Source organism: Brachycentrus maculatus, unplaced genomic scaffold (genome assembly GCF_059751285.1).
Source record: "Brachycentrus maculatus isolate JH-2025_06_01 unplaced genomic scaffold, ASM5975128v1 h1tg000285l, whole genome shotgun sequence".
Lineage (NCBI taxonomy): Eukaryota > Metazoa > Arthropoda > Insecta > Trichoptera > Brachycentridae > Brachycentrus > Brachycentrus maculatus.
Window position 1 is genome coordinate 1185446 of NW_028281036.1, and position 56622 is coordinate 1242067.

The window sequence follows — 56622 nt, forward strand, 5'->3', positions numbered from 1 at the left end:
GCTCGGCTACCGTACCGGTGGTCCCGGGTTCGATTCCCAGGGGGGGGGTCAAATAAATATAAGTGATTTTTCACGCTAATATTTATTCAATATTACCCTGGACTGGTACCTGAAGCGGAGGGCTGATCACCTTTCCTTCGTGTGTTAACGATCAAGATAACACTGCGTTTATATGATGCAGTGTCCTATGCACCATTGGGGTGCGGATAAGGGTTTTGAAAAAAATAATTTTATGTAATTCATGAGTGAAAATTATAGGCAAAAACATTCGCTTCATGTATAATGTTATTCTTCTTCTTCTTTTTATAGATCTTCAGGATCTGTCTGTCTGTTCCTCTACCTGTCGCTCTTGGTTTGCACCGATTCGCTAGAACCGGTGCCTAAAATTTTTAGAGTTCGCCGAACCGGTGCTTAACCCTTTGTTGTCACACAATATTCCGATTGAGATCATGTATCGGAGCACGCTCGGTTTACATGGTCCACCACGTTGTAAAATTACTTGAACCTCACGAAGACAGTTTTTGTTTTTAAAAGAAAAAAAAATAATGGAAAAATTCAGTTAAGTTATTGCACTTAGTAAAAATAATCTCGTGAAAGATATACGCATCAGCATTTTGAGCATTCTCAATTGTTATGTGAATGTTCTGTTTATGTGCAGAGTAAAAAAGAAGTGAATTAACAAATTAAAAACTATTTTATTTAGGGGGGGGTAGGGGTGGTACATAAAGAGCGAACCGGTTCTTGAAATTATTTGATCCTATCACTGATAAAGTGATTACTTAAACCAGTCTACGACGGGTCGTAAACTCTGTAAATACCCAGGCCTCTTTATTCTTCTTCATCTAAGTTTTATTTTGTACATACAAGCAAGCGTTATGATATTGAAAAATAAATAACAAAATTCAAGATATAAACGCATAAAAAATATTTTCGCATTGCTTTTTATAATGGAATAAATAATATTTTGATATAGCTTACAGTAACGCCACGTATGTTTCAATAGATGAATTATACTTTTATTCTTTATTTCTGCGTATGAAAATAAAACTGCTGGGGCAATAACGAATTCCCAACAATAAAATAATAAAAAAAAGCGCTGCCTGATTTTTACAATAATTTTTCTTCAAATGATCAAAAACATTGTAATCGAATAAGTTGACAATATCGAAAAGTGACATCTATTGTATAGTAGATACGACATCGATCGGATAATAAAGCAGATTTATTGTGTCCGTCGGTAATGAAGAAATCTGTAATCCAAACGTCAAAAAACGAAAACCGTGACTTAAATTAGCAGTCCAATATTTTAGTTTCTGTTTCAAATATTAACTAAATGTGAACCTGTTATACGTATTTTTAACTGTCTCCTTAATTCTTTAACTCGTTCTGTGTGTTAAATTGTTGAAAAATCATGGCTAAACAGTAAGTTTTTATTTTTAAACCTTAGCATCCACTGCTCATAATAACTTATTGTATTATTGTTTATCGTGGCTTTATCTTTCTTTAAATAACGTGAGCGTTTTTATATGAAACTGTTTATTTTGTTTGTTTTACAGATATGGTCTCATTCTTCCCGACAAACAGGGAAATAAGAAACCTCCGCCGATCTTCACATCGAAAAACGTTTTCGGGGATGACAGCGATTCCGATGATGGCGGTAAGATTGTTGCAAAGAAACCGGTGACGACGGGAGAAAAGATTAGAAGACAGGTAAGAATGTATTTATTTACATAAATATTTTATGTATGAATGTCGCTGACTATAACTTGACCGCAAATTAAAATGAGTGAATAGGAAGGTCATTGTCGCCTGGGATCCGCATACTGTGTTATAGCACAAAGATTCTATCAGTGTATTGGTACATTATTGTGCGTATATTGGTCGGATATCACTCACTCCTTTCAAGAATGTCATAAATAAAAAACTTGATTTTTCAGGAGAACATTTTTAACGTTTAAAAATTCTATACAATGTATTGAAAATAAATATCAAGCCACTTATTGAACTTTTTACTGTACAACAGATCTTTTTAGGTAAAACCTGAAGGTTTTTTCTCCATTTGAAAAATATTGAGTATATTAAAAAAACTAATTAAACAATACCTTTTCTTCAAAATGCAAAAACAACACTTTCTGCCCTGTAGCGGGTAAATATTAAATTAAAAGTATGCCTCTTTTGCTGGGATATAGTACATTTTCTAGGCATTCCGAAAACATGCACAACTGAAATTGTCGATTTTTTAATTTATGACATTCTTGAAAGGAGTGAGCGATATCTCCTACAACTACTGTGCTCCTGGTCAGAATTGACTAGATTGATATTGTAGATTCGTTTGGTATATTAGTCTGACATCTATAAGTACTGTACTCCTGGTCAGATCAAAAAGACTACATTCAAATTGTAGATTCGTTTGGTATATTATGAACGATACTATGCATTACACAGTCAGTGAGTTGGTATATACTTGTGTGGTTATTAGTCTGACATCTCCTATAAGTACTGTACTCCTGGTCAGATCAAAAAGACTACATTCAAATTGTAGATTCGTTTGGCATAGTATTCCGATAGCTACTAAAAAATCATATGTATGTACATATGATTTTTTAGTAGCTATCTGAAATAAAAATAAAAAACACATAAAATTCAGAGAAATGCATGAAATCTTTATTTGAATCGATAGTACGGTCCATATAATTTAATGGTATTATTTCATTCAAATGTTGACAGCGGCTGCGCCTCAAATGGTCCATCCGCTTAGTCCAATTTTGGCATACACTTTCCAACATTTCGGCCGGTATCTTACGAATAAATGCTTCAATGTTTTCTCCCAATGCGTCAATCGAAGCGGGCTTGTTAGCATAGACATGAGCCTTAACATAGCCCCACAAAAAATAATCTAAAGGCGTTAAATCGCACAATCTAGGCGGCCAATTGACCGGTCCCAAACGTGAAATAAACTGTTCAACAAACTTGCCTCTCAACTGGTTCATTGTTTCGCGTGCTGTGTGGCATGTGGCACCGTCTTGTTGAAACCACATGTCATGCAAGTCAAGTTCTTCCATTTTAGGCAAAAAAAAGTTGGATATCATTTCACGGTAGCGCTCACCATTCACAGTTACATTGCGATTCGCATCATCCTTGAACAAGTACAGTCCAATAATGCCACCAGCCCACAATCCGCACCAAACAGTAACTTTTTCTGGATACATTGGTAGCTCTGTATGTCGGTATGTCCAACAATGTAAATTTGGTGCGAAATTTAGTCACAATAGCCCGAATAGCCGCTTCAGTGGGTCGATTAAACTCCCAGAGATACCGGCCGAAATGTTGGAAAGTGTATGCCAAAATTGGACTAAGCGGATGGACCATTTGAGGCGCAGCCGCGGTCAACATTTGAATGAAATAATCTTCAAACATTAAATTATATGGACCGTACTATCGATTCAAATAAAGATTTCATGCATTTATCTGAATTTTATGTGCTTTTTTTTTTAAAATTCCGATAGCTACTAAAAAATCACCCTTTACTTGTGTGGTTATTAGTCTGAGATCTCCTACAGGTACTTTGCTCTTGATCAGATCAAGTGGACTAAATTTATTTTTAATTTCAGTTTTACTTGGTAAATACCACTATTTCTTAATATCTATTGCGACACGTGTTTCGATGCATTCCGCATCATTTTCAAACATGGTATGTAAAGCTAAGTCCAAATTTTAGATTTATATCCTTGGGACGTTAAAGATTGAAGAGGAGGTAGTAGCCGTTTCTTATTTTTATTTCTCTAAAGTTTGGACTTAGCTTCACATACAGTATTTGGAAATGATGCAGAATGCATCGAAACACGTGTCACAATAGATTGCAAAAAATAGTGATATTCACCAAGTAAAACATAAATTGAAAATGGATAGATTTCACCACAAAATGACTGTCAAATCAATTAATGAAAAAGGACTAAATTTAGTTAAAAGATTCGGCAGTCATAATGTGAGGAATACTGTGCATTATTCAAGCGTTTATTTTATTGTTTGTTATATAATATACATGCCATATGAACCTTGGAAGCCTCCACACTTCATCTCAAGCTTTAGAATAAAAATAAATAAATATTGTTTTTTGGCATCTCATCAAAGATGAAGAAGAATATGAAAGTTTGGGCATTTACGGGGCTGACGACCGTCATAGGCTGGTTTAAGTGATCATTTTACACATGTGTAATATTCACCAATTCTACCCATTATTGACAACCACACTACTCAAATTCTTGGAAGTTCTATATATATGAACCAATTTTGAAACATTGTCCTTGAATCACTAGTACTAGATAATCCATATTTTTGGAAATAATCCAGATTTTGTGAACAAGTATTTGGACACACTCAAAATGTTGTAAATAAATAAAAAATATGGACTGTTTTCATTTCTGGCAGGCCTTGGCTATTCAAGAGAAAGCTTTAGAAGAAGATCCGACAGTATACCAGTATGATGAGCTGTACGATGACTTGGAGGTGAAGAAGAAACTGCTAAAAGCATCCGCCAAAACTGAAGATAAGAAACCAAAGTACATTGAGAAGCTGCTGGAGACAGCCGAGAAGAGAAAACGCGAGAATGAGAGAAGGATTGAACGCCAGGTATAGCCATAAATACATTTTGAACTGTATTTTACGGACTATAAGATACACTTTTTTACCTCTTACCCACTGGCGATGCGCAGCGTCGAGAGTGAGACAGATATAGGGCATGATTATGGCGCGGACTAATTATCGACCTCAAGAAAAATCAGGGATCTCTTCCTTTATTTATCCTTGTGATGTTACAAATTATTAGTCAGATATTTCAACAGATGTCATAAGGCCAAGGATTGACATATTATTTTATCCAAAGTTTCACACCATGACAAAATCCCTCCAAGTTGAACTGAGGTTTGAAACTTGGAGCAAAGAAAAAACACATGCGCTTATGTCAGCCGCGTTTGGGGCATGTTTTGTGAAAACACATACGGCTATGCGAGCCGCGTGGATCCGGTTAATATGTGTCTCAGTCTGTTAAATACGGCATATTATTTTTCACATTATTTATGGCTAAGAAGGGAGTACCTATTTAGAAGGTTTCGCCGGTCACTGCTAAGCATCTGAGTGAGAAATTTCTTATTTTTCAAGTGTAATGTCAAGCCCCCCTAGTCAACTATCACTTGAGAGTATGTGTCCCCGTCTCGGGCAGCTCCAAACAGCGCCTCAACTGTTCGAATCCCACTCCAATCTCGTATATTCCGGAGCCAGGAGATCTGGCTTCTACCCACACCTCGTTGACCTTCTATTTTTATTTATATTTTTTTTAAAAACTCGGATTTTAGGTGCAAAAAGAAAGAGAAGAAGAAGGTGACAAGTTTGCGGATAAGGAAGCGTTTGTGACGTCGTCTTACAAGAAGAAACTGGAGGAGATGAAACTTGAGGAGGAAAAAGAGAAAAGAGAGAAATACTTGGAAGAAATCGGTGACGTTACCAAACAATCAGATTTAGGTAAAAAAATAATTTTATTAATTGATTCGGCAGTCACTTGGTGGTAAAATGTATCCATTTTAATTTATGTTTTAGTTTGTCAGTATGTACCACTATTTCTTATTTCTTGTGTCACAATAGATTTTAAGAGATAGTGGTATTTACTAAGTAAAACTAAGGTATTAGTATGCTAAAGGTCCTGAGTTTGATCCCAGGGGGGTTAAAATATATATCGTAGTCGTACAGGAGAAAGTGACCAACTAACAAAACGTAAAATGTTCAGGAGGGTCATTTAAGTTATTTTTGCTTGGCACGAAAATAAACATCAATGCAGTTAGTCATTTTAAACTAGTCAATATATTATACTTCCAAGTTTAAAATCCTTTGAGATCTTTTTCAGGGCAATATTAAGCTAGTAAGATATCAAATAGTCAATGATCACGTTTTTGTAAAAAATGCACTTGGTCACGTTCTCCTGTATGACTATGATATATGTGATTTTTCACTACAATATTTATATTTTATCAACCAGGATTTGAAATGCATGACTGATAATCCTGCCCTCGTGTAATCAACAATCAAAATCATGTGTGAATAATTTAATGCTGGAATTCACCAAAACTGTTAGAAGTTTGACCTTATAATGGAATTTCTATAAATGATGCTGTATGAAAAATGATGTACGTTTGGCATTAAACGGATATGAATGGCTAGTTTTTCTTCTTCTTTTTGTAGATCATAGGGATCTGTTTGTGCCTCCGCATTTCGCTCTTGGGATGTTGACTCCCAGCTGTCTTCCATCTTATCGGAGGTCTGCCTGGGGGTCTGCGTCTGTCTTCTGACATTCTGTTTATATGATCATTCCAGTATCGCCTTCGTTGTCGTCCCCACCTCACGATATCCTCCGTCTTACACATGCTCCGGATTTCGGATGCTAGTTTTTCATTATATCAAAATGAATTGTTTAATATATTGAGAATTTCATCATGTGACTACCTTAAATTCTTTAGATTGTTTTATATTACACTGTCTTTCTCGTTTTTTCTAGGTGGATTTTACAGACATCTCTATGAACAAAAGCTAAGGCCAGAAAAAGCTCTACTTCGCACAGAAAAGCCCGAAACAAAAACCGAAAACCAACCAGGACCATCGAAAATCAAATCAGAAGAACCGACATCGTCAGAAGGTAACAGCGACTCGGATACAGAAGCAAAACAACCAAAAGAAAAACAAGACAGACTCAAAACTAAAGAAAAAAGAACGTACAGAAAAAGAAAGCATACGGGGAACAGTAAGGATAAAGATGAATCCGACAGTGATGACGCAGAAGAAACCAGAAAGAATCTGGACGATATCAAGCTCAATAAAAAATCGAGGGTGCATATGCAGTCGAACATCGATGCAGATTCCGATTTCTCCATTGATGAAACTAGTTCGAGTGACGAAGATGGCGATGACGCTGATAAAAAGAAAAAGAAAACTGATAAAAAAGACAAAACAAACGATGGCAACACTAAATCGGATCTCGGTAAATCCAAAATGAAAGATGAGACGGAATCAAAGGAGGACACTGATAAAACAAAGGAAAGTGATGATGATAAGGGTAGGTTCAAGAAACCAGACGATGTGAAGAGTTCCTCGAAAGAAAACGGTGTCGGAAAGGAAACGAAGGAAGCGGAAAGCAAGAAGTCGGTCGAAAAGGAAATAGTGAAAGAAGTCAAGCCTAAAATAGACATCTGGAAGAAGAGAACAGTTGGTGAAGTGTTAGACCAAGCGTTGCAGAGGTACTATCAAAGAAAGGCTTCAAGATGTCACTAAATAAAATGTATATTTCGCTCACTCCTTTCAACAACATCAAATATCAAAAATTGACAATTTTCAATTCTGCATGTTTTCGGAATGCCCAGAAAATGTATTATATCCCAGCAAAAGAGGCATATTTTTAACTTAATATTTACCCGCTACAGGGCAGAAAGTGTTGTTTTTGCATTTTGAAGAAAGGGTATTGTTTAATTATTTTTTTAAATAAACTAAATATTATTCAAATGGAGAAAAAACCTTCAAGTTTTACCTAAAAAGATCTGTTGCACAGTTAAAAGTTCAATAAGTGGCGTGATATTTATTTTTAATACATTGTATTATATTTTTAAACTTAAAAACGTTCTCCTGAAAAATCAAGTATTTTGATTTATGACGTTCTTGAAAGGAGTGAGCGATATATAAAAAAATAGAGTAATAAATACCGTATCCTAATGGTTAGCATGTTTAGCTACCGTGCTGGAGGTCCCGGATTCGATTCCCAGTGGGGGTGAAAATAAATATTGGTAATTTTACACTCTAATATTTATTAATATCACCCTGGACCCTGAAGCGCAGGAGTGATCACCTTGCCTTCGTGTAAGTAACGATCAAGATAACACCGCGTCAATACGATGCAGTGCCCTATGCACCAGTGGGTGCGGATAAGGGTTAGAAGAATATTTATACACTTGATGACTTGTTTAATGTATTCCACGGAAAATATTACAAGAAATAAAATAAGTTTTTTTGTGGACAAATATTTATTTTTCATTTTCCTTACAAAATTGTAACATTTTTATAAAAAATAATATTAGTTTATATTGTTCAAAGAAATTTTTATTAATATGTGACAATACTGTGATTGAATTATAACTATATATGATTTATTTATTTTTATTTTATCATACACATAATTACAAATCACATTAATGTGCCCCCACTGAGTTTTCCCGTGCCGAGGGCACATTTTACAATATTTATTTATAAAATTATATGAAAGAAAACTGAAAATGCAATCAAATACGACATGGCCGAATGATGCGATCTATTTCAGATCTACCCACCTCCATTATCCATTTATGAATAGCCCTTTTATACTTTGTTATTTAATGACTTTATGGATAGTGGAAGCAGGTTGTACAACTTTGTTGCATAATTATCAAAGTTCTTATGACCAATAGAGGTATATCGCTCACTCCTTTCATGAACGTCATAAATCAAAAATCGTCAATATTCAGTTGTGCATGTTTTCAGAATGCCCAGAAAATGTACTATATCCCAGCAAAAGAGGCATATTTTTAACTTAATATTTACCCGCTACAGGGCAGAAAGTATTGTTTCTGCATTTTGAAGAAAAGGTATTTTTTTAAATAAACTAAATATTTTTCAAATGGAGAAAATACCTTAGGTTTTACTTAAAAAGATCTGTTGCAGAGTAAAAAGTTCAGTAGTGGCTTGATATTTATTTTTAATACATTGTATTATATTTATAAACTTTAAAAACGTTCTCCTGAAAAATCAAGTTTTTTGATTTATGACGTTCTTGAAAGGAGTGAGCGATATGCTAGGTTTTATTTGATATGTTTCTGTAATAATACCCTATTAACACACTTAGGACGGGGAAGGTATTCCTACCCATTCGGTCGATTGATGCTTAAGGTCGTGAAGGGTATTTTTACCTTCTGCGCTGGGCCCATTTCAAAGGCAGAAAAAAATTAATTATTTAATGCTTTTATATGAATATTATGTACCAATCTCTTTGTTAAGGTCTAAACCAGTGGTTCTTAACCTGGGTTCGATCGAAAACCCCAGGGGTTCGATGAGTCAGTCTCCCGGGTTCGGTGGAGGTCAAAACACACACCTGACTTAGGGCGTTTGTGCACTACACGGAATTTTACCGTCCGATACGTCAGTTAGCGTTTTAAAACGATCATTGGCTTGGATCGGCTTGTGCTTTTGTCCATCTTTCTTTGAATCGGTGCGTGAACACGTTGCGCGTAAATTTGATCACGCTAAACTGTCATAGTGTAGTATGCTAAAGGTCCTGAGTTTGATCCTAGGGGGGGTTAAAATAAATATCGTAGTCGCACAGGAGAAAGTGATCGACTAACAAAACGTAAAATGTTCAGGAGGGCCATTTAAGTCACTTTTGCTTGGCAAGAAAATAAACATCAATGCAGTTAGTCATTTTTAACTTGTCAATATATTATACTTCCAAGTTTAAAATCCTTTGGAATTTTTTTCAGGGCAATATTAGTTAGGCTAGTAAGATGTCAAATAGTCAATGATCACGTTTTTGTAAAAAATGTACTTGGTCACTTTCTCCTGTACGACTACGATATGTACACAATTATCAAATCCCGTCACCAGCGGTTCGCAGGCGGAAAAAACACCCGTTCAAAATGTGTCTTTTGATTATTTTGGTCACAGTAAGAACCTTTGTCTACGATGCATCTGGTAGGAACTACCCTCTCTCTGCAGCCTAATGATTTCATTCCGCAGCCTCTCTTCTTCCCTCGCCGCCTCTCGGAGCTCCATCTCCCTCTGCTTCTTCTCACAGTTTTCCCTTTCTTTCCTTTCCAACTGCTTCATCTCCACTTGGAGTGAAGATATCTTGTTTAAATCGCCTCTGGACTTCTGAAAGAACGAGCATTTGAGTTTAACACGTTGACTGCCAACTACGAGATAACTCTAGGATTGCGTTCTTTGCTAGGACGCCGACTAGGAGTTGTCTCGTACTGTGTTTACTTGCCATATTCCTGCAGCTACGACAAAATTCTTAGTATATCAGTGCTAATGTGGATAGATGGCGCATGGGAAAAGAACAAAAATCAATGCTGGCTTACACGAACACAAAATTTATTTACAACATTTTGAGTGTGTCCAAATACTTGTTCACAAAATCTGGATTATCTCCAATTACAGGAGTTATTTTCATATTATCTTTTGACATCTCATCAAAGATGAAGAAGAATATGGAAGTCTGGGCACTTACGGGGTGGACAACCGTCATAGGCTTCATAAAAGAGTTTCTGCTCAATAAAAAGCTTCTTTTCATCTCACCAATAGATGTCTCTAGTGAAGTTCTAGTGATTCAATAACAATGTTTTAAAATTGGTTAATATACATGGAACTTCCAAGAATTTGAGTAGTGTGGTTGTCAATAATGGGTAGAATTGGTGAATTTTACACGTGTGTAAAGTGATCACTTAAACCAGACTATGACGGTCGTCAGCCCCGGTTATGGATCGGAGAGTCGGAAGTATTAATTAATAAGTATTATTAATAAAATTTAAGAAACATATGTTGAGATGGTTTGGACATGTTGAAGGAATTAGTGAAGAAAGAAATTATGAGGCGAATGTAGTTGGAAATAGAGCAGAGGAAGCCGAGGAAAACTTGGAACAATCAAGTATTTCAAATACTTTGAAGTGATCAGGTCAGGAATCGGAATAATCGCTGGGTATGTGAGGAGATGCACGAATGTGGAAAAGCCGAAGACTGTTTGTAAAGATGAATTGGCGTGGCGTTCTATTCTCTACGCCCACCACTGCGGGGAAGCAGTTTGATATTAAATATTAAAATATTAAATATTAAATTCTGATTTTTAGGGTCTACTAAGTACTACATTTTTTTTAAGTAATTTAAACTAATGTCCTAACAAGGCGAAAAAAAATTCACAAATTATATGTTATAATTTGATGTTTTAAAAATAATATATATATAAAACTTAGTAGATCCAAAAAATCAGTGTTTGATTTGAAATTATAAATTAAATTATGGAGTAATAATAATAAAACCCTTATCCGCACCCCAATGGTGCATAGGGCACTGCGTCATATAAACGCAGTGTTATCTTGATCGTTTACACATGAAGGAAAGGTGATCAGGCCTCCGCTTCAGGTACCAGTCCAGGGTAATATTGAATAAATATGACAGTGAAAAAAATCACTAATATTTATTTTACCCCCCTTGGGAATCGAACCCGGGACCTCCAGAACGGTAGCCGAGCATGCTGACCATTACACTACGGAGGCGGATTTGGAGTACTACAAATAAAACACCAAATCAAAATAAATATGGAGCGAGTGTTTTTGCCTAGAATTTTCACTCATGAATTACATGAAATTATAGTAACTTTAAACATTAAGAGTAAATCCACTCACGAGTAGGCATAGGCTATGAAACTTATAAAGTTGAAGCAGGGACATGATAAACGGCGTTGTATAAGCCATAGCTAGATATCAGAGTCACTTGGACGTTAGGTAATTCATAAAAAATAAAAAAAATTATATGGTTATAATGATGGTTAGATAGTTAGTTATGCTAACTCACCTCTTTCAATCTCTCAACATTTTGCATCTCGGTATTGGCCCGTTCTATTTGAGCTAGCATAAGCTCCCGATCCACTATGTTTTCTCGCTGTTTCTTTTTATTTTCTTCCAATTTGCACTTCACTTGACTTTGTAGTGTGGAAAGGACCTCATCCAGTAGCGCCTGCCGGGCCATATGCTCCTCTTGCCACTTCTGAAAACGGATATTCATTATCGCCTGGCTTTCTAACTCTTCAACTGAGAATCTTCTGTGTGTGTCATGTCAAGTCCCCCTGACGTCGATTATCGCTTGAGAGTATTTGTCCTTGTCTTGAGCAGTTCTAAACAGCACCTCGACAGTCCTGATCGCTGTATAATCTTATATATTCTGGAGTCAGGAGATCTGTCTTCTGTCCACACGTCATCCACTCTCTATTTTACCTTATGATTAGATACAATACCCCGTACTTCTCTCTTCTCAGCACATGCCCCAGATAGGACACCTTCCGGACCTTGATATCAGTCAGCAACTGTCTCCCTGCTCTTGCTCTATGGGGCACATTTTCGTTGCTGACCATTTGATCCATGGAATGCATAGCATTCTACGATGTAGCCACATCAGATGTCGTTAGGTGGGGAAGACAACGAAGAAGACAATGGTATGGTATGTGCGGAAAATAGAACCATCCAGACTCCCTACATTGCACTGCACAGCCAACTCCAATGTAGACTACCGAAGAGATGGATTGACAGCTGGGAATCGACATCGCAGGAGGCTAATCCCTCTTAAAAATGGGCCACAAGACCTACACCAAAATGATAAAATATTTGATAATCATACCTGTTCTTGCTTGGAGAATATAGCTCTAGCCTCTCCGTCCATCAGAGAGTCTAGGTGCTTCTGTCTGTTCCTCTCTAGCTGTCTCTGCCTCTCCAGACTCTCCAGGGCGCTGTCCAGTGCTGTCTTCCACTCTCTTCTGCTGGATTCTTCCCTTTGTACGTCCTACAGATATAACAAAATCAATACTGTATCTAAGTTTTGTACTGACATTTCTTGGTGGAACTGCATTTTGTATAATAAAATAACAACTTTGTAATTTTATTATACAACACTGTATCATTACAGACATGCTTCCTTGAAGATAACATAACCATACATATGTATATATCTACTCTTCGAGATACCATCATGACTTTACAATACCAAAATGCAATACCAAACAATTCCAACAGAACTTTGAATATTTGGGAACCAAGTACTTCAATAACCTTTCTACAGATATAAAAAAAATTTGAAGACATTAAAATGCAATTAAAAAAAATATATAATTCCTATAATTAGAGATAATCCACATTTGTGAACAAGTATTTGGACACACTCAAAATGTAGTGCATAGGGAACTGCATCATATTGACTCAGCGTTATCTTGATCATTACATACACAAAGGCAAGGTCATCACTTGCGCTTCAGGGACCAGTCCAAGGTAATATTGAAATTGAAATTAACACTATTAGTGTAAATTCACTGTTTATTTTCACCCTCCACCCCCAGGAAATTGAACCCAGGACCTCCAGCACGGTAGCCAAACGCGCTGACCACTACACTACAGAGATGGACTAAAGTCTACAGAGATGATAAGTTGGGATGAGGTCAGGAAGAACAAAAAACGGTAATTTTTAGAGTATGCTGGTAATTATCAATCTAGACGCAGTATAAATTAGATACACACCTTCTGGACAGCTGCAGCGATGGCGGCCATCTCCATCAGGTCCGCTTGGACGTCCTTCTCAGCCTCGCGCGCCCTCTCGCGCAGCCTCCTGGCCTGCATGCCCATGTTGCTGATGACCACCCCCCTTGCTGCCGCCCGCCGCGCCGCCGCCGCCCGCCGCACCCCGCCCGCGGCCACCAGCTCCTGCAGCAGCAGCGACTCTGCCTCCTCCTGCCGCTTGAGCGAGGCGGCTGCGTCTTCCGACTCGCGGAGATCGGATATCTGCTGGCACAGCTCCGCTTGGAGATCCTGGAGGAGAGAAAGGTCATTGAAAGCTGTCCCACCGCATTCCCAGATCTGATCCTGACAGACCTTCTCTTGCAAAAAATTTCGTTTGTTTTATGAAATAAGTTGGGAAATTTATAGATAATGTGAAACAAAATTGTATCCCGATTTTACTGTGAATTAACATTTAAAATCTTTTAATATCCCTGTCACTGCCAATCTAAATAAATAAAGTTTGTAAATCCACCACTAAATTTTCTAGAAGTACCCCGGTGTAGGCAGTGATTAGTATTAGAATTAGTGATAGGGATTAGTATTAGAAAAAGGTCACTGGAGCAATGCTCGCATGTTTCCACATGTTTTTGTTGCATAAGATGATGCGATGAACAGCCGAACTGAGCTTGCCAGTTGCCATTTGGAATTTTTTATTAGAATTTATTATAAATTATTCGTCAAATGAACAAATATATACTTTTTTATGGTCTTATTTTATTATTATAGTTACACTTATTTTTTTATATTAGGTTATATTACTGAGTTTCTCCAGGGTATGCTTGGCAACAACAGTTTAGAGACTAGAAGAAGGTGTATTTTACTACACATTTTTATCGATTGTTGCACAGTATGATCGATAATCCTGAAATTATCCGGATCATTTGACTGTATGTCTCCAATAGTTACCTAAGACAGTGTAGGCATAAATTGTTTCATATTCCTGTATATAGGACCAACCTGCTGATGGTTAAGCTTGTAAGAAGAGCTACCGCTATGCTGAACAATATCACACCGGATATTGATCTTTCCATGTGTCTAAGGGGGTATTTCGAAGCGGAATTCTTCTACAACTTTAACAAGAGTCTTTTTACTTACTTTGTAATTTGTGGTTTTTTAATATATACGCCTTAAATGTTAGTTTGTCATGTACAAGTATATCGTAGTCGTACAGGAGAAAGTGACCAACTAACAAAAGGTAAAATGTTCAGAAGGGCCATTACGTTTTCTTGGCAACAAAATAATCATCAGTGCAGTTAGTCATTTTTACCAAGTCAATATATTATACTTACAAGTTTAAAACCCTTTGGGATGTTTTTCAGGGCAATATTAAGCTAGTAAGATATCAAATAGTCAATGATCATGTTTTTGTACAAAATGCACTTGGTCACTTTCTCCTGTATGACTACGATATGTTAATTATTGAATAAATTGATTTTGAAACAATATGAGAGTCTCATCTCACCTTCATCCTTTGTTCTTTCATCAGCATGGCTTCCTTTTCCCTCTCTATCTGGTTTCTCAAACATCTATCTCTCTCCTGTAATATCTTCGCTGTCTCTTCTTCATCCTGCTTCCTACATTTCTCACTCTCTATTATCTGCTCCATCCTGAAAACAAAAATGGAGAATGCTTAACGGACAAGAACACAATTGTGAACAGATTTGTTTTCCCTGTAAAGGTGGGGACTGACTGGAGCATTGCGTTGTAATATAACGTTGTAACATCGCTCGCGGAATTCATTCAGGACATTCGGTCGGAGGGTTTGTCCTTCCCGCTGAATGTCCAACACCTATTGTCAATCAACTCCAAAAATGTTAACGGTGCGATCATTAAACATATAAAAAAGTATGGCAAAAGCGTGTGACCCCAAAAAAAATCAATAAAAAAAAAATATATTGTTTAAGTAAAATCACTAGTATGGCAGGTATCACCCAAAATTGGGTGCTTTGCCAATAAATTAAAAAAAAATAAAAATAAATAAAAATAAAAACATCGCTTGCGGCAAGCGCTCCGACTATGGATGGAGTGCTCAGCTCGCTGTACTGACTATACTCTATAGACTATGCTCGCATCGTAACGTATTACATTACAAAGAAATGGCTCTGGTCAGTCCCACCATAACCACCCCTTAAGGTGTTAAAACACCTTTAGAGATGCTAAACCAAGATGAAAATAAACCATTTATTATTATGCACACAAGCTATCCTTGTACAAGGTTATAATGCATTAGATAAGTTTGTTGCTTACTCCATTATTCTGCCGCGTGTGTGCCGCGGCACACTGGTGTACCGTGGTGATTAGTTGGTGTGCCGCGGAAAAAAGTCTAGTTTTGTGAAAATAACATAATCGCTCCGAATTTTGATTGCCTGTGCCCAGTTAAGTAGGCTCACATTTCGTTTTAAACATAATATGTTAAATATGTTACCATAATATGGTAAATATGCACCTCTGCAATTTCTTAATTTGGTAGGTGTTCCTTGAATGGAAAAAGTCTGCGGATCACAGGCTTACTCCACACTCAGATAATATTGGATCTATAACTTGTCCGCCTCCGTAGTGTAGGTTAGCATGCTCGGCTACCGTTCTGGAGGTCCCGGGTTTAATTTCCAGGGGGGGCCAAGTTTGTCGAAGTGATTTTTTCACTCTAATATTTATTCAATAATACCCTTAATTGTAACAGGAAAACCAGATGATATTGCCGGAAAAGAGTAGTTGAGGAAATTCGAGAAGCAAGAGTCAGGTACAATGAAGAAGACGCTCATTGTGTGGGAGGATGGGTGTTTAAAGAGAGAACATATTTTTACATTGTAGTAAAATCTATCCATTTCCAATTTAAGTTTTACTTAAAGTAAATATATACTACTACTACTACTACCATCACGCCGTTTCCCCGCAGGGGTAGGCAGAAAGGATGGAACGCCACACTCTTCTGTCCTGACATACACTTCTCGCCTCCTTCACATCCATACATCTAGTCATTCATACATGCCCTCCGACTACGCAGACTTTTGAAACCGCCAGATTTCAAGTTCTGATTGATCTGATCATGCCAAGTCTTTTTCGGTCGTCCTCGTTCCGTTTTCCCGCTTACATTTGCCACATATATTTTCTTAGTCATTCTCTCGTTATCCATTCGCTCCACATGTCCATCCACCGTAAAGAACTCTTCCTAATCTTTTCAATTATTCCTTGTTCAGCCTTACATTCCTTCCTTATGTCTTCGTTTTTAATTCTGTCATACAATGATTTTCCACACATTCGACTGAGGGATCGCATTTCAACAGCGTCCACTCTGCTTCTTAAAATCTAAAGCACTGGTTTCACCTATTTCAAACAGCAGTGTTTGATGTCCCTGAATTTGAGCGACATGTGAATGTAATGTGCTTGCGATAGCTTTGAGTGTCTTTTTTTTCTCCTTTTTCCTGTACTTATTTGTAATAAGTATAAGAAATACCGACATCCGGAGCATGTGTAAGACGGAGGATATCGTGAGGTGAGGATGACAACAAAGGCAATACTGGAATAAACATATAAACAGAATATCAGAAGACAGACTTCCACATATCGCCCTTCAAGATAACCCTGAAGGACGCAGACCCCCAGGCAGTGGGTCTCCGAAAAGATGGAAATACAGCTGGGAGTCAACATCCCAAGAGCGACATACGGAGGCACAAACAGATCCCTAGGATTTACAAAAAAAAAGATTTGTAATAATATGCTATGTTTATTATTTTTATTGTGTCACGTTCCACTATTTTCCGTACTATATTGTATTAAATATGTAAAGGCCTTGCTGGCATATGCACCGATAAATGAAATAAAAATAAGAAACAGCTCCTACCCAATCTTCAAGTTCTAACTAAGGGTACAAATCTAAAATTTAGACTAAGCTGCGGTAACCTAATACGGTATTTAAAAATGATGCGGAATGCATCAAAACACGTGTCACAATAGATTTTGAGAAATAGTGGTTTTTACTTAGTGAAACTTAAATTAAAAATAGAGGACATTTCTGTTAATAGTTACCATGCAGATTTGAGTGCCCCGTGCCTTTGCTTTCTCTCATACTCTCTGATGACGGGCTGGCTGGTTCTCCATTGGTGGTACAGCATGATCTCGGCCTCTTGTCTCCTCCGTTCTTCCTCTTTTGCCTTTATACCCAGATTCACTTCTCTAAGGGCTGAAATCGGCACCGAGTCCAAAAAGGTTCTGAAACACACAATACAAAACTAATTTTATATTTTGTCAGATTAATAACCTGACACTGCAGCGCGAGTGGTATGTTTGCCACAGCACGCCTACCACATTGGGATGGCCTGTTAAGGCACCGAGCGGCAGACTTCCGGGAGTGGCTGATGAAGAGCTCCAACCTCATCATAAAGCGGCTTGTGGAGCACAGATGGGGGCTGGACATGTCGCTCACTCCTTTCAAGAACGTCATAAATAAAAAAACTTGATTTTTCAGGAGAACGTTTTTAAAGTTTTAAAATATAATGAAGTGTATTAAAAATAAATATCGAGCCACTTATTGAACTTTTCACTGTGCAACAGATCTTTTTAGGTTAAACCTGAAGGTTTTTTCTCCATTTGAAAAATATTTAGTATATTTAAAAAAAAAATTAAGCAATACCTTTTCTTCAAAATGCAAAAACAACACTTTCTGCCCTGTAGCGGGTAAATATTATGTTAAAAATATGCCTCTTTTGCTGGGATATAGTACATTTTCTGGGCATTCCGAAAACATACACAACTCAAAATTTTCGATTTTTTATTTATGACGTTCTTGAAAGGAGTGAGCGATGTGGCGGCACTGGAGCACAGTGCTACAAATGCACTGTGCTCGCTGAAGAATGAAGATTAGCTCTCTACATCTACATCTATCTTCATCTACATCTCTCCAAATTTTCTTATGCCATTTCTTCTCATTATTTTTATTTTTATTTTTATTTGTTTATTATTTTTAATTTCATTTTATAAAAAAAATGTTGTAAAACATATATGGCTGACTAAGTATTGCACCCACCACATAGTCAAGCTGGAATAAAGATTATTATTAGTATTATTTTCATAAGATACCTAAAACTAAAAGTAAAAACAATTTCCACATCCCATTTCTAAATTCAGTCAGATCACTCCACTACTTCACAAACTGGACTGGTTATGCTTTTTTAAAAGGGTAGAGTATAAACTCTGCCTTCTCATGGATAAATCAATACGTAATATGGCTCCAGTGTATCTAAAAGAGCTGTGTATTCCAGACGAATTGGTTGATAGACGTCTCACGCCTCGATCGGCTACAACAACTGCAATGGGCATGCTTATAACAAACTAATCATTACACTAATTTCTGCAGAGGTAGGTAGAGAACAGAACGCCATACCACTCTGTCTTTGCAAACAATCTTCGCCTCTTAGCATTCATGCATATCCTCATCCATATCTGCTGATTATTCCAACTCCTGTTCGACCACTTTTAAGCAATTGAAATACTTGATCATGCCAAGTTTTCCACAGTCTTCCTCTGCTCCTTTTTCCTCAAAATTACAGAACTACATTCGCCTCATAAATTTGTTTTACCGTTCTTTCTTCACTCATTCGTTCCTCATGTCCAAACCATCTTAACACACCTTTCTTAATTTCATTTATAATGCTTATCTCAGCCATGCATAATTTTCCAATTTCACCATTCAAACATCCATCATTCACATTATCCCTCCCTTATCCATAAAGTCGTTAAAAATATAAACTAAATAAAAAAAGAGGTAATCATAAATGAATAATGGAAGTGAATAAATATGATCACATTATTCGGCCATATCACATTAAATTGCATGTCATAATATATTTTCTTACATAAAATTTTATAAACAAGCATTGAAAAATGTGCCTTTGACACAGGAAAACTTAGTGAGGGCACATTATTGTAATTTGTAATTATGTATATGGTGAAATCTTCTTTGCGTGTCATATAAGGTCACCCTGACATCGACTATCACTTAAGAGTAATTGTCCTTGTCTTGGGCAGCTCTAAACAGCGCCTCGACGGTGCTGATCCCCGTCCAATCTCGTATATTCCGGAGCCAGGAGATCTGCCTTCTGCCCACACCTTGTCGACCCTCTATTTTGCCTTTTATGATTAGGTGCAATAGCTTGTACTTCTCTTCTCTCAACACATGCCCCAGATAGGACACCTTCCGGACCTTGATATCAGTCAGCAACTGTCTCCCTGGAGCTCTTGCTCTTTGGAGCACATTTGCGTTGCTGACCATATCGGTCCATGGAATATATTGTGGTGCCTCATTCGGCCCCGACCACCATAGACGAATCGATGATGACAAACCATAGATGCAAATGAACGCGACGTCACCGCGCCATCGCGAACCAGCGTGACGTCACCACGCCTTTAAAAGTACTGACGTCGCAAGGTACATTCTCTCTCGTAATCTTGCCATCAGCGTGAACTTCCGCTACATTCTACATTAGTTCTGTTGTTCCATGTCTGTCTGCTGTGCCGGCCAACAACGAGTTGGAATCGGATCTAGCTGACTAGTTGCACTAATCCCTTTTACTGCCTACACTGGGTACTTATAGAAAATTTGGTGATGGACTTACAATCTTGTATTTATTTCGATTGGCAGTGACAGGTATATTGAAAGCTTTCAAATGTAAATTCACAGTAAAATCAGGATACAATTAAATATAGTTTCACATTTTTAATAAATTTCGCAACTTAGTTAAAAAAAAATTGCTTAGCAAGAGCAGATCTGTCAGGAAGCCTAGATGCTTCTGTATCAGATCTGGGCATGCGGTGGGACAGCTTTCAATATTCTACATTAGTGCATAGTCGTTACAAAATTTGTAACCTTAATTAAATTTGTGAATATAAAAACGTGAAAATCAAGTTAGTCTATTTATTACATTATGATCCATTTTTAAAACGCAGCTTCTGAGGAGCAACAAATGGAGACGTGTGGAGTCAAACACACGTTCCCCATAGTGTGATGACTTAAAAATAAATAAATTATACTCACTTTCGTTTGTGCATCTTCAATTCTAGTTGATACAGCTTTAGTTCTTCTCTCTGCTCCATATCTTCGTGGAAGAGCATCATTGCTAATTTATTCCTTCTCTCCTCTAGATTTCTGTAATCGAATACGAAACCTGTCGCTTAACACATTGTTTACAACATTTTGATTGTGTCCAAATACTTGTTCACAAAATCTGGATTATCTCCAATTACAGGAGTTATTTTCGTATTATGTTTTGACATCTCATCAAAGATGAAGAAGAATATGGAAGTCTGGGCATTTACGGGGCTGACGACCGTCATAGGCTGGTTTAAGTGATCACTTTACACACACGTGTAACATTCACCAATTCTACCCATTATTGACAACCACACTACTCAAATTCTTGGAAGTTCTGTATATATGAACCAATTTAGAAACCTTGTTCTTGAATCACTAGAACTTCACTAGAGACATCTATTGGTGAGATGTAAAGAAGCTTTTTACTAAGCAGAAACTCTTATATTAGTATGTGAGGTCCGAATCCTGGATTATAATCACACACATGAGAAACGCCAGAATCACCTTGTTCTTGAATCACTAGAACTTCAAGGTTTCTAAATTGGTTTGTATATACAGAACTTCCAAGAATTTGAGTAGTGTGGTTGTCAATAATGGGTAGAATTGGTGAATGTTACACGTGTGTAAAGTGATCACTTAAACCAGCCTATGACGGTCGTCAGCCCCATAAATGCCCGGACTTCCATATTCTTCTTCATCTTTGATGAGATGTCAAAAAATAATAACAAATTGTTTGCGGGAAACGCTCAAAGCCGCATTTTACACACAGTTGGTAGAGTGCCGGAGATTAAAGAATGTATACCGTAGAACGGGGCTACTTAAACTTTGATGTGTTACTTGAGCCCAGTACAAAAAAATATTTAGATCCGTATTTGGTCTACAATAATGGACGTATCGACATGATTCATTGTTTCCCTGACAGGTGACACTTATGTATTGTCACGATACTTCGATCGATACCATGATCTAAATAATTTTTTTTGTACTGGGCTCAAGTAACACATCAAAGTTCAAGACCCATCTATGGTATTGGATATTTTTTAGAATATGTACTTATATATATAAAAATATTTTCATATGTATATTTGTATATTTCTTGCAGCTAACTTAAAACCCCCATCCGCACCCGATGATGCATAAGGCACTGCATCATATTAACGCAGTGTTATCTTGATCGTAAACTCATGAAGGAAAGGTGATCAGCCCTCTAGTCAGGATAATATTTTAACATTTTTACAATTTTCATATTTTATGGAAGCGGCTTATATCCAGCAGTGGCAGACAGAAGACTAAAGGAGAAGAAGAAGTATAGAGTGATCACTTAAACCATCAAATGAAAGGTCGTGAGCCCAGACTTTCATATTCCAGTGTATTCACAAATATTTATTATTTAATTATCGGCGGGTATGTATGAGGAGATGCATGAACGTAGAAGAGGCTAATAATATTTGCAAAGACAGAGTGGTGTGGTGTTCTATTCTCTCTGCCTACCCCTGAGGGGAAGCGGCGCGATGGTTAGTTAGTTAGTTATTAACAATATGATACACACTTTTCTCTTCTCCTCGTGGCGGCCAGGTCCGCAGCGTCGCGGCCCGCCCGCTCGCACGGGCCCGGCACGCGGCGCGCGGGCAGGCCCGGCGCGGGGCGGTGGCGCGCCCAGTACGCGGCCAGCTGCGCGCGCGACGCGGCTGCCGCGTCGGCCGCCGCGCGCCGCCGCGCCGCGTCTCGCGCGGCCTCCTGCCCGGCCCGCATGCTCCTGCAATCAAAATGTGATCACTTTTTTTTTCTTTTTTTTAAAATTCTTTTGCATTACATGACATAAATTCAAATACAAAAAAAATATGAATAAAATATAAATATAAATACAAAAAAAGATCCCACAAAGGCATGGCCTGTTTGTGGGTATACAATATAATTTAGGTCATTGTAAAGGGTATAAGGGTATAGGTATTATAAGTAGAACTAGAATTATAATTGTGGTACATAATATTCATATAAAAACAATAAATAATTCCTTCTTTTCTGACTCTGAAATGAGGCCGGCGCAGAAGGTAAAAATACCCTTCCCGCCCTTACACTCCTTGACAGATATTTTACTTCTGTTTTTAATTTATTTTATTTTCTAATTATTTATACTTAATTAATTTAATTATTACCGGACGGGTAGAAATACCTTTCCCGTCAGAAGTGTGTAAACAGAACAACCGGAATGTATTAAGAATGAAAAGAGTCTGAAATAATTCAAAAATAAATGTTTTGTATTATAATTATATTATAAACCCTTATCCGCACCCAATGGTGCATAGGGCACTGCGTCATATAAACGCAGTGTTATCTTGATCGTTTGCACATGAAGGAAAAGTGATCAGCCGCTTCTGGTACCAGTCCAGGGTAATATTGAATAAATATTAGAGTGAAAAAATCACTTACATTTATTTGACCCCCCCCTGGGAATCGAACCCGGGACCTCCAGAACGGTAGCCGAGCGTGCTGACCATTACACTACGGAGGCGGACAAACTTTATACTTTAATTAATTTAATTATTACCGAACGGGTAGAAATACCTTTCCCGTCGGAAGTGTGTTAACAGAACAACCTGAATGTATTAAGAATGAAAAGAGTCTGAAAGAATTTTTAAAATAAATGTTTTGTATACTGTATAAATATATAAGAATTTGGGTAGTGGTGAATGTTAAACATGTGTAAAGTGATAAACACTTATGACCAGCCTATGACAGTCGTAAGCCCCGTAATTGCCCAGACTTCCATATTCTTTTTCATCTATGTTGACATATCGCGCACTCCTTTCAAGAACGTCATAAAAATAAAAAAAACTTGATTTTTCAGGAGAACGTTTTTAAACTTTAAAAATATAATACAATGTATTAAAAATAAATATCAAGCCACTTATTGATCTTTTTACTGTGGAACAGATCTTTTTAGGTAAAACCCGAAGGTTTTTTCTCCATTTGAAAAAAATTTTGTATATTTAAAAAAAGTAATTAAACAATACCTTCTCTTCAAAATGCAAAAATGACATTTTCTGCCCTGCAGCGGGTAAATATTAAGTTAAAAATATGCCGCTTTTGCTGGGATATAGTACAGTTTCTAAGCATTCCGAAAAAATGCACAACTGAAAATTGACGATTTTTGATTTATGACGTTCTTGAAAGGAGTGAGCGATATGTGAATATTAGCGACGTTAATTCGTTGTGTTAATTATGTACGCGCGTTCTCGTTTTTTTAAATTAATATTTGAACATCTGATATGCGAGTATGCTTATAAGTGGTTTGCAAATAAACATACATACTTATATGAATAATAATATTGAATTAATTGATCTTTCAGGGGAATCCTCGCATAGTAGGCAGAGTAAATATTGATTATGCAACACAACCATTTAAACATGAAGTAATTAACCCTTTAGGCATAGTTGTAAAATAATAATAAATAAATAATAATAAAAAATCCCTCTATTAATGGCCGTAACCAATTTGTACACAATATATTACATGTGGAGTCCTAACCAAAACGTTACATTTCCATTTTAAATGATTTTAACCCTTTCCGGTCCATAAAAAAAAATTAAAAAATTCCCCCAGGTCCACAATAGATTTACAGCATTACAGAATAAACAATACATCCAAGTTTTTTTTAATAAAACTACACTCGTGTTAAAAAAAAATTCTGAATGTATACAATCTTATTTTTTGACATCTCATCAAAGATGAAGAAGAATATGGAAGTCTGGACTGACGACCGTCATAGGCTGGTTTAAGTGATCACTTTACACACGTGTAACATCCACCAATTCTACCCATTATTGACAACCACACTATTCAAATTCTTGGAAGTTCCATATATATGAACCAATATAGAAACCTTGTTCTTGGATCACTAGAACTTCACTAGAGACATCTATTGGTGAGATGTAAAGAAGCTTTTATTAAGCAGAAACTCTTATATTAGTATGTGAGGTCCGAATCCTGGATTATAATCACACACATGAGAATCACACACGTTACATTTTCATTATAAATGATTTTAAGTAATCAGGACCCAAAACGTAACAATTTTACAAGCTAGAATGCTTGTAAAATTGTTACGTTTTGGTGCGATTTAATGATTTCATATTGGTTTAACACAGGATTGGTCACGTTTTGTCGCAACTTTAATTAATATTTCCTTCGAATACAGTAAACAACAGATTTAGATTAAAAAGATTTTTTGTGCAATATTGGAAATGTAGCTTTTTGGTTAAGACCTCCACACATGTTGTATAAAATCATATGATAAAATAATATGTTTTCTCTTTTTGAGTATATTATTGGTTTGAAAAGTACTTATCTAAACAAGGATGAACATATAAAAAACAAAAAAAATATGCATTAGCCTGAAATATTATAATTATTATTGCTTTATAGGTAGGAATTGATTTATTCCACATATTTTGACGTCCATACGCTATACGTTCATAACTAGGACAAATTCAAAAGGTAATATTGAATTTTTTTACATCTCAACATAGATGAAGAAGAATACGAAAGTCTGGGTATTTACAGGGCTTATGACGTGTCATAGGTTGGTTAAGTGATCACTTTACACACGTGCAACATTCACCAATTCCACCCACAACTCATGTTTTTGGATCTCCTAGATATATTGGTCACACAGTCCATATGGACTCATATGAGTTCTCAACAGCCATCTATGTTGGATTGAGGAAAGTTTTTATTTAACTGAGACCTTTTTATTTGGATATATGCAATATCAGAATCCCAAATCATTTTTACATCCTAGAAAACGCCTGAAAAAATTTTTTAGCTTATAATTTGACCAGGTAGTTTTATTCACAATAAATTGAGTGCGCGTAAAATAAGTAGAAGGAAATGTTGTCTCAAAATGTTGGAAAACATTTTTTTTTACCTACACATGTAATTTCTTATCACTCATCAACATTTTCATAAAATTGTTGCAATTCCATATTATGAACTACAATTAATCCTCATATGAGGCCCTTCTAAAATTCCCAAAATAATACCTTTAAAAATGCATTTGTGTTTTATTAACCCACATAAATTCCACAATAGAAATTTTTAAGCTTATTTTCAAAATCTGCGCGAGAGGGTTAATAGTTCGCCAATGTCAGACCCGCAGATCACGTGGATGTTCCGTCTCGCTAGAAAACGTGGTCACCCTTGACACTGGCACTTCTGAGAGTTCGGGGTGACGTCAAATCAGTATAACTATGGTAATTTGTGCTGTATTATCGTAGCGAGGATTTTTTTCAAAGGATAATACATAATATATTGTTGATATTTTAAGCACTGGTGGTCAAACATTATAACGAAATGCTAGTTATAATTGTAAATCGCTCAATTCACTGCCGAAATAACTCAATACCTTGTAAGGGTATCATAGAGTACAACTCAATACCTTGTAAAGAGTATTCTAGAGTATAACTCAATGCCTTGTAAGGAGTATTTTAGAGTGCAACTCAATACTTTGTAAGTAGTATCTTAGAGTACAACTCAATACATTGTAAGAGTATCTTAGGGTACAACTCAATACCTTGTAAAGAGTATTTTAGAGTATAACTCAATGCCTTGCAAGGAATGTCTTAGAGTACAACTCAATACTTTGTAAGGAGTATCTTAGAGTAAAACTCTATACTTTGTAAGAAGTATCGTAGAGTACAACTCAATGCCTTGTAAGGAGTATTTTAGAGTGCAACTCAAAACCTTGTAAGGAGTACCTATCTTAGAGTACAACTCCATACCTTGTAAAGAGTAGATTAGAGTACAACTAATTACCTTGTGAAGAGTATTTTAGAATATAACTGAATACCTTTTAAGGAGTATCTTAAAGCACAATTCAATACTTTGTGAGGAGAATCTAAGAGTACAACTCAATACAAAGAAGAAGACGTCTCAATATTCGATTTCGTGGGATTTTAAAGCAAGAAACCAGTTGACGACCCCTGGATTATATAAATATTATTCATTGCTGTAGGTATTATCATTTTAGAGCAATTACTGTTCGTAAAAATGACACAATCACTCATAACAACTCTATTGTGCTTGTTCACGAGGTGTCAACAGTGTCACGGTGGTATCGTAAAGGTTATGCAGATAACAGATTTAAGATGTGACGTCACAAGAGTTAGATGTTCCCTTGCGGAAATGCGGTTAAAGTCATATCCATGCGCCAGACATTTACACACATTTTTTACACCTAGTCGTCGATAATACACTCCTAGACGCTTTGTTATTGCGCAGTTGACTTATTATAAACTGCTAGGTGACACTTTTTAAATACTGTGAAAAAAGTGGTATAGATGTTTTGAAAAATTTGAAGAATTCTATCACCGGCCGACAACCGGAGAGGTGACACGTCTCTTCACGCCCGATATTTTTAAATAATGTATATGGGATATTTTTTTATTTTTAGAATATATATGGTAAAATATTTTTTTTACTTTCGATAACTTTTTTCTTTTCATAATCATATATTAATTTAAAGAAAAACTTCTTTTTAATACAAAAACGGTATTTTAAGTAGAAGAACAAAGTGGTCGAATGTTACCTAGGTTTAAGACCCAGTATTCGATAAGTCGCTAAGCTTAATTTTCTCTAAAGCCAGGTAACATTTGACGTAATTTTTTTTCTCTTAAAATATCGTTTTTGAATTTAAAAAAATTGTTATTCTTCGAAATAAAAATTTAGTTTTTAAAAAAAAGTTTTTGAAAGGTAAATATCAAAAAATTATTAAAAAAAATTCTTATGTATTTTCAACAAAAAAAGGAAAATTGATTCCGATTTATGTTTTTTTTAAATCGCGCGCGAAGACACGACCGACCTCTTACGTGGTTGTCCGCGTTCTGAAATTTAATTTTTAAAACAAGTGACGTATGCGTTACGTCATAAGTATGGTAAATCGAAATGGGAGCCCCCGTATATTTGGTAAAGTACTACCAGTTTAAATGTAGTCGTGAAAATAATTATCAGCGAAATGAACGCAAAAACGGTGATATCAAGGTCATTGATAAACCGTGGGTATGATGAATATAAACATACACAAAATGCAATAAAAATAAAATAAAAATATTAATAAAACCAGCATTAAATATCCATATATATATATATATATTAAAACCAGCATTAAATATCCATATATATATATATATATATTAAATATCCATATATATATATATATATATATATATATATATATATATATATATATATATATATATATATATATATATATATATATATATATATATATATATATATATATATATATATATATATATATATATATATATATATATATATATATATATATATATATATATATATATATATATGTTTGTCGAATTGATTAAACAAACAACAATTGAATTGATGAAATCGAATTGATGAAACATTGTTTGTCGAATTGATTTTGAAAATAATAAAAAAAAATATAAGTATTAATATATTATCCGAGAAAAAAGGTGCCCGAACGCCGTTCCACCGCGTTCCATGGAAAAATGCCATGCTTATGGGCGTTTGTCCACTACACGGGATTTTACCGTCCGGCAGTCCGGTTTTGAAAAATGAGAGCGACTACGACAGTTTAGCGTGATCGAATTTACGCGCAACGTGTTCACGCACCGATCCGAAGAAAGATGGACAAAAGCACAAGCCAATCGTCGTTTTAAAACGCTAACTGACGTGCCGGATGTTAAAATTCCATGTAATTCCATGTAGTGAACAAACACCTTATGGGTATCTATAGATATGTCCCATATACATTTCTAACTTTGTTATGTACGATGTACGTTTATTTTTTCCTAATAATTTGTTCGTAAAAAACAATGTCTTGGTCACGTTTGATACTGGCCATAAGTTGATCAATTGAACTCAAAATAAGACGTCATCCCAAGCAACCAAACAAAGCATTCCGAGAAGAGAAAGTCTATACAAATAAAAAGATTATACAAGGGAGTTCCCTCAAAACTTATCAATTACGTACGTACCGCTAAAGACTGTCGGGCGACCATGCGATAATATTATTATACGGGACAAGAATTTTAACTAACTAATTAACCAGTATGCCGCTTCCCTGCAGGAGTATACAGATAGAACGCCATACCATTCTGTCTTTGCAACCATCAATTTTTTTAGATGGGAATAGCGTTTATTATTTACCTTCCTTATTATGTATCTCGTCCGCCTCCGTAGTGTAATGGTCAGCACGCTCTGCTACCGTTCTGTAGGTCCCGGGTTCGATTCCCAAGGGGGGTAAAATAAATAAAAGTGATTTTTTCACTGTTATATTTATTCAATGTTACCCTGGGCTGGTACCTGAAGCGGTGAGCTGATCACCTTTACTTCATGCGTAAACGATCAAGATTACACTGCGTTTATATGACGCAGTGCCCTATGCACCATTGGGGTGCGGATAAGGGTTTTATTATTATTTATTATTATGTACAGAGTTTATAGATCATTAAGTGGATTTTTCCATCCTCTCTGCCTACCACTGCGGAGAAACGGCGTGATGGTAGTAGTAGTTGTAGTAAGTGGATTTTTGTTTATACTAGCTTTTTTTAAATTTCAAAACATATTACATAAATTAGTCATGTACACATATAATATTCCCGATGAGTAATTTCTATTTCTCATTTTGGGACATGGCATTAAGGTAAACAAGACTGGAACACAAATAATAAAGTAACAAAAGAGATTTTTTTTAAATAACCAAAACTAATACTAATACATGGCAAAATATAAAAAACAATAAACAGGTATAATAAATGGGCATAAGAAGCATATATAAAAGAAAAAAATGAGAAAAACATAAGGTTAGAAGCATATTTCAAATAAACAAATAAGTTCAATGTGTTTTTATTTGAATCTGTGTTGGGAACAGGAGGGATAATCTAGTGTGGGCCAATCAGGAACTTCTCAGCACTTGCTCATTGCTGGGAGGAAACCACGTTACACTCCTCAGGAGAAGGCGGACTGTTGACTGTCATCAGCAGACCTTCCGTTCCACTAGAAGTGGGTTCGGCATTTTATGTTCTAGCTTGGTTTATGTTATATATATCCTTCACTGTTTTTATCATGTCGCTCACTCTTTTCAAGAACGTCATAAATAAAAAATACTTGATTTTTCAGGAGTTTTTAAAATTTAAAAAGATAACACAATGTATTAATAATAAATATCAAGCCACTTATTGAACTTTGCAAAAGATCTTTTTAGGTAAAATCTGAAGGTTTTTTCGCAATTTGAAAAATATTTAGTATATTTAAAAAAAATAATTAAACAATACCTTTTCTTCAAAATGCAAAAACAACATTTTCTGCCCTGTAGCGGGTAAATATTAAGTTTAAAATATGCCTCTTTTGCTGGGATATAGTACATTTTCTAAGCATTCCGAAAACATGCACAACTGAATGCAACCATCACATACACTGTAACATTTATCCCTTTTTTTAAAGGTATAACCAGCAAAGCGTCTATTTTAGAAGCTTGTCTGCAGGTAGGATAGTAAGGATAGGGAAGGTAAATGTGAAAAATACATCTCAAACACTCAGACCAATCGAAAATAAATATTTATTAAATTCATTTTTCAATTGGCGGGAATCTAACCCGTGACGCCAGTTTCGCAGTCGAGCGTCTACCCCACTACACCACGGCGCCTGTACTCACCCTTGTACGCACTCAAGGGTGCATAGGGCACCATTGAGTGCGTATAAGTTTTTTAAAATATTTTTTTAACCCCTATACCTTTCAATAACTCTTTTCTTTTCAAAACTGAATAATAATGTCAAGAAAAACTTTTATTCAATACAAAAATGAACTTATAAGAAGAAAAAAATCAATTTCGTAGAAAATTAAGTACCGACTTATCGAATACTGGGCCTTAAACACCTTCTTTAAAACATTATACATAATGCGATGTTTCACTGTTTGAACATTTGCCGTTCAAATTTATAAAAATTGCCACAAAATTATAAAATAAACATAAATGAATTTACAGCAATAATAAATCCACGTAGGAATGCCCGAACAAAACACACTTTTAACGTTCTTATATAGGATGTTTTTTAAACTGGCCACATTGTTTCTACAGACTGTAAATTTGACAGTTGACAGTTGATTTGTAGTCAGTACGTGTTGCCATTTTACCATAATTTTTATTTATTTATTTTTTCTTTATTTTAAACTCTTTTGCATTACATGACATAAATTCAAATAGAAAAAAAATTTAATAAAATATAAATTTAAATACAAAAAAATATCCCACAAAGGCATGGCCTGTGTGTGGGTACACAATATAATTTAGGTCATAGTAAAGGGTATAAGGGTATAGGTATTATAAGTAGAACTAGAATAATAGTGTTAATATAAAATACAAAAAATACTTGACTATCAGAAAACAATTTTTTTAAATTATTTTAAAAACTTAAAAACATAAAAAAGATGAAAAATCAAAAAGTAAAAAGTTGGCAAGCATGTACTACAAGAAAAAGGAGCTTAAATCTGTCTCTTCTATAAACAATCTACAATCTAATAATAGACTGAATGACCACTATGCGCGTCGTAGGTTCGGTGAATGGGCCGAAAACAATAATCAGCTTGATCCCCTTTTTCAACTCAAAATTTTGTTCACCGATGAGGTACATTTTTGGTTAAATGGCTACGTCAATAAGCAGAATTGTCAAATTTGGAGTGGAGAAAACACGGAACCCCTTGTCGAGACGTCCTTACATCCATTAAAAGTCACTGTTAATAATAATAATAATAATATTGGATGATTTATATAGCGCCATTTTCGTAAAAAAATTACCTCAAGGGCGCTTATACAGGTATGGATTATGATATGAAAATGATAATGAGAGAAAATTTAAAAAATATATAAGTGAAAAACGACGTCAATCGGCTGAGTTTGAAGGCAGGAAAGTGGAGCAGTGCCTTATGGGCATGCGGAATCATTGGCCCATATTTTTTTGAAGACGAAGCCGGCCATAATATTAAGGTCAATAGAGAGCGCTACAGAACCATGAATACTGACTTCTTCTTACCTCGGTTGAATGGAATTGATGTAAAAGAACTGTAATTTCAACAAGATGGCGCAACATGTCACACGGCGGGCGCCACCATCAATTTATTGCGGGAATTTCGAATTTGTATACCTCTAAAAAAACACCCTATACATACAACTTATTGGAATCCATCAATTAACACTTTCCAAAATTAAACGATCTGTTAAAACATACATTTGTACGATATCAAACATCCTGGAGAGATGTATCTACAACCTGTTTCGACATGACCAAGTCGTTAGAAAAAGAAGTGAAGATAAACTTCTTCTTCTTCAAACCCTTATCCACACCCGATGATGCATAGGGCACTGCATCATATAAAAGCAGCGTTACCTTGATCGTTAGCACATGAAGGAAAGGCGATCAGCCCTGCCCTTCAGGTATCAGTCCCGAGGTAATATTGAATATAAATTAGAGTGTAAAATCACTAATATTTACTTGATCCCCGAATCTGGGAATCGAACCCGGGACCTTCAGTCCAGTGGCCGAGCATGTTGACCAATACACTACGGAGGCGAACAAAATATAAATTTACCGACTAAACTTAGTAAATGTTTTTCTTTTAAATGTCACTTGGTAAATACGTCTAACTAACTAACTAACCATCACGCCGCTTCATCGCAGGGGTAGGCAGAGAGAATCGAACGCCACACCACTCTGCGTTTGCAAACATTCCTCGCCTCTTCTACATTCATGCATCTCCTCATACATACCCGACGATTATTACAACTCCTGACTCGGCCGCTTTCAAGTATTTGACATACCTGATTGTGCCAAGTTTTCCTCGGTCCTCCTCTGCTTCTTTTTCCAACTACATTCGCCTCATAAATTTGTTTAACCGTTCTTTCCTCACTCATACTTTCCACATGTCTAAACCATCTCAACACACCTTTCTTAATTTTATCGATAATGCTTATCTCAGCTTTGCATTTCTTCCTTATTTCACTATTCGCACATCTATCATACATCGTTTTGTCGCACATTCTTCTGAGAGATCGCATTCCGACCGCATTCAGTCTACTTTCATCCTTCTTTTGCCAACTCCATGCTTCACTTCCATACATTAGAGTTGGAACCAGGACTCCGTTGTGCACTGCCAGTTTAGCTTCCACTGATAGGTTTTTCGATAAGATAAATACGTCTAACGGTATATTTCTTAAAATCTATTGTGACACGTGTTTTGATACATCGAAACACGTGTCACAGTAGTTTTCAGAAAAAGTGGTATTTACTAAGTAAAACTTAAAATAAAAACTGTGTTTTACTGTTTTTTATCACGCTACAATGGTTACCCCACACTAGAAATAGGTTGTCACAAAAGAATGAGTGAAATAATAATATTTTTTTTATCTTTTAAGGAAATTATGTTTACTTTTTTCAGCCCCAGAGTAGACTACTGGTCGTACGTAAATCCAACAGGAGTGCAAAGTGTTAAAACATCTTTGCGAGATAAACGATGCTTTGGTTTAAAAGTTGAGAAAAAATATCGGATTCAACATATATATACGCAATAGTGAGATACACAGGTCAGTGAGTGTCGCGGGATTGACCGGTAATGTCATATTAGCTGTAATATCGGGGAATCATAAAGTAATCGTGTTTTTTGCGCCTAGCTATGACGCATCATGCTGTTTATATTGTGTCGTGCGTCTTAGCCCTAATTGTAGGAACCTTCGCGCGAATATTACCGGAAGGTATGTATATATGGTTTTTGAAAGAGATGAATGTAGATCTGTCATAATATTTTTGACCAGCTGTTAATATAAATATTTGACATTGAAAACTTAGACAGTAAAGAAATATAAACCTATTATTTTTTGACATCTCATCAAAGATGAAGAAGAACATGGGAGTCTGGGCATTTACGGAGCTGACGACCGTCATAGGCATAGGTTGGAGTGATCACTTTACACACGTGTAACATTCACCAATTCTACCCATTATTGACGACCACACTGCTCAAATTCTTGGTTCTATGTTTATATGATCCAATTTCTAAACATCGTTCATGAATCACTAGAAATTCACTAGAGACATCTATTGGTGATATAAAAAGAAGCTTTTTATTGAGCAGAAACTTTTTTATTAGTATGTGAGGTCACTACTCACACGAGAAACGCCAGAAAATATGATGAAATAATATGAATTATTATAAACTGTAAGGGGATTGTAGTTATTGTAAACTGTCAGCGGATTGTAGTTATTGTAAACTGTAAGGGGATTGTAGTTATTGTAATCTGTAGGGGGATTATGGTTATTGTAATTATTGTAAACTGTAAAGGGATTGTCGTTATCGTAAACTGTAAGGGGATTGTAGTTATTGTAATTATTGGAAAATGTAAGGGGATTATGGTTATTGTGATTAATTTTAACTGTAAGAGGATTTGAGTTTCACTAATTGATTCGGCAATCACTTTGTGGTGAAAATCTATCCATTTTTAATTAAAATTTTACTTAGTAAATACCAATATTTCTTAAAATCTACTGTCATGCGTGTTTCGATGCATTCCACATCATTTTCAAATACCACAATGTTTTATTGAGTTATTGTGATTATTGTAAACTGTACGCAGAATGTAGTTATTGTAAACTGCAGTTATTTTTATCATTAATTGATTGGGCAGTCACTTTGTGGCAAAATCTATATATTTTAAATTTAAATTTTACTTAGTAAATAACACTATTTCTTTGAATCTATTCTGACACGCGTTTCGATGCATTCCGTCAAATTGTCATCTCGGTGTTTGACAATGATGCAGAATCATATTTCTTATCATGATCGCTTCCAGGTAATGAAGTGTGTCCACCGTCGCCCAACATCGTGGGCAGGAGCGGGTGGGGTGCGCGGGACCCCGTCCTGATAGAGCATATGACTACCCCCGTGGAGTACGTCGTCATCCACCACTCGTACATCCCGCCCGCCTGCAGCAGCTCCGAGCAGTGCGCGCAGGCCGTCCGCGCTATACAGAATATGCACATGGACAAGAATGGCTGGAACGACGCTGGATACAGGTGGGGTTCAATATACAGTAAGTCCTCTTAAAAAAAAACCCTTATCCGCACCCGATGGTGCATAGGGCACTGCATCATATAAACGCAGTGTCATCTTTGATCGTTAACACATGAAGGAAAGGTGATCAGCCCTCCGCTTCAGGTACCAGATGGTGCATAGGGCACTGCATCAAATAATCGCAGTGTCATCTTAATCGTTAGCACATAAAGAGGTGATCAGCCCTCCGCTTCAGGTACCAGATGGTGCATAGGGCACTTCATCATCTAAACGCAGTGCCATCTTAATCGTTAGCACATGAAGGAAAGGTGATCAGCCATCCGCTTCAGGTACCAGATGGTGCATAGGGCACTGCATCATATAATCGCAGTGTCATTTTAATCGTTAGCACATGAAGGAAAGGTGATCAGCCCTCCGCTTCAGGTACCAGATGGTGCATAGGGCACTGCATCATATAAACGCAGTGTCATCTTGATCGTTAACACATGAAGGAAAGGTGATCAGTCCTCCGCTTCAGGTACCAGTCCGGGATAATATTGAATAAATATTAGAGTGAAAAAATTATTCATATTTATTTGACCCTGGGAATCGAACCCGGGACCTCCATAATGGTAGTCAAACGCGGTAATCACTACACTATGGAAGCAGACAATTACTTGGTGACAAAATCGCTACACATTTTTTAAATTTAAAAGTTATTTTTTTATATACACAATATACAAAAAAAAATTATGTGTATTCACAGAAAAATAACATTTTCATTCCTATCCATACCCAGTGGAGCATAGGGCACCGCGTTGGACCGATGCAGCTCTTTGTGTTACCCGGAGTTTGTGTATGATTCGTTTTGTTGTGGTAAATGTCAATGTGTAAGTTATACAATGGTGATTTTACGAGCGTTTTGCGGTACATAGATATGGATTATGGATATACATTGTTGGATGGGGAGGCACTTACAACAACATACTGAACTCTGTGAAAATAGTACAGAAAACAATAATTAAAGTTATTTTGAAAAAAATACATATATATCCAACAAAATTATTATTTACAAAATTTCAAGTCCCAAACGTAGAAACCATTTTTTTTTTAAACCGCAATTTTTCAATTTCCAAAGGGTGACAAATAATTGAATTTAAAAAAAGTTTATCTTCGAGATTCTTAAATGATTTTTCAACTCCAAAATGTAATACTAAACAATTTCAACAAAACTTCAATTATTTGGGAATAAAATATTTCGATAAACTCCCTAAAGAAATTTAAAAAAAATAGAAGATATAAAAATTCTTAAGAAAAAAATTAATGCCCATTACATATGAATCTTGAAAAAAATATAAAAAAGACTATTATACCATTAATTATATACAACATTGAACCTTGAGTGTAAGTCCCTCTCCAAGCACAAGAGCTCAGTCTCTTTTTTGGAGAGGCACAGCGAATCTAAAACTATAAGTTTGCCTCACTCCTTTCAAGAACGTCATAAATCAAAAATCGTCAATTTTCAGTTGTGCATGTTTTCGGAATGCCAGAAAATGTACTATATCCCAGCAAAAGCGGCATATTTAAAACTTAATATTTACCCGCTACAGGGTAGAAAATGTTATTTTAGCATTTTGAAGAAAATGTATCGCTTAATTATTTTTTTAAATATACGAAATATTTTTCAAATGGAGAAAAAACATTTAGGTTTTACCTAAAAAGATCTGTTGCACAGTAAAAAGTTTAATAAGTGGCTTGATATTTATTTTTAATACATTGTGTTATATATTTAAACATTAAAAACGTTCTCCTGAAAAATCATGTTTTTTGATTTATGACGTTCTTGAAAGGAGTGAGCGATATGTATAAATGTTTAGAAATTGTATTATGTTGTGCTTAAAAATGTAACTTTTTTAAATAAATTAAATTAAATTAAAAATATATGTAGGAGGTTTGTTTAATTTTTCAGTTTCATGGTGGGAGGTGACGGGAAAGCCTACGAAGGGAGAGGGTGGGACAGGGTTGGAGCTCATTCCAAGGGCTGGAACAATATTAGTATCGGAATCTGCGTCATAGGAGATTGGAGAGGTGAGCGTTTGCCAAACTCATTTTACTTTTCGACAGTGTCTTTATTTTTGTATAATTTGTTTTTCTTAAATTTTACTTTATTTTTTTCTTTACTCGTATTCTGAAACCGAGTAAGAAACACTGATATCCGGACCATGTGTAAGACGGAAGATGTCGTGAGGTGGGGACGACAACGAAGGCGATACTGGAATGAAGCATGTAGAATTGTTGGGTAATATATCCAAAATAACACAAGGTTTTTGTTGGATTGAATTCTACATTTATTTATGTATATGACGCAACGCGTCACGTATTAAGATATACATAAATAAATGTAGAATTCAATCCAACAAAAACCTTGTTTTATTTTGGATATATTACCCAACAATTCAATATGGAATTCTACCAACTGTCTGCAGTTCCAATAAATGAAGCATGTAAACAGGATGTTAGAAGACAGACTTCCACGTATCGCCCTTCAAGACAACCCTGAAGGACGTGGATCCCTAGGCAGACCTCCAAAAGGGTAGAGAGATAGCCGACAGTCAACATCCCAAGAGCGAGAGGCTGAGGCACAGACAGATCCTGAGATCCACATCTCGAACGCATTCAGACTGTTAAAAATACTAAATATTTACTATTATACATCTAAACTAACTAACCATCACGCCGCTTCTCCGCAAGGGTAGGCAGAAAGAATAGAACGCCACACCATTGTCTTTGTAAACATTCTTCGCCTCATCCACGTTCATGCACCGCATACATATCCGCCGATTATTTAGAGTCCTAATCTGACCGCTTTCAAGTATTTGGCATACCTGATCGTGCCAAGATTTTCTATGTCTACCTCTGCTCCTTTTTCTATTCCACTACATTCACCTCATAAATTCATTTAACCGTTCTTGCCCCACTCGTTCGTTCCATATGTCCAAACCATCTCAACAAACCTTTCTTAATTTCATCGATAATGCTTATCTCAGCTTTGAATTCCTTCGTTACTTCACTATTCGAACATCTATCAAACATCGTTTTGTCGCACATTCTTCTGAGAGATCGCATTTCGACTGCATTCAGTCTACTTTCCTCATTCTTTTGCCAACTTTATGATTAACTTATGTACGGTATTATACATCTAATTATGCCAGTATGTACAGTATTATACATCTAATTCTGTTATTCTTACATTTCAGTAACCCTTCCGCCGAAGGAACAACTTCAAACCGTTAAGGATCTGATCGCCCTGGGGGTCCACGCGGGTCATATAGCCAAGGACTACAATTTGATAGGACACCGTCAGACACGGTCTACGGAATGTCCCGGCCAAGCGCTGTATGACGAGATCAACACGTGGCCACACTACTCCGCGTGTCCTCTCCCAGTGGAGCATGTCGCGAATACGATAGCCTACCCAAAAGTGGAATGCCCGGATGTAAAAATCGACCAGCGGAATTCTTAGAATCTTAAAAAAAAATAACACTTCACTGTATGACTTTTTTCGCATGACTGCATTGACAGTTCGTCTTCCAGAGACAAGTGAAATTATTATTTTGGCTGTTTTGAATATTGAAAGCATTAACTTTGTGGATCATATTGATATATTATTTCGAGAAATAAAAATACTTTGTGTTCTGATCCACTCACATTTTTATGAACCAACTAGTTTCGGCAACAACCTGTTGCCCTCTTCAGGGTTGAATTTATGACTTAACATATAAGTATATAAAAAAGAAACAGTGTACAAGTTGTTGGGTTTCAAAAGGGTAGGGGTGGGGGTAATGGTGTTTTAAGGAGGGGTAAGAGCAAGGACGGGGATAACTCTGTTTAGGTTGGGTTTGATTTTATGGGAAAAACATTAAAAATGGGACTTTGACTAACATTTATTTGGTTGTTAATTATATTTAATTTTTGTTTAACCGCTTTTTTTATTTCTAAAACCTCTAAATTATTAATTTGACTAGTTCTGTTATTACAATGTAAAATTTCTATCCCATCTTCAAAATTGAACGAATGATTATTAGATATTGTTATCATTAAGACATCTCATATGTTCCTTTATAAAAAACTAACTAACCATCACGCCGCTTCCCCGCAGGGGTAGGCAGAGAGAATAGAGCGCCACACCACTCTGTCCTTGCAAACATTCTTCGCCTCTTCCACGTTCATGCATCTCCTCATACATACCCGCCGATTGTTACGACTCCTAACCTGACCACTTTCAAGTATTTGGCATACCTGATCGTGCCATGTTTTTCTCGGTCTTCCTCTGCTTCTTTTCCCACTAACATTCGCCTCATAAATTTGTTTTACCGTTCTTTCCTCACTCATTCGTTCTACATGTCCAAACCATCTCAACACACCTTTCTTAATTTTATCGATAATGCTTTTCTCAGCTTTGCATTCCTTCCTTATTTCACTATTCGCACATCTATCATACATCGTTTTGTTACACATTCTTCTGAGAGATCGCATTTCGACTGCATTCAGTCTACTTTCATCCTTCTTTCGCCAACTCCGTGTTTCACTTCCATACATTAGAGTTGGAACCAGGACTCCGTTGTGCACTGCCAATAATGTTCCTTTATTCTAATGTTAAATGTGATGGTTATTCTAATGTTAAATGAATGTTAAATGTAATGGGTGATTCATTTTGTTCCACCCTGTACAAACATCATTACGAAAATAAACAATAACATTTTAATTATTTAAGATGAAAAATACATGTAAAGATCTTGTGTATAGAATTATAACAATAATATTTACGAACTTTATGTAAAATAAATATTTATCATATAAAGAATTTACACTGTTTTCTTAATCAACCCTCTCGCATATACATATTTTAAAAATAGTATAAAAGTATACAAATCTTAAGGGTGGAATTTACATAGGTAACTAGACACAGAAGCAAAATATATAATATATATTTTTTAGTATTTTTTATCCGTATAGAATTCCAGCCCGGACTGAAATTATACTTAAATGTTAATAATTTTTAATTTACTGGGTAAATACCAATATTTTTTAAAATTGAGAGAAATACATAAATACATAAATATATATATATATATATATATATATATATATATATATATATATATATATATATATATATATATATATATATATATATATATATATATATATATATATATATATATATATATATATATATATATATATATATATATATATATATATATATACATATGGTTTCAGTGATCACTTTACACACGTGTAACATTCACCAATTCTATTCATTATTGACAACCACACTACTCAAATCTTGGAAGTTCTATATATATACCAATTTAGAAACCTTGTTCTTGGAACTTACATCTCAGCAATATCTGATGTCTCTAGTGAAGTTCTAGTGATTCAAGAACAAGATTTCTAAATAGGATCATATATATAGAGCTTCCAAGAATTGAGTAGTGTGGTTGTCAATAATGGGTAGAATTGGTGAATGTTACACGTGCGTAAAGTGATCAATTAAACCAGCCTATGACGGTCGTCAGCCCCGTAAATGCCCAGACTTCCATATTCTCTTTCATCTTTGATGAGATGTCAAAAAATAATATGAAAATAACTCCTGTAATTGTCCTGAACAAGTATTTGGACACACTCAAAAAGTTGTGAATTTTTTTTACATATATATATTTATATATATATATATATATATATATATATATATATATATATATATATATATATATATATATATATATATATATATATATATATATATATATTTCAACACAGCGACATCTATGATAAGGAGAACACAACAATACAGATTTTCAGAACGATTGGAAACAAACAAGGTAATAAAAGGTTATATGTTCCATTCAAAGGTCGATCATGAATATATAGAATATAATATTATTATTAAAAACCAAATCCGATCCCTATGTGGAGCATATGGAGTCCACAAACTGCCTCCAGGCTTTTCTGTCGGCTGCCAGCTCCTTTGCATCCTCCCAAGTCAGACCGCGTCCCGAAGTTCTGACGAGAACTGCCGACAAATTGTCAGCAGTGGTCGTCCTGGGCGAACTGATGCCTTGTAAAAGAGGCAAGCTTGATGGCGGCTCTCAGGAGGCATGTGGAGTACATGGCCGAGCCAACTGAATCGCCTTTTCTTGACGACAGTTGTGACCAAGATTTGCTGCGTCCTACGCCTCATCTCTTCATTCCCCACAAAGTCAAACCACAATATGTAATATAATCAGGTAATAAATATAACATACATAAGCTTAAGTTTTTAATTATCTAAAAAAATACGATTTTATCCCCTTCGTTTGCGGTCGATGGGTAATACTGATAAAAAAATAAACATATCGTAGTCGTACAGGAGAAAGTGACCAAGTGCATTTTTTACAAAACCGTGATCATTGACTATTTGATATCTTACTAGCTTAATATTGCCCTGAAAAACATCCCAAAGGATTTTAAACATGGAAGTATAATATATTGACTTGGTAAAAATGACTAACTGCATTGATGTTTATTTTGTTGCCAAGCAAAAGTGAATTAAATGGTCCTCCTGAACATTTTGCGTTATGTTAGTTGGTCACTTTCTCCTGTATGAGTACGAAATGGATGTCTTAACATAGAGAAAGAGGAATATGGAGGTCTGGATATTTATTTACAAGGCTTCCTACCTTTTTTAAACTTGGAAGTATAATATATTGACTTGGTAAAAATGACTAACTGCATTGATGTTCATTTTGTTGCCAAGCAAAAGTGAATTGAATGGCCCTCCTGAACATTTTGCGTTTTGTTAGTTGGTCACTTTCTCCTGTACGACCACGATATATAAAAATACTTCTACAATAATATTCAATGACGTATTTTTTAATTACCTTCAAATAAAATAAGTAAGTAATAATACATAGCTAATCAGAACTGATAACACACAACACGAGCGAAAATGTTGAAATATTAATAGATACATATATTTTTTTATATTTAATTATGTTACAGAAAAAAAAAATCACACAGTTAAGATGAAATCATAACTGATCGATAGTTTAATACACTTAGAAATAATAATTGAATTCTTAATAAAACATTATTTATAATTACAAAACATTGTCTAAAACAGATGACAATCGGTAATCGACAAATGAAGGGCCGTGTGAAAAAAATTATATAACAAAGTTGACTCGATAGAAATCAATGTGAGTTGAGTCAATTGTTGAGTTATAGTAACGACTAGTTTCAGGAGCAACAGATCCCATGTACGAGTGTAATACGAGAAAAATTATACAATCATTCTTCCAACCCTTATCCGCATCCAATGGTGCATGGGCACTGCGTCGTATTGACGCGGCATTATCTCAATCGTTACTTATATGAAGGCCAGGGACCAGTCCAGGGTGATATCAAGTAAATATTAGAGAATAAAATCACTAAATTTATTATTTTCAAACCCCCCTCTGGGAATCTAACCCGGGACATCTAGCGCGGTAGCTAAACACGCTAACCATTACACCACGTAGGCGGACGCTGTATATATATATATATATATATATATATATATATATGTATATATATATATATATATATATATATATATATATATATATATATATATATATATTTATACATATATATATATATATATATATATATATATATATATATATATATATATATATATATAAATATATATATATATATATATATATATATATATATATATATATATATATATATATATATATATATATATATACACACACAAATAATTAACCACCACGCCACTTCTCCGCAGGGGTAGGCAGAGAGAACAGAACGCCACTCAACCACATTCATACATCTCCTGGTACGTACTCCTGACCACTATCAAGTTTTTAAAATACTACAAAATTAATCAATCACGCCAAGTTGTCCTCAGTCTTCATCGGCTTCTATAACCAAGCGCATTCGCCTCATAAAATTGTTTTACTGTTCTCTTTTCGCTCATTCGATTCACACGCCCAAACCATCTCAACACACCTTTCTAATTATGATCGATAATGCTTATCTCAGCCTTGCATTCTTTCATTATATCACCATTCGAACATCTTCTTACATCGATATGTCGCACATTCGTCTATTAAAATAAATACTTAATTATGATAAAATTTATATGACGTGGTGTTTATCACTCAGTAGGATGACGACGTTATAAATTTAATATCACGGACTTTGTCAATGTAATCTACGATAAGATATATGATAATCATTTGTTTTAATTTAAACCATTTAAGTCGGTACAGATATAACTCCACGAAGGACAAAAATTCCTGTTGCTATGAAAAAAAATATATCAATTTTAATTTTACTTGGTACATACAACTATTTCTTAAAATCTATTGTGACACATCACTCACTCCTTTCAACATGTCATATACGAGTATCAAAAAACTTATGTTTAAAATATTATTTTTTGATATCTCATCAAAGATGAAGAAGAATGTGGAAGTCTGGGCATTTACGGGGCTTACGACCGTCATAGGCTGGTTTAAGTGATCACTTTACACACGTGTAACATTCACCAATTCTACCCATTATTGACAACCACACTACTCAAATTCTTGGAAGTTCTATATATATGAACCAATTTAGAAACCTTGTTCATGAATCACTAGAACTTCACTAGAACTTCACTTTATGTTTAAAAAATAAATATCAAGCCACTTTTTGAACTTTTTACTGTACAACAGATCTTTTTAGGATTGATTTTTATTGTTTTTTCTCCATTTTAAAAATATTTAGTATTTAAAAAAAAAACAATACCTTTTCTTCAATGATTAAAGCAAACACTTCTTTTTTTACCACTTGAGTTTTATTATAGACTACATGTTTCAGAAGTTAAACTTCCATCATTCAGGTCTGTATAATAACAAAATGCAAAAACAACACTTTGTGCCCGGTAGCGGGTAAATATTAAATTAAAAATATGCCGCTTTTGCTGGGATATAAGTACATTTTCTGGGCATTTTGAAAACATGCACGACTGAAAATTGACGACTTTTGATTTATAACGTTGTTGAAAGGAATGAGCGATGTGTATTTCAACCCATTCCGCATCGTTTTCAAATACCGTATGCGAATTCTATATTTTAGAGTTGTGTCAAAAAATTAAAACATGACCTTAGTAAAAGTGCCACAGAAATTTCCACTTTCATGAATTTCCCGAACATCTACGCCTTATTAATTGCTTTGGTTAAGTAAAGTAAAAATTGTTTATGTTAAATTAAATTATTTGCATGTGTTATTGTAAAACATAAATTAGAATCCTAAAATATGACAATTTTAAGAGGTGGCACTCAAAAACTGATCTTAGGGGTATATTTTCGGGAAAATCATAAATGTGGAAATATCACGGAAACTAAGGCACTTTTACTCATATTTTAAGAGGTCATATTTTAATTTTTTAATTTGAGTCATGAGGTGACCTACCACTCCTTAATTAATTCTCGATATTAATTTTTTTTAAATCATTAGTCTATACATACAAAACATTTGCGAATTATAATTTTCTATTCACAAAATTTACGATTATCATTTCCTTGTACTTAGGAAAAGTCATATTCCAAGTATCGACAAAGTCTAAAAATTCATTAAAATTATCATACATTCACTGTATTGGACTCTTTGCTTAAATACTTGCTAAAACCATATCAGTTTTTATGTTGTATCTTTTACAAGGATTAACTTTTATAATACCTGTAAAATGTTTAATCAAAATTTACTACCGTAATAGTCAGTACTGCCAGTATAGTATGTGCAAGTAGTATTGCCACTGTATACTACTCCGGAATACATTTCTGACCTCTGAAGATGTTGCTTTCGTTGTTTTTGATTGTCGGTTTGGTAAACGGAAGCTACTCCTATGTTCTTTCATCAGGTAAACCATCCATTCTACTTACAACATTTTGAGTGTGTCCAAATACTTGTTCACAAAATCTGGATCTTCAATTGCAGGAGTTATTTTCATATTATTTTTTGACATCTCATCAAAGATGAAGAAGAATATGGAAGTCTGGGCATTTACGGGGCGGACGACCGTCATAGAAAAAATTACCAAACCAGCCTATGACGGTCGTCAGCCCCGTAAATGCCCAGACTTCCATATTCTTCTTCATCTTTGATGAGATGTCAAAAAATAATATGAAAAAACTCCTGTAATTGGAGATAATTCAGATTTTGTGAACAAGTATTTGGACACACTCAAATTGTTGTAAATAAATTATCTGGTCAAATTATAAGCTTAAATAATAAAAATGATATTTTCAGGCGTTTCACATGTGTGTGATTATAATCCAGGATTCGGACCTCACATACTCATATAAGAGTTTCTGCTTAGTTAAAAGCTTTTTTAATCTCACCAATAGATGTCTCTAGTGAAGTTCTGGTGATTCAAGAACAAGGTTTCTAAACTGGTTTATATACATAGAACTTCCAAGAATTTGATTAGTGTGGTTGTCAATAATGGGTAGAATTGGTGAATGTTACACGTGTGTAAAGTGATCACTTAAACCAGCCTATGACGGTCGCCAGTCCCGTTAATGCCCAGACTTTTATATTCTTCTTCATCTTTGATGAGGTGTCAAAAAATAATAACTTATTTCATAAAACAAACGAAAAATTGCTTTGCAAGAGAAGGTCTGTCAAGAAGCCTAAATGATTCTGTATCAGATCTGGGAATGCGGTGGGACAGCTTTCAATGCACTGTTAGAGAGTTTTATTATATTAAACATTTTAGAGAAGGAATTCCGAGCCCCAAACATCGTGTCTCGCCCCGAATGGGGGGCTCGCCCTCCCAGCAGCACTGCCGCCATGGCCACCCCCGTGAGCCACGTGGTCATCCACCATACGTACATTCCAGAAGCTTGCACCACGGAAGCAGCATGCGTCAACGCCGTCAAGTTCGTGCAAGACATGCACATGGACGACAACGGCTGGGCCGACATCGGCTACAGGTAATTCTAGCACTCTCCTTATCTACAACATTTTGAGTGTGTCCAAATACTTACTACATCTCTGACCTCCGAAGATGTTGCTTTCGTTGTTTTCGATTGTCAGTTTGGTGAGAGGAAGCTACTCCTATGTTCTTTCATCAGGTAAACAATCTATTCTACTTACAACATTTTGAGTGTGTCCAAATACTTGTTCGCAAAATCTGGATTATCTCCAATTACAGGAGTTATTTTCGTATTATTTTTTGACATCTCATCAAAGATGAAGAGGCATATGAAGAGGCGTAAAAAGTTCAATAAGTGGCTTTGTATTCATTTTTAATAAATAGTAATTTTTAAACTTTAAAAGCGTTCTACTGAAAAATCAAGTTTTTTTTTATTTATGACGTTCTTGAAAGGAGTGAGCGATATGAGTCGCATTGGAGTTGAAGACGTTTATCTCTTGCAGTTTTCTGGTCGGTGGAGACAACCGTGCTTACGAAGGAAGGAGCTGGAACAAGGTAGGAGCTCATGCCCCAGGATACAACAGCATCAGTATAGGAATCAGTATTATCGGAGACTGGACTTGTACGTATATGTAACCATTTCTTTACTTCTTCTTCTTCTTCTTTCCATGTTCGCTCCCTAGGTGGAGCATATGGCCAACACGAGACGTCTCCAAGTCACTCTGTCACGCGCCATCTACTTGGCTTCCTCCCAGGCCAGTCCGGCGTCTCGAAGTTCCGCTGAGTATAGTCGGTGAATGGTCGTCAGCGGCCTTCCGAGGCGCCGGAATCCTCGGGGTCGGAAGAAGAGACATGAGGGGTTGATGCTCTCAGGTGGCATTCTAAGGACATTATTTCACATTTCGCTCACTCCTTTCAACAACGTCATACCAAAAATCGTCAATTTTCAGTAGTGTATGTTTTCGGAATAATCAGAAAATGTACTTTATCCCAGCAAAGCGGCATATTTTAATTTATATTTATATTTACCCGCTACAGGGCAAATAGTGTTGTTTTTGCATTTTGAAGAAAAGGTATTGTTTAATTATTTTTTTTAATTTACGAAATATTTTTCAAATGGAGAAAAAACCTTCAGGTTTTACCTAAAAAGATCTGTTGCACGGTTAAAAGTTCAATAAGTGGCTTGGTATTTATTTTTAATACATTGTATTTTATTTTAAACCTCAAAAACCAAGTTTTTTTGAATTATGACGTTCTTGAAAGGAGTGAGCGATATGTGTCGCCTACTTTCAAAATCCGCCAGATACATGTAAGTCGATTTTACAAAAAATGTAAAATTCTCCGGGTGACATTTATGTTTCAAAGATTTGTCTATCATTAGATAAAATATTGTGAAATAGAGAATTTTCCCATTTTTTTGGATTTTTTTTCAGTATTTGAAAAAAAACACGAGACACAAACCGATAATGACGTCATCTTAATTTTTGACCAATCCCCACTCTCTGATTGGCCGATATGGGTCAGAGGGCAAGTTTAATGAATACAGCGGAATTTAAAATACACGCTATTTTTAATTATTTTTTAGCAGGATTTTCAAGTATATAAATATTTTAAACAATAAAACCCACAATTGGCATTCCGATTGAGTATTTATTTTAAAATCTTATAAAATTGGATCTGGCGGATTTTGAAATAAGGCGACACATATCTTTGAATATCCTCTGAGGTATACACATTTTTTTTCTTTTTTCTCTTTTCCGCAGCCAGCCTTCCTCCCGCTGGTCAACTGCAAGTTGTTAAGGACCTGATCGCCTATGGAGTACAACTTGGCTATGTGTCATCCGCCTATAAGCTGATTGGGCATAGGCAAGCCGTCTCCACGGAATGCCCGGGGAACAGATTGTACGAGGAGATAAAAACTTGGCCTAACTGGTCCTCGACGGGAAGAGATGTTGAGTAGCCAGTGCAAAACGATACGCATAACAGCAAATATAGTCAAAGTGAACAAAATACAAAGGATGTTTTTTTTAATGTTTTTTTTTTAAGTTTGTGTCTTTTATTATTTACAAAAATATTTTTTTAATTTAATTTTACAACATTTTGAGTGTGTCCAAATACATACTTGTTCACAAAACCTAGATTATCTCCAATTACAGGAGTTATTTTCATATTATTTTTTAACATCTCATCAAAGATGAAGAAGAATATGGAAGTCTGGGCATTTACGGAGCTGACGACCTTACACCTCACCAATGAATGTGTCTAGTGAAGTTCTAGTGATTCAAGAACAAGGTTTCTAAATTGGTTCATATATATAGAACTTCCAAGAATTTGAGTAGTGTGGTTGTCAAAAATGGGTAGAATTGGTGAATGTTACACGTGTGTAAAGTGATCACTTAAACCAGCCTATGACGGTCGTCAGCCCCGTAAATACCCAGACTTCCATATTCTTCTTCATCTTTGATGAGATGTTAACAAATAATACTTCAATTTTACACGATTTCTGTGAGCCTAAGCGGCTCATTATTGGAAATAGGTATCAAATTGTGATGTGGGTGATAAGTGGGTTCGAACCGAGAAACTCTGACTCAAGGGTCCGCCACACTAACCACGGGACCACGACCCGACACTTTTTAATAATTTTTTTTAAATATTTTATTTTTTGATTTGGCGTTTAATTTGTACACCTCCATATAAATGTATGCGTTAATTGTTAAATCAAATGGATTTTTTGAGTCTACTAATTTGTATTTTATTTTTAAAATTAAAATTGTCAAATTATTGTTATTATAAAATGTTATAAATAAAAATTGTTATAAAATAAAAATTGTTATAAAAAAAAAAATGTTATAAAATTAAAATTGTTAAATTAATAATTGAAGGGTAGTATTGTTTGCATGCTGTGTGGTAGAGATTGTCCTGACGAAGAGACGGGTACGTCTCGAAACCGGTAGACATAAAAATCTCGGTGAGCTAATAATATACTAGAATAATATACTAATATTATTAACATTTTTGTCAAAAATAAATAAGTTGTTAAATTATGTTCATACTTTTCATTATTTTTATGTCATTATTAATTTCAAATTAGCTATTAACCCTCCCTTCGTTAGCTATTAACCCGGTGTTGTGTACCTTGTTCACATTGCTTCTAAAAACTATAAATATCTCTATTAATATTAATATAATAAATACAAAGCTAAGATTTTAGGTATTCCTCCACAACATATTTACGCATTAATTTAAAAAACAATATTAATTATGTTAGTAATTATTTTTCGGAATTTGCAAATCACATAATAGATACTAATCACTCATTTCATTCTCATAAATTAAAATTATTACACCTTGTTCCATATAAAGGCCAAATTATGAATTATCTTGAAAATTTTGAAATCCAAAAAAACCTAAATTCTAATAATAATTTATTAAATAATATATTGTTTCAAAATTCTTCACCGTTGCTTTCCATTTTTCCTTTGTTTTCAAACTCCGCCCCTTGACTAACCCTTTCCCTTTACTTTCCCCTCTCCTTATTTATAGAACAATTTTATATTTTAGTTATTATACAGACCTGAATGATGGAAGTTTAACTTCTGAAACATGTAGTCTATAATAAAACTCAAGTGGTAAAAAACAAGTGTTTTCTTTAATCATTGTAACATGTCTTACCACAAAGTTAATGCCGAAACAATAAATAAAATAATACCACTAATGGAATTGAGGCAAGAGCAATTACTTCTAGAACAAAATGGCTTCGAATCTCTGAGACGAAAACTCTCCGATCTATTACCTGAAACACGTTGCGAGCCCTGGTAAGAAAAGCTGATATCCGGAGCATATGTAAAACGGAAGATATCGTGAGGTGGGGTCGACAATGAAGGCGATACTGGAATGAACATGTAAACAGAATGTCAGAGGACAGACTTCAACGTGTCGCCCATCAAGGAATTACCCTTGGCTATTATCCTTGCCTCTACCCGACCGAGTTTCTCCAGGGTATGCTTGGCTACAATAGTTTAGAGACTAGAAGCAATGTGTATTTGACTACGCATTTTTATCGATTGTTGCGCGGTATGATCGATAATCCTGAAATTATCCGGAGCATTGGTCTGTATGTTCCCGATAGTAACCTAAGACAGCGTCGACATAGATTGTTTCACATTCCTATACACAGGACCAACCTGCCGATGTTATGCCTGTAGGAAGAGCTACCGCTTTGTTGAACAATATCTCATTGGATATTAATGTTACGGCGTAATATTTGTAGCAACATGAACTATGACCCCAAGCGCCCGCTAGGGGCAGGGCGGAGTGTACGCGGGGAATGTTTACGTTATATCCCTTATGAGACGAATGCAGGGGATGCTACACACACTTGTCATTGTACTGTCATGGCGACCTGTTGAATAAACCGATTGCATCCTAATTACGAGTTGTTATTACCTATACCCGACCCCCGTAATAGATCTGTTCCATGTGTCTGAAGGAGTTTTCCGAAGCGGGATTCTTCTACACCTCTAGCAATAGTTCTTGCATATATTTTATTTTAATATATTTTTAATGTATACTATTTAAATTTTTACAGTTTGTAATGTATATATTAATTGAAATAAATGGATCGAATTGAATTGAAATCCTGAAGGACGCAGACCCCCAGGCAGACCTCCAAAAAGATGGAAAGACAGCTGGGAGTCAACATCCCAAGAGCGACAAGCGGAGACACAGAGAGATCCTCACGATCTCTAAAAGAAGAAGAAGAAAAATAAATAATACCTATTGTTTGGTAACTAAGCTAATTGATAATTTTTTTTAAATATGATGATTGCGATTGACTTATCAAAGATCTGATAACATCCCACCAAACTCATCATGTTTTGTATAAAAGCGAGAGCATTTCGCAGAGCAGCATAGAAAGTGATCAGTTCTCGACCGCATACAATCAATTGATCAATTTCTGCCAAAATGCTGTTATCGCTGTTTGTTGTAGCCACATTGGTAGGAGGAGGGTTTACCTTCGTTCTGCCTGCAGGTATGTTAAAAAAAATCTGCTCAATAAAAAAGCTTCTGTCATCTCACCAATAGATGTCTCTAGTCAAATTCTAGTGATTCAAACACAATGTTTCGAAATTGGATAATATATATATACAATATATAGTATATAGAACTTCCAAGTCTTTTTCGGTCGTCCTCGTTCTGTTTTCCCTCTCACATTCGCCACATATATTTTCTTAGTCATTCTTTCGTTATCCATTCGCTCCACATGTCCATACCACCATAAAGACCTCTTCCTATTTTTTTTCAATTATTCCTCGTTCAGCCTTACATTCGACCGAAAAAGACTTGGCACGATCAGATCAATCAGAACCTAAAATCTGGCGGTGTCAAAAGTCTGCGTAATCGGAGGGCATGTATGACTAGATGTATGGATGTGAAGGAGGCGAGGAGTGTATGTCAGGACAGAAAAGTGTGGCGTTTCATCCTCTCTGCCTACCCTTGCGGAGAAACGGCGTGATGGTAGTAGTAGTAGTAGAACTTCCAAGAATTTGAGTAGTGTGTTTGTAATCATGGGTAGAATTGGTGAATGTTAGACGTGTGTAAAGTGATTACTTAAACCAGCAAATGACGGTCGTAAGCCCATTTAAGGTCGTAAGCATTTTTGGACTAAGTAGAGTCTACTTAGTCCAAAAATGCAAAAAAAAATGTACTACAAAATAATGTCTCTTACTGTGTTTTGAGTTTGGACAGCCGAGTTATTGTTATTGTTTTATTTTTTCAGAAAAGGACTTCCGGGCCGTAACCATGGTGACCCGCGCCACGTGGGGCGCTCGCGCCCCCACCAGCATCACCAACATGGCCACCCCCGTCAGCCACGTGGTCATACACCACACCGCAGGACCCGCTTGCACCACTAACGCGGCCTGCATCAGCTCCGTCAAGACCATACAGAACCAGCACATGGACGCCAACGGCTGGGCAGACATCGGCTACAGGTGACCATCTCTCTTAAACCACATGACCTGCCTAGTTCCACTTTTGTTCCACGATTCTTCGAGACACATATGTCCTTGTCACACACCCATATCCAAACATCCGTGATAGTTCATAAATAACTGTCGCGAGAGGTTCTTTTTAATAAACTTATATTTTTTTATATGGGATTTGCATTTATTATTTACCTTGCGTATTATGTACAAGGTATATAGATCATTAAGTGGATTAAAAAAATGATAATGTTTTTATTTGAATCTGTGTTGGGAACAGGAGAGATAATCTAGTGTTGGCCAATCAGGAACTTCTCAGCATTTGCTCATTGCTGGGAGGAAACTACGTAAAACTCAGGACACAAAATGCCGGACCCGCTTCTAGTGTAACGGAAGGTCTGCTGATGTCAGTCAACAGTCCGCCTTCTCCTATATAGAACTTATAGAAGATAACTTTTTCGAGGTTTCCTCCCAGCAAATGCTGAGAAGTAACTGATTGGCCCACACTAGATTATCCCTCCTGTACCCAACGCAGATGAAAACAAAACACGTTTTTTTAGCTAGAAGATAAAAAAAATCTCTTTTTCTTTGGCGTTCTGTGCTCCACTGATGGATATAGGTTTCTAACGTTTTTTCGGTCTGTTGATTCTTGCAGCCAGTTTTCAGCCCTATTAAAAATCCACTTATTGATCTATAAACCTTGTGCATAAAAAGCGAGGTAAATAATAAAGACAAATGCCATCCTTATCAAAAACAATCCCTATTAATTCACAACATTTTTGGTGAGTCTAAATTTTTGGTTTGTCAAATCTGGGTTTCTCCACTTAGGGAGTAATTCCACATTCCATATTCTTCTTATTATTATATTATATTATCATTTTCAATGTTGTTTGTTATTATTAGATTTTCTTCTTCATCTATGTTGACCAGTTTGTAACAGTTGAAAACAAAGTGCAGTCTCGGTTCATTTTGCAGCATCTAAGCGGATATATTACGCCACAAAAACTATACACGACTAGACGAGAGACTAATAGTCTGGCTTATTGTTTCTAGCTTCTTGGTCGGCGGAGATAACCGTTCGTACGAGGGAAGGATGTGGAACAGAGTTGGCGCACACGCTCCTGGATACAACAGCATCAGCGTTGGAATCTGTGTCATTGGAACTTATACATGTAAGTAAAAGGACTACATCACTGTAGAAAAAAATAACTAAATTAAATACAAACTAAATAAATTTTATAATAGAATGGATTTTTGCTAGTATGTTTAAACCTTGTTAAGCAAAAATTTAGACTTCCAATTCTGCTTAATACCTCGTTTTTCTACATGTTTCGACCAATCCTCAACATGCGTCTGTAGCATCACATCTCCTTCACGCAACAATCATTTTACAATTCTTCTTCTTTCCGACAGCTGTCCTTCCACCAGCGGCTCAGCTCCAACAGGTCAAGGATCTGATCGCCTTCGGAGTGGCCCAAGGACACGTGTCCAGAACCTACAAGCTGATTGGACACAGACAGGCCGTCGCCACAGAGTGCCCCGGAAACAGACTGTACACCGAGATCCAGACCTGGCCCAACTGGTCTGCTTCCGGTTTCGCTGTGGAAGAGCCTGTCGAGGGACATGCCCAAATCGATGCTTAAATATTGAAGAAAAAAAACATATGAAGCTGCTACATTCAATATCCATTTGGTCGATTTTATAAATTATCTGTTTTATAACACCCAATAAAGAACTCCTCTTACACAATACAATGTTTTATTTATTTTTCTAACCGTCATCTACACCCAATGGGTCATAGGGCATGCATCATGTAAACGCAGAGTTATCTTGATCGTTGACACAAGAAAGAAAGGTGATCACCCCTCCGCTTCATGTACCAGTCCAGGGTAATATTGAATAAATATTAGTGTAAAAAAACACTTATATTTGTTTGACCCCCTTCTGGGAATCGAATCCGAGACCTTTCAGTATGGTAGCCGAGCGTGCTGACCATTACACTACGGAGGCAGACGAACTAGATTTTATTTATAACAGCATTTATTTTGTTGGGTAATTTATCCAAAATTAAACAAGGTGTATTTGGTTGAATTCTACATTTATTTATGTATATGTTAATACGTGACGCGTTTCGTCTTCTTAAGACATTATCAAACACCCTAAGAAGACGAAACGCGTCACGTATTAACATATACATAAAAAAATGTAGAATTCAACCAAATAAACCTTGTTTAAATTATTATTAGATTAAAACCAATATTTTTAGCTTTTCCACTTTTTTATTTGACCAGCGACCGGGTTTCGTCGTTACCGACATCATCAGACTGGATGATGACATCATTGACCAGTCTGATGATGTCGGTAACGACGAAACCCGGTCGCTGGTCAAATAAAAAAGTGGAAAAGCTAAAAATATTGGTTTTAATCTAATAATAAATTAAAAATGCAATTCCATCACGAAGTGTCAGTGGATAATATAAATCTATTAAAAAACCGTGTTTAATTTTGGATATATTACCCGACAATTTAATATGGAATTCTACCAACTGTCTGCAGTTATAATAAATATGCATTTATTTATTGACTTGGCGTTTATTTTATAAAACTCCATATTTATACAAACACTGATTTGAGCATTAAAATGTTTATTGTATTTTTTAAACATAAAAACTTAGATCCTGTGACAATTGTTTCACATTGTTATGGCATTCTCAAACTAATATGGCATTCTCAAACTAATATCGGTGGTAAAAACTCATTAGAAAAAAAAAAAAAAAAAAACGGTGAGTGGTTATATACTAATTTTATTAACATTTTTGTAAAAAAATAAATAAGTAAAAATGACTAACCACAAAGTAAATGCTTTAAATATTAATAATATTGAGAATATAATATCGGTGGATTTAAGTCATGGTTGAATACCCTACGATTGCCTTAGCGCTCACATCCTTATTGGTATTTCTGACATCCTATAAAAGGCAAAATAAAGGACGACGATGTGTGGGCAGAAGGCAGAACTCCTGGCTCCAGAATATACGAGATTGGACGGGGATCAGGACCGTCGAGGCGCTGTTTGGAGCTGCCCAAGACAAGGACAATTACTCTCAAGTCATAGTCGACATCAAGGGGACCTGACATGTCATAAACAGAAGAAGATATTTTTCACAATCGCAGATCCAGAAGTCTTCATTATTTCGATATAAAGTTATAAATTTAAATGTTTTCTCATCTCTCCAGCGAGACATTTTGGACCATTGAGTCGTGCACGAAAACCAACTGAGAACAGATTGATATTAGCATGCTTATAAGCAAACCTGTTTAATATGCTCGAAAAATGCTCCCTTCTACCCGCGTTGAAAGTAACATGCCCAAAAATCAAACGACTGCGATTTTTGAGCATGATCAAAATGAACATGCTTATTTCTAGCGAAGAATATACACACACAATACTAAATAGCAATCGCTAAAAAAAATATATAAAAAAATATTTATTTATTTGTGTTTTTATTATTTACACAAATATTTCAATTTCACACTATTTCTGTGAGCCTAAGCGGCTCATTATTAGAAATAGGTATCAAATTGAATTGGGTTCGAACCTAGAAACACTGATTTCATTAATTGATTCGGCAGTCACTTTGTGGTAATATCTATCCATTTTTAATTAATGTTTTACTTAGTATACCACTATTTCTTAAAATCTACTGTATATTGGTATGACTTCTTAAAAATTCAAAACAAGAATCAGGGAACATGAATTATGTTTGAGAAATAATAATTTTTCGGAATTCGCTAACCATTTAATAGATAATGATCACAAATTTAACCACAATAACGTAGAAATCCTAAAAATAATCTATACGAAAAGCCATAAACTGCAACATTTTGAAACAATAGAAATTCATAAGAATATAAATAACAATAAACCCATAATTAAAAATATGACAATGACTAAAGCCTCCCCCCTTTTGTCTATGTTCCCTCTGATAAGAAATAAAAATTAAATTAATAAATAAAAATAAGAAACAGCTCCTACCCCCTCTTCAACCTTCAACGTCCCAAGGACCCGACTCTAAAATTTAGAATTAGCTTCACATACGGTGTTTGAAAATGATGCGGAATGCATCGAAACACGTGTCACAGTAGATTTTAAGAAATAGTGGTATTTACTAAGTAAAACATTAATTAAAAACTAGAAACTCTGACTTAAGAGTCCGCGACATTTACCACGGGACCACAATCCGACACTAGAACTACATATTGTATAGTACCTACACCGCGTTGGATCGATGTGTGATAATTTTATTGTAAAATCTAACAAATACAGAGTTTATTACATTTTGAGTGTGTACAAATCTGGATTATCTCCAATCACGAGAAACGCCAAATATCGTTATTATTTTATTATTTTAGCTTATTAAAGAATCACCCGCAAAGCGTCTATTTTAGATGCTTGTCTGCAGGTAGGATAGTAAGGATAGGGAAGGTAAATGTGAAAAATACAGGGAACGATAGGTGATGTATGGAAGCGAAACATGGAGTTGGCAAAAGAAGGATGAAAGCAGACTGAATGCGGTCGAAACGCGATTAAAACGATATATGACAGATGTTAGAATGGTGAAATATGGAATGAATGCAATGCGGAGATAAGCTTTATTGATAAAATTAAGAAAGGTGTGTTGAGACGGTTTGGTCATGTGGAATGTATGAGCGAGGGAAAAACGGTAAAACAAATTTATGAGGCGATTGCAGTTGGAAAAAAACAGAGGAAGACCGAGAAAAACTTGGCACTATCGGGTATATCGAATACTTGAGAGCGGTCGAGTTAGGACTCGGAATAATGGACGGGTATGTATGGGGAGATGCATGAATAAGGGGCGAAGAATGCTTGCAAAGACAGAGCGGTGAAGCGTTCTATTCTCTCTGCTTACCCCTGCGGTAAAGCGGCGTGATGGTAAGTAAGTCATGTGATAGTAATGAGCATGTGTATCTAGACCTTGATAGATAGATGATACGTGAAATCTTTATTTAAAAAATATATTTACTTAAAAAATAAAACAAATTGCATAATAACTGATGGTATCAAATGCCAATCAATTGAAGA

The 56622-nt window shown here is 35.6% G+C and overlaps 5 protein-coding genes across 6 annotated transcripts; 4 read left to right on the plus strand and 1 right to left on the minus strand.

Annotated features, from left to right (window-relative positions):
- Positions 1–1252: 1252 nt before the first annotated feature.
- Positions 1253–8054, plus strand: LOC148305125 (uncharacterized). The gene is made up of 5 exons (XM_088267235.1): positions 1253–1422; positions 1557–1710; positions 4429–4629; positions 5352–5517; positions 6545–8054. The coding sequence occupies exons 1-5, from the start codon at positions 1412–1414 to the stop codon at positions 7312–7314; spliced, it is 1302 nt and encodes a 433-aa protein (XP_088123361.1). The 5' UTR covers positions 1253–1411; the 3' UTR covers positions 7315–8054.
- A 139-nt stretch (positions 8055–8193) lies between these two features.
- LOC148305126 (trichoplein keratin filament-binding protein-like) lies at positions 8194–22218 on the minus strand. Its single transcript, XM_088267185.1, has 8 exons — positions 22016–22218; positions 20410–20520; positions 17406–17588; positions 14842–14986; positions 13341–13628; positions 12451–12612; positions 11632–11823; positions 8194–9933 (listed from the first exon to the last, which is right to left on the minus strand). Exons 1-8 carry the CDS (start codon positions 22216–22218, stop codon positions 9721–9723), a joined length of 1497 nt encoding a protein of 498 aa, XP_088123311.1. The 3' UTR covers positions 8194–9720.
- Positions 22219–33096: 10878 nt separating this feature from the next.
- LOC148305127 (peptidoglycan-recognition protein SB1-like) lies at positions 33097–38538 on the plus strand. The gene is made up of 4 exons (XM_088267176.1): positions 33097–33261; positions 34357–34579; positions 36526–36644; positions 37814–38538. The coding sequence occupies exons 1-4, from the start codon at positions 33183–33185 to the stop codon at positions 38077–38079; spliced, it is 687 nt and encodes a 228-aa protein (XP_088123302.1). The 5' UTR covers positions 33097–33182; the 3' UTR covers positions 38080–38538.
- Positions 38539–40717: 2179 nt separating this feature from the next.
- On the plus strand, positions 40718–49625 carry LOC148305128 (peptidoglycan-recognition protein LB-like). Of its 2 annotated transcripts, XM_088267154.1 has the most exons (4): positions 40718–40849; positions 45376–45592; positions 46038–46156; positions 47298–49625. In XM_088267154.1, exons 2-4 carry the CDS (start codon positions 45450–45452, stop codon positions 47492–47494), a joined length of 459 nt encoding a protein of 152 aa, XP_088123280.1. In that variant the 5' UTR covers positions 40718–40849; positions 45376–45449; the 3' UTR covers positions 47495–49625. The 2 variants fall into 2 exon arrangements, with proteins under 2 accessions (XP_088123280.1, XP_088123279.1); XM_088267153.1 differs by lacking the exon at positions 40718–40849 and having other exon boundaries at positions 44817–45592.
- Positions 49626–50461: 836 nt separating this feature from the next.
- Positions 50462–53254, plus strand: LOC148305129 (peptidoglycan-recognition protein SC2-like). Its single transcript, XM_088267173.1, has 4 exons — positions 50462–50566; positions 51314–51527; positions 52572–52690; positions 52932–53254. The coding sequence occupies exons 1-4, from the start codon at positions 50500–50502 to the stop codon at positions 53159–53161; spliced, it is 630 nt and encodes a 209-aa protein (XP_088123299.1). The 5' UTR covers positions 50462–50499; the 3' UTR covers positions 53162–53254.
- The last annotated feature ends 3368 nt before the right edge of the window (positions 53255–56622 follow it).

What these genes read in the sequence shown, in the direction of transcription:
- LOC148305125 (XM_088267235.1), top strand. An exon ending in GAGAAAAGATTAGAAGACAG is followed by an intron (nt 1,711 to 4,428) that starts GTAAGAATGTAT and finishes CATTTCTGGCAG; the next exon opens with GCCTTGGCTATTCAAGAGAA. An exon ending in AGAGAAGGATTGAACGCCAG is followed by an intron (nt 4,630 to 5,351) that starts GTATAGCCATAA and finishes CTCGGATTTTAG; the next exon opens with GTGCAAAAAGAAAGAGAAGA.
- LOC148305126 (XM_088267185.1), bottom strand. Translation starts at nt 22,218, where the DNA reads ATGCGGGCCGGGCAGGAGGCCGCGCGAGACGCGGCGCGGCGGCGCGCG. An exon ending in GCCACGAGGAGAAGAGAAAA is followed by an intron (nt 20,521 to 22,015) that starts GTGTGTATCATA and finishes ATTCGATTACAG; the next exon opens with AAATCTAGAGGAGAGAAGGA. An exon ending in TCGCTGCAGCTGTCCAGAAG is followed by an intron (nt 12,613 to 13,340) that starts GTGTGTATCTAA and finishes TTATATCTGTAG; the next exon opens with GACGTACAAAGGGAAGAATC.
- LOC148305127 (XM_088267176.1), top strand. Translation starts at nt 33,183, where the DNA reads ATGACGCATCATGCTGTTTATATTGTGTCGTGCGTCTTAGCCCTAATT. An exon ending in TGGAACGACGCTGGATACAG is followed by an intron (nt 34,580 to 36,525) that starts GTGGGGTTCAAT and finishes TTAATTTTTCAG; the next exon opens with TTTCATGGTGGGAGGTGACG. An exon ending in CGTCATAGGAGATTGGAGAG is followed by an intron (nt 36,645 to 37,813) that starts GTGAGCGTTTGC and finishes CTTACATTTCAG; the next exon opens with TAACCCTTCCGCCGAAGGAA.
- LOC148305128 (XM_088267153.1), top strand. Translation starts at nt 45,294, where the DNA reads ATGATTCTGTATCAGATCTGGGAATGCGGTGGGACAGCTTTCAATGCA. An exon ending in TGGGCCGACATCGGCTACAG is followed by an intron (nt 45,593 to 46,037) that starts GTAATTCTAGCA and finishes TATCTCTTGCAG; the next exon opens with TTTTCTGGTCGGTGGAGACA. An exon ending in TATTATCGGAGACTGGACTT is followed by an intron (nt 46,157 to 47,297) that starts GTACGTATATGT and finishes TCTTTTCCGCAG; the next exon opens with CCAGCCTTCCTCCCGCTGGT.
- LOC148305129 (XM_088267173.1), top strand. Translation starts at nt 50,500, where the DNA reads ATGCTGTTATCGCTGTTTGTTGTAGCCACATTGGTAGGAGGAGGGTTT. An exon ending in TACCTTCGTTCTGCCTGCAG is followed by an intron (nt 50,567 to 51,313) that starts GTATGTTAAAAA and finishes TTATTTTTTCAG; the next exon opens with AAAAGGACTTCCGGGCCGTA. An exon ending in TGTCATTGGAACTTATACAT is followed by an intron (nt 52,691 to 52,931) that starts GTAAGTAAAAGG and finishes TCTTTCCGACAG; the next exon opens with CTGTCCTTCCACCAGCGGCT.